Source organism: Poecilia mexicana, unplaced genomic scaffold (genome assembly GCF_051168715.1).
Source record: "Poecilia mexicana isolate PSO_F unplaced genomic scaffold, ASM5116871v1 scaffold_2, whole genome shotgun sequence".
In the NCBI taxonomy this organism is placed as follows: domain Eukaryota; kingdom Metazoa; phylum Chordata; class Actinopteri; order Cyprinodontiformes; family Poeciliidae; genus Poecilia; species Poecilia mexicana.
This window is the reverse complement of record NW_028263371.1, coordinates 47,868,100-47,921,703: the sequence shown is the minus strand read 5'-3', so window position 1 is coordinate 47,921,703 and position 53,604 is coordinate 47,868,100. Positions and strand designations below refer to the sequence as shown.

The window sequence follows — 53,604 nt, the reverse complement described above, 5'->3', positions numbered from 1 at the left end:
CATCTTATATAAATATTTATATTTTCAACCTGTGCTTTGCTGTTTTCGTTTGTGAATATGAAGCTTTCAGATTTACTTTATTTAAATCTTAATTTTTTTTTTTCAGTTTGTCTGCAGATTTTGTCTGAGTAATGGCACCAAATGGACACAGGAGGGAGCCAGTGGTGAAGGTCAGTGTAGAGTGTTAACGTGTTTTATGGTTTGTTGGAGGGACATAATAGTTGTTTATGCAGAAAGTGGATAAAAAGAGAGAATGAACACCTGCAGTGCAAAACACCTGACAGCTTTGTGTTTAGTCTGTGATCAGGACAGTGACGTGCGGTGAGGTTCTTAGCCGGTGAGGCACTGACTTAATCAAAATCAGATTTACAAATCTAGACCCCCTGCAAGTTATTGTTTGCATAAGGAAATTTTGCGCATGCGGACAACGGCTATTCCTTTACGTGCCATCCATAGCCGCTCTGCCGCTGTAGAATAAGTCCGTTAATTCAATCAAACTTGGACATGTAGACATTAATTTCGTGTTGTGCTCCACAACAAATGGAAAAGTAGTTAAAGTACAACTCAAAACCACGTCTTTCTCGCTCTCTGTATCAGCGCAGCTACAAGCAGACTCGTTGCCTTAGCAACTGACAACGCCTGACAACACATATATTTCCCACACAAAGAGCAGAACATTCAGTCTGTTGCAGTAGTATGGTTTTAGGCTTAATGTTTATTTTGGGATTATTAATAAGTGATTGCTGTGGTAAGAGAAGTAAACCATAAATATATCGCTGCACTTGACTTTACTGCATGGCTAGCTGCTAGCTCGCTGTTACTGTCTCTTACTCTGCAGATCTGGAGTCAGAATTTCTGGGATCATGAGCGCCCCCAGCGATGAGGCAGAAGACCTGTCTGCCTCACCTTGAATCTGTTCTCTGCCCTTTCTGATCGCTCCTCAGCACAGGAAACACGATACACACACGGTTGGTGACAAAAAACACTGTACATTACATTATATAAATCAGCTAAATTATGGAAAATAAGTTCATATATTAAATGTTTTTTAGCCATTTTATTGCCGGCGTACAGACAGGAGGAGCTGCTCTCAACCGCAGTCCCAGGTGAGGCCCAGCTCACTGCTGCCTCACAGGCTTCGCTTCTGAGCATTTGAATGGGAAAATGCGAAAATCCAGCGATTAAAAAAAAAAAAAATCATCAGATTTGGTGAAGTTAAATGAAAAATAGGTATTTTGTAGTCCAAACCACAAGGTGAAAATAGCAATATAAATTATTTTATCATTATATATTATTTTTCCATGATGACAGGTGAAGCTCTGCCTCACCTGCCTCCCCTGACCGCACGTTACTGGATCAGGCTGATGCTGACTGTGTTAACTCTGAAAAGCAGATTAATCTGCGAAACTCTGCAGCTCTACTCTGGCTGGCTTCATGTTTGGTTTCTAGTGTAAAACGTAAAAAAACAAACAAAAAACTAAATTTGTTTATATAATGGCAGAAAAAATAGTTGTGAGATCTGCTTTCATTATGAAGGATTAATTAAAGAATCATGGAATATATATTATAATTATAAGAAAACACAATCTAACAAAATTAATTTTTACCAGATATTTGATTCCATACATATGAAGAGGATTAGGGCCAATGAACAAAAATAGGAATTCTGACTTTTTTCCCCTTTGAATTATGATTTTTTTTTCCCCCCCCAGAATTTTCTAACTTTTCTCATTTTTCTCTGAATTTTTACTTTTTTTCTCAGGACTCTGACTACAATCTGCTGAGATAAAAAGTTGTAATTATTTTTTATCACTGGCCCTAATCTTCTTCCGTACATTAGACAGTTTGCTCTCTTCAGATTAGACTTGGATTGAGCTTTATAGCAACAAATTCTGGGTGAATTTGGTGAGAATCAAAGAATTTATATTTATATTGCTTCTCTTATAAAAGGCTCAGGGGAGCTCCCTGAATTGTAAGTTTTAAGAGAAAATCTTTCTACTAATTATGGCCGATGATCCAAATGTCCAATGTATTATTCACCAGACACACAAAGAACTTCCCTCCATTGCTATCATCTCAGTCTGCAGACAATCTGTGGTGTGAACTGATTAAATAAATGTATTAAAACTAAAGATTTATGAAATTGTACTACTGCAATATCAAGAAAAGTATTTATCGTATTCATTTTTTTCTTGTAATGTTCTTACAGCAGGAAAGTTGTTATTTGGAAAAGTCCGACTTGAGTTGTCAAATCAGAGATTATCAGACCTCAGAAAGTCGCCTGTATCTGACAGATAATGGCATAACAAACACCAATTTACTGGTTCATTTACTCTTTCCAGGCTGCGTGACAATTTGTCTGAAGCAGACGCGGTTCAGAGAAACGCGGGAGGATGTCTGCCGTGTTTAGGAAATAACCAAAAGCTGCTGGCTCCTGTTTTGGAAAAATCTGAACAATGGAGACGAGTGGACAGCGACACAAAAACACTTCTGACAAAATAAGATTAAAGGAAAGAAAACAATCGCAGCAGCAATTAGAAGAATTAAGATGAACATTTACTTCTTCAACTGGCTAATTGTGCAACTGGATGTTTGTAAACTGACTTAACACTAAAAAAAAAGCCTTTTTTTCACATAAATTGTTCTGATTTGTGTTCTGATTTGATCCATTTCGGTTTGTTAGAGTTTAAGACAGAAAATATGGGTTTTTATCTGGCTAATGGGACATTATATGGTAAAAAGAGAAAAAATGAGAGGCAGAAAACTAATAAATGTGGAGTGGCAATACAGCGTAACAGATTAAATCTTATCTTGGTATATTCTCGTGAAATGGAAAGATGGATTTTCATCAGTGGAGAAATGTTAATTCCTACTTAATTATATTTTCTAAAATTATGTCTGTATTAATTAAATTTAGAGGAGGAAAACTTCTTAGTACTTTAAAAGATGGATTCCAGATTTATCTTCACCGTGTCTGATTTGTTTTGGTGATATAGAACAGTCCTCACAGTGTTTTCCATCTGGGTGGAAAACTTTCTTTAGCTTCCAGTCAGAGTTTGAACTGCAAATAAACACATCAAAAACCCCAAAACTCAGGATTTCCATATAAACACCCCAGCTGTTCCTGCTGAGTTTCTCAGTAGAAATAATGTTTTACATCTCTGTAAATTGGAATCACAAATTCAAGCTGAAGAACAAGCCCAGAGTATGATAATGTTTGGGGGTTTTTTACACTATACAAATATGCATAGATGGGATGAACAACGCCTTTTGCAAGCAGCAGCAAAAAAAAATGGTATTGTTGTGATCCAGCATTCAATAAACTGTGTTTGTGTGCGTTCATGTAACTTCCGACTGTTTCATTCCCCCTGAACGCACCATTAGCCTTCTGGTACATGTCAATACTTATCTGCTCCTCTTCGTCACGTCATTAGTCCTGTAAAGAAGATCACCGCCTTTAATCTATGGTGATACATTTACTCGGTTGAATAATAAAACTGAAAAATATGAAGACAGCCGACATAATTATTCTCATCTTCTTTCACTTCTCTGGGTTTTCTCCCGTTGAACTGTCTCCGGTTGGTTTTCTACCGGCCCAATCAGCGAACAGAAGAAGTCTTGAACGATGACGTCAATTTCCTGCGCTGTTTTGTTCTGTAGTTTTAGCGACGGAGAAAGTTCCGTTCAGTTCAGTTCTTCCAAACGGTTTAACATTAACAGCCGCCATGAATCATTTGTTTTGGAGCTGTAACTACACCAAAAAACTTTGGGACGATATTATGATCCTTATTGTTTCTATTTCCCCACAAACTCTTCTCAGTTTTGAAACTGTTATCCTTGGATTTACTGCTTTTGACAAGAAGAACTGGGACTCCTTTTTTGTTATCAACCTTATTATACTTCTTGCTCAATTTTTTATACATAAATGCAAGTTTAGCAATAGCAAACCTTTATTCTCTATCTTTATTAAATAATTGAATATGTACATTAATCTCATTGAATCTTCTGATAACCTAAAAGCCATAAAAACAGTACATTTGTTATGCAAATTTAATATTCTTTAACTCTCCCCAAATGACTTTCTTGACACTGTTTCTCTTTATATATATATATATATATATATATATATATATATATATATATATATATATATATATATATATATATATATATATATTGCTCTTATGTTTTTTTTCTTTAATTTTTTGCCTTTCACCATGGTATTTTATTGTATATATTTTTGCTGTTATCTGTTTGTTCTATTCTTTCGTTGATGTATAATGCTATTGTTTTAAAGATTACTAATAAAGACTTATAATTTTTTTTTAGAAAAAACATTAACAGCCGCCATCTTGTACAGTGATGCTCTTCGCAGTGGAGGACTGTTGTTTACAGTTTACGCAATTTCCGGTAAGTTTCATAGCGTCAAATGGGCTCTTTGCACCTCAGCTTCCGCGTTCGGGGTAATGCGGCTCGATTGTTTCCGATCCAATACAAATATCATTTACATTAGGTACTTGCAGTGCTTGGCCAAGGTTTGTACATCGATCCGAAGCCCCAACAAGTCAGCTGGAGAAAGGTTTTAAGATGTTCGCCTTAAAACCTTATACATTCACTGACACGAAGGTGAGTTTTACTTAAACTTTGTGGCTAACATTAATGTTAGCTTATGCTAGTAGGCAATATTCTCGGACATTGTTATTGTAAAATGTGCTATTTAAGTATCTAAACATTCTAACGGACAATGTATTTATCTTATTTTCAAGTATATTATGTGTGTTTATTGTCGTTAGTGTCACAGACTAACGGGGAGGTTACGGGTCGGGCTTTTTACTTCCGAAGCCTGACGAAGCTCAACAAGCCTCATAGCTTAACAGTAACGCAGCTCTGGTGTCAGAGATCTGGTTCAGCTGTTCAGGTTCAAAGTTGCTGCTTTTAGAAAAATATGACCGTGTTGCTTCATGTCTCTGTGTTATTTCGTTTTATTACCTTTGCATGTTTCTTGTGAAGAGCTCAGATAGGACGGTGTTTATAGCAGTATGTACAGGCGGATCAGTTGCTCGGCTGTCTGGCTCTGGTCTGCTCTCTGGTTCCCATAAACTCTTTCAGGCTGAATATAGAAGTGATTCCATGGAAATACCTCAGGGAGGCTCCTTTATTTACCATCCGTATCCCCGGTAGTTTTAGGCTGATCCGGAGTGAAGTGAAGGCTGCAAACTTTGCTGTGCGGCATTAGCTGGTAGCGACAGATATTTACAAGCCATCTTCTTAATTCAGGATCGCTTGGAAATTAACGAAAACTTAAAAGCCCATTATATTAGGAAGACAACAATGTTAATAGTATTGGTGTTTTGCATCTGAAATACGACTTAGTCTTTTCTACCAGTCATGGTAACTCAAAGCAGAAAAAAGTGAGCCGCATTAGCTCCTGGAGATGTGACGTCAACGCCTTAGGTGCAAAGAGCCCATTGGCACGTTACATGTCAAGGACAAACGTTAGCGATTGTGTAAAATTTTAAACTTCAACATATAAAGCTGCTGCAGCTATCAATTGTTTCTTGATATCCGATTGACTCCAGACCTTCTTTTACAGGCTAGTACCGATGAGATCTGTGGCAGAATTTTTGTCTGCATGTTTAAACTTTTAAGATATCATTAAAAATATTCCCTACAACGGTGTATTAGGGCCACTGTACATTTTAAAACATGAGAAAATTTCTAAAGTCCAGAAGTAAACATTTGCCAGACAAAACCCCAGTTTGACATTAGTCTCCAAAAATTCTAGAAAAAACACGGACATTTCTGAGTTTCAAAAGTTAAAGGGTTTTTTTTTTTTCTCGAATTTTCAAAACGTTGAAATTTTTTGTAGATTAATCTAAAATTTCTGAATACTTTCTTGGAAATGTTTTGATTTTCAAACTCAGAAATATATTTGAATTTTTTTCTAGAAAAATTCTGAGATTAATCTCTAAATATGAGGGGTTTTTTGTTTTGTGTTTTTTGTTTTTGTTTTTTAGCAAATTTTTAACTTATACATTTCTCTGTTTTTTCCAGAAAATTTCTGGAGATTTCTGAATTATTTTACAAGCAGGTTTCTAAATATCAAATTCAGAAGTTTCTTTTCTGAATTTTCTGACATTAATCTCAAAATGTCACTCTAATAAATCTTCGAATTTTCAATCTCAAAGATGTCTTTGCTTCAAAAAAAGAAATTTTCTAGAAAAAAGTTTTTTGACACACATACATGTTCTTGTTTTTTTTTTTTTTTAGAAAAATTTTCTAGATCTCAAAATTTCTGAGTTTTTTCCAGCAAATTTTCAACTTTTCAAACAGATACATTTGAGGGGGGTTTTTTAATGAAAATTTTTAGATTAATCTAAAATTTGGGGGTTTTTTTCTAACAAGTTTTTTATTTTTAAAATTCAAAAATGTCTTTTCTCAGATTAATCTAAAAATTTCTTAGTTTTCTCTAGTAACGTTTTGAATTTTTAAACTTAGAAATGTGTGTATTCCAGAAAATTTCTGAGATCAATTTAAAAATTTTGAAACTTTATTCTTTGTATTTTATGTTTTTATTAAAATTTTTCTTAGTATGGCCTCTCATACTTTTGAAATTGATAAATAAAAAGCTAAATATTTTCTATGGATGATCTCAGACTAGGCCACCAGTTTGTCATTGCAGACAATAAAGATGTAAGTAGTTACATTTACTCAATCACAACTACGCTGTACTTTTTACTTTACTCTGAATGTTTTTGTTATTAGAGATGCCCCTGAACATGTAAGGCGAGGAGGAAGCTACCGCAGTATGACTTCATTTCTGTGAAATCTGCCCGTTGAGAACTTCCAGGGATGACTGGATGACTGAACTCAATAATTTATGCTCCATGTAGCTGCGGCGATCTTCTGAGGAGCAGCTTCTCATGACATCCACTGGAAAACAAGAGCTAACAGGAGCGGGAATCCACATTCCTGAGGATGGCCTTGCTGGCGGAGGCTCTCCTTCACATCCTGGTGAGGAATGTCAGATTCAGCCTTTGTCCACACACTGACACCCAGACTAATAACCAGGATAAATATGACCTCAGAGGTGCTGCTGTGACACCCTGAGGCCTTTTCTGACCAAACATCTGGCCCTTTAAGAACAAACTGATTACTTCCTGAAAGATTATTAGCTTCTTCACAAATTCTTCACTTGTTTCTTATATATATATATATATATATATATATATATATATATATATATATATATATATATATATATATATATATATATATATATATATATATATATATATATATGTATTGTTGTGAAGTTTGTCAAGATTGGTTCATTTATTATTCAAATTCATTTTGTTTAGTCAAAAAGCTATTTTCTGCTGACAATTATTGGTATATCAGTTTTGTCATGGTGCTTTTGGCAGTTGGTGGTTACCATAGTAACACCATGAGACCTTCACTGACCCATTTCAGGAGTTCGAATTACCATCATCGCGCTCATTTGGGAAGCGGCTCTTTAAAAACAAACTGATTAGTAGATTATAAAACTTTCACTTTTTTCTAATATATTTCCCAAGTTTGGTAGTAAGTAGTTACATTTACTCTATTACATTTACGTGAGTAAAAGTACAACTACGCTGTACTTTGTACTTTTATTCTGAAGACACTGAGCACAACTTCTTTCTTCCTGAAATGTAAACAAAAATGGAGTGGCATCAGATTTTGTAGGAGTCTGATGCCATTTGTCTTTTGTCTTTAGTAAAACACAAACCATTAGCCTTAGACATGCTCATTTGTTTTGATTCTATATTTACCCAGAATGCCCTGCGCTATAGTTCGCTTTCTGCTTTTGGAGCGATCTCCAGTCTGCTTGCATTCAAACCGCATCAGAAGTTTGAATGCAAGGGTTCCTGAAGTGAACTCAACCTCCAGTGAAACAGATTATGGCTTCAACATGTTAAACTTTACATCAGTTATCCTCACCCTTCCTGGGTCTTTTGTTTTCTGCCCTCCTGCACATTTCATATTAAACATGAAGCTGAATTTGATCTCAAAGCAGAGAGGAAACTGTATACTTTATCTCTCAACGCTGCAGTGTCCAGACCAAAAATGACATTCTGTGTCCTTCATTCTCCCTGTTCACTCTCAGGTTGTGGAAAAACAAGAAGACTGCGTCCTCATGTTGTTTTTTAAGCAACATTTTATTTTAAAATTACATAACAGCTGCTTTCCAGTTGTCTTTAATTGTTTAAATAGCATTTTTTTAAAACTTGGGGCGTTTTGGATGCTTCCCAACTTGGCAGAAATGTCGTTAAATGTTTGTGTTGAGCTGAAGGTTAGAGTCAGGGTGAGGTTTGTACCGTTGGCCTGCAAAGTGCTGACCCAGTTCTCCTGCTCTGGTTGGCATCACCTGCAAACGGCGGCCGGCTGCACAGAGACGCTTTCACTGCGCCGCAAACACTCGCTGGCCAAGTCTGTGAAACGTGACTGTGTTTGAAGTGATGAGTGAGCGAGGCCGTAGAAACAAGCTGCAGGATTTCTGCTGCTCCAAGTGTGTGTGTGTGTGTGTGTGTGTGTGTGTGTGTGTGTGTGTGTGTGTGTGTGTGTGTGTGTGTGTGTGTGTGTGTGTGCGTGTGTGTGTGTGTGTGAGGCAGACGTCAGGAGCAGGACTCTATCCAGAGCTTTTTTCCAAAATAAACACTCAAGCGCGTATGCTAAAACTAACAAATGTTAAAAATAAACCTCTTTCTACGTCATGTGTCTTTGAGAAAGTATCTCTGTGGAAAATTTTCTTTTTTCTTTGTATGTGTGTGAATACATTTATAGTGATCTTTGCCTCCATAAAGCATGTAAAAAAAGTTTAATTGGACCCTTTCTTTCAACATTTTTTTGTCAGGATGTACATAATTTATTTACTGCAACATAGAAAAATCTTTTTCTGTCATTTACCTGCAGCTCCTGTTTTTACAGAATATCTAATTTAAAGATAGCTTTATCTTGCTAACTAAGTATTTAGTTTACAAGCTAACTGTTCAGCTCCTGGTTAAATATTTAATTTGGAAAATAAATTTACTTTGAAAATTAACTATATAGTTTGGAAAATCAAAGTTTAAGCTCATGGTTGGGTGCTAGGGCAGTCATTCATCCAGCGGCCCGTCGTGTGAGTTAAAAAATGTTTAAGATTGACAGGAAATTTAAAAATATCACTTCATAATTATCTGTTTTTGGAAGATTAATATCTGAACACAAACTATAAAGTCTTAAAAAATGCAAACATTTTTCAAAATGTAATTAAATAAGCAATATGAGCCTGGTGGCCCACCAGGCTTATAATACACAGGAGGAAACCCTGGAAAATAAATATTTACTTTGGTAATATTTAATTGAAAGCTAAATATTTTGCAGCTAAATATTGAGATTAAATAAATAATTACTAATTTATTTATTAATTTAGTAATTATATTAATAATTTTATTTGTTAATTTAAATAAATAATTGAAACTATTTTAATTATTCTAGTTAAAATAATTAAAATAATATATGTTTCAGTATCTACAGAGCTAACACTGCTGATTTAGTAATAATTATTTATTATTACTAAATAATTGCTAAATTAATTATTGAGTAAATTATTATTTAGTAATTATTAGTTAGGCTGTTGGCAGGAAAGATCTCCTCTAGCAGTCTGTATAACAGCAAATTTGAAGAAGCCTCTGACTGAACACACTCTTGAACATTTAGATAAATAATTAATTTAGCTAAATATGTAATTTGCAAGCTCCGTATTTAGCTTTTAAGCTAAATATTTTGCTATGACATTTATAAATGTATGAATAACACTTTTTTTCTGACAAGCTTAATAAAGAAAAATGTTACTCTTATTATTTTATTCATTTATTGCAGTGTAACCTTCCAAACGGCATTCTTTAAGATACTACTAAATTATTCTCTCGATATTTTGATATTGATTTTATGAAGACGTTTCATTCAAACCTGTTGATGAAATGATGACTGAGAGGAAGCGTTGAGTCAGCTGGGATCAGATTATATCTTCACTTCATGATCATATCTTCACTTAATGTTAACGCAGATTAAAGCGCTCCAGATTGTGCTTTGATGAGACAGCAGGGCTGTGAGTCCGTCGGGTTTCAGATGACGACACCAGGAACACGACAAGATCCTCCAAGAATCTCTGAAACTTTACCTGCAGCTAAACTAGACGGGTCAAGTTTCTCTTGAGCATCTATAGGGCTAACTCTGCTAATTTACTGACATTTACACACACATTTTTCTGTGCAGACATAGATTACTTTAATATAATAATGTGGAAAAAGTGTGAATATTTTCTGGATGGATTGTAGCTCCAGAATATTTCCCCAAACTCTTAGGAATCATTAAGATGTTTTGGGAAAAGATTAAATGAAACTTTTTTTTTGTGATTTTATTACTGAATCATGAACTTTGACCTTAACAGATGTGAGTGAGTGCTTTAGATGTTGTTCAGGGTTATTTTTGGCATTATGGGTGAGTAATTTCATTTATTTATTTAAAAAACTCAGTTTTTAAAAACAAAAAAGAAAATCAAGTAATAAGAGAAAACAAATGCATACATAACCAAGAACCAAGAACAAAATAATTAGCTTACTACCTTTATGTTTGAAAAGGTGTAGAAAGAAGTAAACACGTATTTAATCTTACCCCTTACTATATATATATATATATATATATATATATATATATATATATATATATATATATATATATATATATATATATATATATATATATATATTCGATAATTAGCAGAAATCTGTAGTTAAAACCATGTTTATATGTTTAATTATGTTACTCACACAGGCTAGAGCTACAAAGTACAGCATAGTAAAAGTACTATTTTATACTAGTAAAAATTATTATAAACTGAATCTCATAAGACAAGAAAATCTGAATTCATAATAATGATATGAAAATTGTAAATAACTCCTTGTCAATTTACACCCTGTAAATTCTTTATAATCTGTTTTATATGACAACAACAACAGAAGAATAAACTAATAATAGTAAAATAACATTAATCTAGTAGTAATGGTAATGGTAGCACAGAATTATTGCATATATAGGAGTAATTTGTGGAAGATGTTCTCTGCTGAATATTTCTATAAATGAGGTGCAGCTTTGGGCGTTTTCCTCTCTGAGTGGAGCCACACATGAACCTCTGTCCTTCGCGATGCCTTCAAGGCCGGTGGGAGTAGACACATTGGAGGAAAAGAAGAAGCCTTGTTCGAAAGGACTCAGACGTTTCTGTGCGGTTTCACACAGAGCTTATGTTGTTTACGTCAAACTCATAAACGCAGACATCAAATATTTCCTTCCTTCCTCCCCTGAATTTGTCTCTAAGGTTTCAGCTGTGTTTTGCCTCGGTTAACTACTGTTTACCCTCCGCCGCTGCAGTCATTGAAGTGCATGTTTTAGCTGCACAAGGTGCGCTCAGGCCATAATTACTGCAGCAGGTATCGGGTATAAACATCATGAATTAGGTCAATTATTTTCTCAGGTTACAGACTGTTTACAGTGGACAAGAAACAGAGGATTTGCTTTTTTAGTTAACTCTGGAGTAAATCCTTCTCTCAATAGTTTTATTTAAGCTACAAATAAAATTAAACATCCACATTCAGTTCAACTTAGCTTAAATTAGCATTTTACAGAGGTGTGACGACTATCCAAAAATTGTACTTTTCAAAATTATTTTTACTAAACTAAAAGCAAAAATCAGCATTCAAGAAATTACTCAAGAGTAGAAAAGTATTTGGTAAAAAGGATTACTCAAGAACTCATTACCTGATCAAAACATCAATAACTTAATATTTAAAAATTACACAATCAGACTAAAATATAAAGTTTGGTGGAAACTTTGGTATTTTAAATATCAAAATGACAACAAAATCAGGCAAAAAAGAAATTTCCAAATCAATTTCAATTTGGATTTTATTTTCTGTGGGATGGAAATTATGTAAGAATTTAAAAAAGCTCATAGTTTCCAACTTATTGAGAAGGAAAAACAATTGCAGCAATAGCTTACTAGTCTCATTAGTGTCATTCTTTGTGAAAATTCAATGAAAATATCGAATAAACTCAAAAAGTTGTTAAAACCTGCATTTGTTGTTATACCTACATTTAAAAACATTCTTTTCTGTTTTTTTGCGTTTGAATAATTAAAATATGCAGTTATAACCGTTTTTAGACGGGGTTTCCTCCACAACTATCAGGAGCTCACTTTTCTACATGTACGTCAAATAGTTAATAGTTAGTTAATAGTTCTTGGTTTCATCTATGTTGGTCTCTCCCATAAAATCCAAATAAAATACATTTAAGTCTGCAGTGATGACATACTCTCCACTCTCGTTTTTTCCCCAACATGTAGCTTCAGATCTTTTGATCATCTTTGCAGCTCTCCTCCAGTTTTCCAGACAAAGAGGATCTCTGGGGATTAGGGAAACAAGACGCTTCAAATCCAGGTCATGCAAGACGTTTGATGAGGAGCCGCAGCCTCTGGTGATTTCTCTCTCACATGTGAATAGTTTTTATTCCATTTTCAAAGTGTTTCTCTGTAAAAACCAAACCCCGCTACATGCTAGTGTCCGGTGTTCTGTCAGATTAGTATACATTGATGTCAGACATACGCATAGCACAAACTGACGGTTATATCCACCAGTCAAGTATACCCTGTGATTACTCCATGTTTTTATTAAAGTCGTTCAGGTTCTGCATCCTTAGGACCCGGTCTATGTAGGACGGGTCCTTCGCAGGCCTCGAATAAACTACGACCGGAATTTGGACAGGTCTAGCCTTCAGCTAGCTGTTTAGCCTCCACCTCAACTCATGTTGCCTAGCAACCGTGACAGCGTTAAGCACAGAGCGGCGAAGAAGAAAAAAACGGAGCCGAAGTTTTTATTTATTTTATTTATTTTTTTAGCCATATTACTCCTGATTTCTGCATTATTCTTCACATTTTGTAGTAAATGGCTGTTCCATAGAGAAAAAAAAAGAAATCTGTTTGTTTGATTCTAAAATGTTAAGATATGTGAAGCACTACAAAGAATAAATCTAAGCAAATCGAGGAATAGAGAGACCGGGTTTTATAAGGGACGTGTTTTTCAGTTCGCTGCCCTTCCAGCTAGACTCTACTTTAAATGCAATTTGAAGGTAAGGTAAGCTAAGGTAAGGTAATTTTATTTATATAGCACATTTTCAGCAACAAGGCAATTAAAAGTGCTTTACGTGAATTGAAAGGAAATACAAACAAAATAACAAACCAAAGGAAAGAGCACAAAAAAGAGGAAAGGACACATTAGGGCAAATCGCAACATTCAGACAAAACAAAGGGCAAAACAGAGACATGAGTTAAGGTGGTGACGTCAAAGGGCCATGAAACCAGGTTGCTGAGCCTCCTGACAAAGTCGAATAGAGGTGTTGTTTATCGAGGAATGACATCCTTGGGAGCGCTCAGCTCCACAGCTCCATGGATACAGGAGGGGGTGAGGTGGGAAAGAGCGTTATGTTTAGATATCTTCAAGGAGATAGGAAATATGCAGCCCTTCCAAGGCCACACGGAGAAAGCCAATTCAGAAGCAGAATGTCTTAGGTTGGGAAGATTATAAATTTTAATCACTCCTAAAGTCTCTCTGATACATTTTAGTTCGCAATCATCCAAATTAATTTGGTCGTTAAACTGAACCGAAACTAGCAACTTCTCCAAGATCGATTCCAATTCGTTGGTGAGTTTTAGAGTCCTTGTCTCTGTCCACACCAACAGTCCGAGCATTTGCTAGTTCGGCCAAGTCCGTCACAAATTTGTCGATAATCCAGGAATCCACAAGCTCCAAACAGCAGAAATCCTGTTATCATGAATAAATCGGTGAAGCCCGCCGGGTGTGTCCCCACAGGACAAGAGGGCTCTCCTGTGCCCAGACTTCTCGTCGAAAATTTTATCAATTGCATTGAGAGATTGATTGACCAGATCCATAATTTGTAGGATGATGTGCAAAGAAAGGCTCCAAAAATATAGAAAAAGACAGGATAAAAACAGAGCAAACAGGGCAGGCATGGCAGGGAGGGAGCAGAGGAAAAAAGTGTCCGCCTTCATCGAGAGAAAAGTCCACAAAAGTCCAAACCACCACAATGGTATGTATATCCATCTAGTTATAATCTAAAACAATTTATTGACTTATTTTTGTTGTATTTTGTCGCGTATGCTGAGCTGACAGCTCCTCTAATTGTCGCCTATTAATGCGCATGCGTACTCACTGCAAGTGTGCTATTCTGACAGGGTATGCTGATCGGACAGAGCAACGGCCTCCAGGTTTACCAATTAAAGCTAAGTGAGTAATTGGTCAGTTAGCAGGATTTGATCTAATAAAACAACTATAAAAAGGGTTGTTATTCCGTTTGAATTGTTTTCATAAAGTCAACAAACTGATTAGATTTTTTTTAATCTGTCATATTCATCATTTGATTCTGAATCAGCTGTTTAGACAAGTCTGTCTGTTTTCCTTTTTTCTTCCCTGCTGGAGTTTTTTTTTTATTTTGTTAAATATTTTTTCTCTAAGCAAAGTCTTTGATTCAGTTGCTAAGCAACCACTGCTCCATCTCTCCCCAGCTTTCACTCTCAGCATCCAGCAAGCTCATCTCAGAGGCAGAGAATAAAAACAAAAACATGTTTACTCTTTATATTTGGTAAAAATTAGTCCTTGATGTTCCCCCTGCATGGTCAGGCTGCTGCTTTTAACGTTTTGGATCAATATCCTGCAGAAGGACCCATTGATGATTCATTTTTATTTTTTTGATTTGATTTTAATTTAAATCTTCATGATGTTCCTGGACCTTTGGAAGAGAAACCGCCCCACAGCATGACAGATCCTTCACCATGCTTACCAGTTTTTCACTGAAGCCTTCAATCTGAGACATTTTAGCAAAAAATAAATAAAATACAGCATGAAATCCACATATTTACATTTGTGAAGGTAGGACATAAAATTATTTTTCCCATCTTCACTCCCAGCTCTCTTTTCCTCTAATTATTTTTAAAATGTGGAAGATGTAATGTTGTCTGCTGGAAAACATGAGCCAGATTTTTCTACATTTTAATGTTATTTAATTATTTTCCTTCTTCATGTCAGACATATTTTCCAGTTTAGAAGAACTGGCATCACACTTTATAAAGAATTGCTTCAGTCATGGGAATATATATTTAAAACACAACCTTATAAAACATAGCAGATTCCAAATTATGCTCCAAAATAAATACAAATAAATAGAAATGTACATAAAATCACAGTTTTTTTGTGCATATGGACATTTAGTATCAACTTTAAATACATAAATACTTGTGAATTCAAACCATTTCTTGGTAAAATGTTGAGTAAATAAATAAATTAACACATTCTGAAGTAAAATTGCTAAAATTACATTTTTAATAAAGTATATGACAGAATATTGTTACATTTTCAAGATTTGTTTGGTTTAGTTAAACTAAATTCAAGAATATTTTTAATTCATTAAAAATATAACCTTAAAAACAGAAATTGAATGTTATAGTAATTTGAAATATCCAAGTTTCTTCAAACAGAAACTCATGCTGCTGGTTTTCAGCAGCATGATTCTTCTGTATATTGTCAGAGAAAATCTGAAGAAGTTAATAAGAGACTTATTTTCTATTAATTTTTTAAAAGTATTTCATCCTAACTTTTATAAAACATTCAAGATTTTAATATCAAATTTGGTCAAGTTTGTATGCACAAACAATTTTAATTTGCTTTCCTGCGTTAACATTAAATACATTAAATATAAATCTAACTTTATATGTAAATGTTAGGCCAAATAAATGGATTCATGATTAAACTACACGTTAAAACAAGTAAAATTTCTGTTGATTGCGCGCGCTCGCGGCGACGCGCTCATGCCCGCCAGGTGCAAAGCTAACCGTTGAAAAGCTGCTCGACAAAAAGCGGAACTGTTCCTTTAAATGCCCTTCCTCATAACAAGTTTTAATAGATTATTACCTGAACCTATTTTCAGCACTCTGCATGCCTCATAACATGATAATACAAGGTCATTTTTAACAACGTTTAACGGTTGAAAAGTAATTTCTTCGTGTTCTTGACGCGCTCTCATTAAAACAAAAAACAAAACAAAACAACATACATTCTGTGCTCTTATTTTGAAGGTTGACCCGCGAGTTTCTGGTCTCCTAGCAACTGAGCTGCGCTAGCTTGACGCGGCGGTGCTGTGGTCAGCCTGCAGCATCAGAGGAAAATAACAGGCTAAGCAGAGTGTAAGCCCCTGATTGTGTTGTTTCCCTGGAAGATGGTGGCCAAACAGAGGATCCGGATGGCCAACGAGAAACACAGCAAGAACATCACGCAGAGAGGAAACGTAGCCAAGACGCTGGTGAGCCGTTAGAGTGACAGCCAGATGCCAGCATGACATATTAGCCCAGATAGGTGACGTTCAGCCCGGTAGGAGGGTGATAATCATGTCAATTACAGCAGATGAGGAGTTTTGTTTGTTTTATTAATGGATTTAGAATGTGTTATAACAATGATGCTGCTTGCTACAGGTATATGCTGTTATAAAGCAGGGGCACTTCTAGGCTCATAGGTATTGGGGGGCTTAGCCCATCTCAGAAATCTATGGTGTCAATTTAAAGTCATTTTATATGAAATTTATTTTATTGTATGTAAAGATTCAACAATCAGAATTTTGGACTTACAATACTGTTCCTAAATTTCCTTTAAAATCAAACACTTTTTTTAACAAAATGTTTGATTAGCAGCAATAGCCTTTTCTAAACAAAACAAAAAACAAAAAACAACCTTACTTGCTTGTATGCTTTACTGTGCTTCCTTTATTTCTTTCTTTTTTCCTCCCTTCCTACTTTTCTTCTTCGTCCATTGTTCCTTCTTTCCTTGTGTCCTTCATTGTGTTTCCTTCCTTCCTTCCTTCCTTCCTTCCTTCCTTCCTTCCTTCCTTCCTTCCTTGTGTCCTTTTTCCTTCTTTCCTTATGTTCTTCATTGTGCCTTCCTTCTTTCTTTTCTTCCTTTCTTTTTTCCTTGTGTCCTACATTGTGTTTTCTTTCCTTCTTTCCTTAGTTCCTTCATCCTTTTCTTATCTTTTTATGTCTTTTTTGTTTCCTTCCTCCTTCCTCCCCTCCTTCTACCTGTGCATCTTTTTCTCTTCCCTCCTTTGTTTACTATTTTTATTTTTCTGTGTCTCTCTCACCTTTTTAACTGTTGCTACTATGAATAAATTTATCCTTAGTGGTTAAATACAGATTTTTTTATTTAAATTACAAACTCTTGGAGTTTCTGCTTCTCTTCTGTTGTGTTAAAAATGTGACGAATAACTCATTTGATATCCTCCTCGTCTTCGTCTGTCCAGATCTCATGTTGTTCCATCTGTCAGACTCTTCATCTCCTCTTCTGCTCCTTTCATGCTTGCTCTTTTAAAACAAAATATAAAGAAACGAGAGTTGACTTTATTCAAATAATTTGCTCAGGAAAAGGACAAATTTCATGGATCATCTTGGAGTTTCTTTCAGTTGCATGTAAACCGGCATCTGAAGATGTTTTTGTTTTCCACCTACTCCCTCTCTTCCTCCAGCTTTGTTTACATCATCCCTGACTGACTAAAAGCTTCCCCCACAAACACGCAACAAGCTCATGACCTCACGGTGACGCCGGTCCTTCGACGCACTCTGAGCCCACAGTGGGAAGGAAACGCAAACTCTGCACCGAGTCGGCACTTTTCAGTCCCTAACAAGACGATGGGTTAGCGTGATGCAGCCGCAGAGCGTCACTGTTTCTGAAAACAAGAGCGGATTAGCAACGCAAAAAAAACTACTTTATACTGTTGTTATATTTAAATCATCAAATTAATTTAATGATTTGAAACCTGTAAGTGTGTCAAAAAAGTAAAAACAAAAGACAAACTCTTTTTTACAGCATTCTATGCATCAAAGAGTCATCAACGACCGAGCCGGCCCAAGGTACATATGAGTTAAGCGGCTGCTTAAGGCTCCACACCACCAGGGGGCCCCCAAGAGCACCAAGTTAGCACGATAAAAATGCTGAATAATGAATAATACAAACTAAATACTATTAAATATTAGAAAAAAATAATTTATAGTTGGTTCTCAAACAATACTTTAATCTCTTTCTGGTGTCGTACGGTGCTGTACGGGGAGTGTAAGATATCAAACTTGTTAATTTGTTTACTGAACATTTAGTGTTTGTCAGCCTATTTTACTTTGAAATGGTTAAAATATTATATCGTATTTAAATACCACTCTATATTTCAAAATCCAAATCTAGTTTTTATTTTTTAAGCAGAGGAAAAAAATGCCGATTTAGTTTCCAAGGTTATTTTTATTTCTTGAACAGGAACCAAATTTTCAATAAAACTTTTGTGTTTTAGTAAAACATGTGGCAAAAAGTTTGAACATAAACTGTGGAGTCTACAGGTAAAAATCAAAGTAACAGGGACTAAATAATAAACTATAAAGAAATGCTTTTCCTTTGCAGAAGAATCAGTTTGATGATGTCATATATGTGGCTGTACATGTTAGCGGTGACACCATGAAACCAAAATACTGTTAAATTGACTTTAAATAATTGCAGAAAATATTCCCACCACAGAAACAGTGGTTTAGTTTAAAGCTGCAAAAGAGCTTAAACAAAATGAAAACAAAAATATTTAACCTCCATCATCATCTTTTGTATCAAACTGATTCACTTTTACTTTGCAGCTTCATTCATTTGTTTTGTGTCAGTTGTGCTAATCTACACCGTGTGCGTGTGTGTGTGTGTGTGCGTCCGTGCGTGTGCGTGTGTGTGTGTGTTTCCCCTAGCGACCCCAAGAGGAGAAGTACCCCGTCGGCCCCTGGCTTCTCGCCCTCTTTGTATTCGTTGTTTGTGGATCAGGTAAACCCAGCAGGAGGGAAAAAATAATGTGTTGGTTTAAATTTCTTTTTATAAATATAACAAAATCTGAAAAGTGTGGCATGCATCTCTATTCAACACTAACAAGTTGAAACAGCAAATTTTAAGACATTTTTACCCATTCTTCATCGTAAGAGTAGCTGAATTAATCAATGTATAAAGAGCACCAATGTTTTATTCTTGCTGCAGGTCTGGACTTTGACTAGGCCATTCTATCACATGAATATTTGTTAACTTAAAACCATTCTCTTGTAGCTCTGTCTGTATTTAGTTCAGGTGGCTCCCACTCAGTTTAATGCTGAGAGGCTCCAGATTTTACTAACATTGTGACTCAACAATCAGGAGGTTTTTGTAACGGCTCATTTTCTAGACACCAAAAAACCTTAACGTACTGCCACAAATGTTTGGGCATTTTTAGAAACAATATAGACCTAAATGGAAGCATAAAAATTTGCAAAATGTGAATTTTGCATAATAGATCTTTAAAATTTCAATAGCCAACATTGAGGAGAAGGTGGAAAATTTCAAAGCCTGAACAAAACAGATCTGCAGCTCTTTAGCCAATGTTTTAGGATGTGTGTAGTGTTTGTTTAGTGTGTGGGAGTGTAAGAGTGACACATTTTCTTTTGGTGTTACTCTACAAACGTTGAGTTTCTAATGTCGGTCGTGGAAACGTCCTGACTTGTGCGTCTCTGGGCTGTCAGCCATATTCCAGATCATCCAGAGTATCCGTATGGGGATGTGACACAGGGGGCGGGCCGCGACCCCTGACCCTCTCCTCATGCCCTCACTGAGCCCGGCTAGCCACCGCCTGCACACTCACGCCCTCATCCCCCACAGAGCGACCTCTGACCCCCGATCAGCGTTTCCAGTGTTGCAGTCTGTGGTGCTGACAGCTTTTCTATGGACAGTCTAAAACCACGCCGACTGCAGAACGACTTTCATTCGTCGCTTGGCTCCTGTGTGTGTGTGAGTGTGTGTGTGAGAGAGCTGGCGGTGAATCCTGCTGACTATGTGCCATAACTGTGTTAGTTTCTTCTGTACTGTACGAATGAAGAATGTAGATTTTTGTCTTTTTGTTTTTTTTTTTTAGTTTTTTTGTTTTTCAAATAAATGTGAAGCAATTGGAGCCGTCACCGTTTGTTCTGAAAACTGGGTCACTGTTGGTGGAAATTTGGTTAAAACTAAAGATCTCAAAGTTTCTGCAGGTTTCACCAACTCAGTTTTAAGGTGTTTTTTTAAAGAGTAATGCAAATGAAATTTTAAACTTGTATCTCGACAGAAATGTACTGAAGAAAATTGCATATTTTATTTACTAGAAATCTTAAGGTGTTTGTTTTTACCAACATTTTTGGTTAACTTTCTTAATGTTTTTTATATATATATTTATTTTTTCATTATTTGGTTTTAGACCTTTTGTTGCACTTGGAGATATCAATATATGAATGGCATTATAAATAAAATGTAATAATGCTGTTATTATTACTAGTAGTACTAGTGCAAAGCTTTTTCACACAGAATTAATGTAAAAGAAAAATCAGAGTTGGGTAGTAACTAGTTACTGTGGATGTAAGTGAGCAAACCAGGTGATGGTGATTGGTGCACCAGCATATTGTGGTTGATTTCTCCAGTGGTTTGAAGGTAGGAAACAGGTAAGGAAGGAGAACTAAAGGTCTGCTGGGGTAGGAATAGCAGCTGGGAAGGAGGGTTGGTAGGAAGGTTGGAAGGAAGGATGGTAGGAGAGTTGGTAGAAAAGTGGGAAGGAGAGTTGGTAGCAGAGTTCTGAGGAAGGTTGATAGGAAGGTTGGAAGGAGATTTGGCATTGGAGCCCTACTTGTAACCATACTTCCACATGCTGCATGGTGGTGCAGTTGTTAGCACTGTTGCCTTGCACCAAGAAGGTCCTGGGTTCACATCCCAGCCTGGAGTCTTTCTGCATGCTCTCTCCAACTTCCTCCCACAGTCCAAAAGCTGTCAGGCTGACTGGTCTCTAAATTCTCCTTAGGTGTGGGTGAATGATTGTTTTTGTCCTGGTTGGCCTGCGACCTCTCCAGGGTGACCCTGCCTCTTGCCCATTGGGGAAAGGAACCAGCAGCCATCATGACCCCACTAGGGGTAAACATGTACGATGGATGGAAACAGAAGTAGTTGAAGGATATGATTACGTTTGACAGTTTGAATGGCGTTTGAAGCTGAAAAGTAGAGAACTGCGAAAAAGCTTTTTAACTGAATTTTTCAGAAATTATTGGATGTCCCATTTATTTCAAGATGATGTAGACATAAAGCTGAATATTTTATAAACCATTGAATATGTCAATACCAAGAGGTAGCAGTCATGTCCTGAATATGGTAAAAGTTGAACGGTTGAAATGGCACAAAGAGGAAGTGGTGAAAAGTGTACGGAAAAAAGTGGAGAAACTTGAGAAACTAATGATTTGTAGCAACAAAAATATGTTTCTATCAACATGTGGAAAGCTCAGCGCTTTCTGCTCGACTTGGTGTAGAGCTAACCGGGAGATTAATTTAGGATAAAATCATTAATATTGTGACAGTAAAATTACTATTTGAACCAGATGGAAAAATTGCCAATTGAGTCCTGGGTAGAACATTTACAGTCAAATGTTTTTCATTTTAATTTATATATTATTTGTAGTTTTTGCTAAGCTTATGATCTGAGTGTGTTGTTCTTTCAGCAAATTACCTTTTTTATACTTAATGACTACTTTTTAACTTTATTAGGTAAATAAATATTTTGTACCTTAAGATATGAATTAAAATTTTTTCAAATTCAGTTTGGTTAACCAGTTTCATGCACGAGCTGCAGAATAATAAAAAGCTCAACAAGTAGGTCAGAAGATATTTTTAAGGTTTTTCAGCAGAAAACAAATGAAATGAAACTCGTCTTGTTGACTGAGAAAGACAGCAACCAGGTTTTTACTCTTTAGCAGGTTTATTGAAAGTTGTGAAGTGCAGCTGTCAAGTGCAATTGTAGGTATTTTGTTATCTCATCCGGTCTTTGAAGAAACATGCACAGCACATGAGCATACAACTGATACACAGAATGAAAAACAATAACATCTTCAGAGCCTGTTCCTTTGTTTTGTTTTCTTCCTAAGTTTGCTTTTTCAGATCCAAAAGGGTTTCACTGTCAAGAAAAGAAAAACTAAACCCCAAAAGGTGCAATACTTAACAGAAAGAGCAATGAGAAATGGTGTACAGTCAGAGTTAACGTTGCAGTAAAAGAGTTGGACAACATTGTTGGTTGTTGCCAGTTAAATAACCTAACCCTCCTTCCAAAGTCCAGAAATTACAGCATTAAAGATGGCTGACACAGACTCCTCCACACCAATCTGCGTGACCTAGATAGCATCTGTTCTTCCTTCCCCTTCCTCCTTTTTTACATCCTACTTACACTATACAGAAATGTACATCTGCCCGTTGAACTTTTACCAAAAAAAAAGAAAAGAAAAATGCAGCTTAGCCCAAAGTGTCGATGGAGGCTGAAGAAGCAACATGCCGGCAACAGTGAGCTTTGAGGGCAAAATGACGAGCCTGAAAGGGAAATACTGAAAATAGATTTATCATCATCATCATCTTCATCGTAAGAAACCAGGTTTTTGTTCAACCCACAGTTTGAGTAACATCATCAATGCTGCCGAGTGTTGAAAATACCCTCCTCCCCCATTCCAGATGGGGACTCTGACGTGATAACAATAATATTAATAATAATGGCTCACAATCTTTTTCTGTCACTGAGAAGAACTTCTTCTTCATCTCTCTCAGGATCTCGCCTCGGTAAAGAACTGCTTTTTATTTACATCATTCAGCAAAACAACGACAACCAGAACCACCAGAACCGCCTGCTGCTGCTGCCGTCAGCGCCAAAGCCGGACACAGGCACAGTGATCTCATTTTAATGAAAGCGTAACGTCGTCACTGGCTGTTTCTTCATGGTAGCACATTCTTGTTGATGACCCAGGGTTATTTGGCAAATGTGTGATGATTCCTGGCCGCCTCACACACACAGCATAGGAAGATTGTCCACTGCGCTCGCTCTCTCGCTCGCTCGTCCCGCTGGCTGCATCCTTCAGAGATAAATATGTGCAAATTCTCGTCTTGACAGCGTCGACCTCCAGCTGAGGAAGGCAAACTGCGGCGCAGCGGCCGCTAAAACGTGTGAGGTCGCTCAGTTTGTGTCGTCGGGTTACGCCGAGGGGCCGGCGCTGTGCGAGGCGGGCTGGGCCAGGCCGGCGGCGCTGGGCGGTCCAGAGGGCGCGGCGGTCTGCGGGGCGGGCGGTGAGCCGGTCTGGACCTGGGCCTGGAACTGGGCCATCTGCTCCGGGCTGGCCAGTGTCTTCAGCAGCGTGTTCTCCTGCTCCAGCTGCGAGTTTCGCTCGATCAGCTCCTTGATCTGCTCCTTCAGGACCTCCACCTCCTCGCGCACGGCGTACATCAGGTGGCTCTTCACCAGGTCCTGCAGACACACACCCAGTCAGTGACACCGATCACAAGTTTCTGACCCATTATCGATCCTTAAAAAACCTGACCATTCCGATCTGTTTTATCTGAATTGTTGCTAGAAAGTGGCTGAGTTGGAAACAGACCTGGTGGGCGGGGCTAACAACCAAACCTCTCTAACGGGAGGTAAACGTGGTCAGTGGTCGATTTTAGACGTTTGCTGAGGCAGATGAGATCAGAGGACAAGATCATCTTCACATGCAAGTATCAGCTGATTACTGATCTCCAAAAGTTAAAGGAAATTGGCGCCGATAAATCAGTGCTAATTAGTGGTCAGTGTACAGTGTACTCTTTAACCCAAAGATGGGTTAGCGAGTTTCCTCGGTGAAACGGTTGGAAACACAATGAGATGGTTGGATTCTTCATAAAAATCAAGAAAATTATGGACAACCCAAAAAAAACTGGTGTCTTCAGTCAGAGGCGTCTTAAAATTTACTGCAATACAGACTGCTACGAGAGATCTTTACTGCCAATAGCCATTGCTGTGTACAATATCTCTTTAATTAAACGAGTTAATTAAATTTTTATCGAATTACCGATCTGCACGCTAACGACTTCAGCAAATAAAAGTGACACGGATAAACGGTCAAAAATATGTGGACACTTTAATTTGGATGAAACAACTGATTTATTTTTATTGTATTTTTTTATGTTTGCCTGTTTTAAGGCTGGATAATCGATTTTAGGTATTTGAAATAATGTCTTCCAATTATACATAATTACCTGGCCATTTATTCATGTTTCCTGTCAACGTTTTTCAGGATTAGAAAGTTTCCTGGTGTTTTTCCCAAATGAATAAATATCTTGAGTAAAATGAGGCCTCAGCAACTTTTCTGTCTGACTTAATAAATTCCAACAACTGGATGAAACCAGTGGAACATTTTGTTGCTCCAAATTACGTGTCAAACATTTTATGTTTCTTATATTCACTAATATTACTATATTTAACACTTTGGTTGCTTGTCAGCAAATAAGCAAATTCCCCTGGGGATCAATAAAGTATATTATGTTCTAAACTGAAGGCCTGTGGGCCAAATCCGGTCCACCAGGAGTTTTTATGTGGCCCTCTACTCTAAAGAACCTTAAAATATTTATTTTAGTCACTCAAATTACACATGAGGTGTATATAGCAAAACTACATTATTATGAAAGGATGTTGAATATTTAATGTTACTATTAATATTTCAAGAGTTTGTTGATGGGTAATTTATTAGTGCCTTCAGCAATAACCAGCCCTTTGAGAATATTCATGATGTTGAGCTAAACATGCATCAGGAACTTATAAAAATCAGTTTGAAATGAAGATTAGGGCTGGAATCTGTATTAATCAGATTAATAGGGATGAAATAATCAACTAATTTAGTAATCGACCATAAACTGGAGAACACAGACTCAGAAGTAGGTCACTTACTGAACTAACAATCAAATCAGTAATTAACTGTTCAAAGAATATTAAAAATAAAAAACGTGTTGATATGTTCTTCCAGAAACTCTTCAAGCAGCCTAGTTTTAGTTTCGTCTTGTTCAAATATTATAAAATATCCTATTAATCATGTGTTGATCCAATTGTTGGAAGTCATTTTAGCTGCAGATTCAATCTTCGCTACAAATGATCAAGTTTTCAGTAAAAGAATGCTGCGTTGTTGCATTTTAGGCAATAAAATGTTTATGTTCATATTTAAAAATGAAATTGGTTATACACTTGCATAGTTTACTGCATGTCTAATATTGTATTAAAAAAAGACTTCAGTAGTTAAATGTAAAGAATCTGCAGAATGTGTAAATTCCTTTTATCTGATTAATTGACTAATCAACATAAAATTGTTAGTTGCAGCTCAAATAAAAAGCAAAACAATAAAAGTGTTTAATTTTGAAAACATTTCTATGCAAAGTGTTTTTACAAACGGTGTAAAAGAAGACGAATTAGTACAAAATGCAAACTGCACCAAGGTGAACAGTTTGTGTCCAGGATGTGTGTGGTCTGCAGAGATATTATCTATTCCTTTTGTAGTCTTTAATGTCATTAAGCTGCAGCTTTTGTGTTTATTTCTAAACACTTTTTGTGCCTCTTTATGTAGGAACAAAAACAATTGATAAATCTATGGGTGTAATTTACATGAGAATGTAATTAACTCAATTCTCATTTCACTCAAGTGGAAACAGAAAAATATATTTTTCCTCTCAAAAAGATCAGGAAGGTTTAGTAAGAGTCTCTGTGGATTGTAAAGGCTGTTAATCACTGGTTAAAACCCTAAATTAATTGGTAACTTAGTGAACAACTGCACTGTTTCTTAAGAGTAAAAATTACCAAACATAATTAAAAACACTAAATGGGCCCTGGTACATAAGAATCTATTACTGTGGCTTCAAGTGGTCGATATACAAAATATTGTTTCAATATCAACACATCATTTAATGCCACAGAAACGGGTTTTTGTTCTACAGGAAGTTGTGAAGGTTTCATCATCATCTTAGTTTTCTAAAACTGAGCTTTTCTTCAATAGTGTCATCTCTGCAGTGAATGAGTTTCTGAAACAGCGGATATCCTGCCGGCTCTGGACAAACATGTTTCAGTGAATTAAGGTGAAAACGCAACACAAGGTGTGTTTTTGTCCTGCATAACATCACTGGCATGCATCCGCCTGCTTTAGAAATGTTTATATAAGGTGATGATGTGGCAGCAGAAACAGCAAATAAGTGAACAATGTGATGCCACTGGAAATTTTTTTTATTTTAAACTAAATTCATTAAACTAATCAATTATTGTAAATTAAACAGGTATGCTTTAAAACGCAGTTCTTAATTTCTAAAACCTCATATTTAATATGCGTTTAATGGAGGATAATTTGGTAGCGTCAGCTTTTGTTCTTGACCTGATTCTAAAATGGTTAATGTGCCAAAACAAAACAAAATGTATATCAAACCAGAGAAGCAAAAACTGGAATGAACTGGACTGGATGTAGATGTGAATACGATTAATATAAAAAAATAAGCCTTTAAACATTAATTTTTGTCTAGTAAAATATTCATATTCACATTTTGTACATTTATATTAACTTAACTTCATATAGTTTTTTTTTTTAAATTATGTTTAGCTTTGTCAATCTAAAAAATACATTTTAAATTTTTTTTTAAAATTTCACTAATAAGTTGAAAAAGATGTGAATGTCTGGTCCTTTGTTCTTTATTTGACATAATCCATAAAAAAAAAATCTGAGAAAAACGGGCGCAGATGAGGAAGAATATTCCTTGGCTGCCAACTCTAACCCCGCCCACATGTCGGCGCCTTCAGCCAATCAGAAAGCGAGATATTTATACCAAGGCGTGAGAGTCTTCCAGTTTGCCTAGCAACAGCCCTGACAACGGAGATGGTGAAACAGAAAGCAAACCGCAATTTCGCTTTACAGAGCATTTTAAAATGATTATCTTAAATTTAATTAATTAAAAACAATAATGAGATGACGCTACATTAAAACACTGAGATGGAATAAGAATAAATCTTTTCTTTTTCGTTGTTGTTGAAATTACAACTGGATTTAGTTATCGTTTGTAACAGAAGATTGAATTTAATTTTACGTAGTAGAACAGACGTGAGATTAAGAAGGAAAACTCACCATTGCTTGTTCAATCTTGTTGTCGATGGCCACCACGCTGGCTCCGGACGAGCTGCAAGAAAAAAGAGAAAAAAGAGAAATAAATACATTTCCAGCCGCGCCGCGCTGCAGTGAGGAATGAAAAGACGGGAGACGCGCTGCTCTTCTCCTCCGCTGTAAGAATGTGGGTCGGGACCAGGAAGCATCTGGAAATTTCTCTAAACCCCGCCGTCCTGTGTCACAATAAAGCCCTGTGCTGGCGGGGTTTTTACCTGCTGTCGAGCTTCAGCTGAGAGCTGTCTGCGCTCAGCAGCGACGACAGAAACGAGATGGAGAAATTTCTCAGCTGGCAAACGCCTAAATCCATCGCCACGGTGTAGCACGACGCATTCATCCTTTCTGTTTACAAACTAAAACAACCCCGAGTCCAGCCACCGCCTCGCCGCCTCGGACCGGCGCATCCACTCCTAGCGGCCCGGTAGAGAAGCTGGAAGTCCCGCACAGCCTGAGCCCCGCAGCGGTACGGTTGCAGTCCAAGGTCAGCTCATCTCAGCGGCACACAAAAGGACTGCGGATCTCCACGATCCCGCATAATTTATCCCGCGACAGAGCGGGGAGCTGGCTGCGGATTGGTGGAGGCGGAGGCTGTTTTGGATAATTCATGCGGGGACGCCCCCACCTGCCCACTGACCGCGGCTCTGCGTGAAAACTCCTGCAGAGGAGGAAGAAGAGGGCGAGGAGGAAGAACTACCTTCACCGGTCAGAAACTGGACCGGGACAAAACTGCTGCAAGGACAGCTATCACTTTGTCATCCCGAGAAGACGGGTCAGGACTCGGTGGTGCTTCCATGCCGCCATAGTTTAGGATTTGTAAAACGAAGCTCTGTTAGCAGGGCCGGATTTACAAACGTATGGAGCCCTGGGCTGGAAGCCATTTTGGCCCCCTATTCACTAAAACAGTATTTTACTAATTACAATAATTACTGGGACAATTTATAGTCCAGCAAATTCATAACACGCATACGACTAGGGCTGTTGTAAACGATTATTCTGACAATTAATCAACTAAAAAAAAACTTTATTTATACTGCCATAACAGGAGTAGTATTATCGGATATCAACATTGGCCCAAATTTTCATATTTGTGCATCCCTAACATTTACTTCGCTGTAGTTTAGAAAATTAACCTGACAATAATGGCTCACTTTTTAACATGGACAAAATATGTACAAAAATCAGAAATTTTATTCAATTTAATAATAAAGCAGCAGGTTCACAAATACACTTTTAAAAATGTCTATATTTTAGTATTTATCTTCAACCACTTTAATAGATGAACTCTCACTTTAATATGTGAACTCTCCAGCCATTTATAGCTTTTGTGTCCATGTTAGCAATGGGATTTGGCTCCTTTGTAACAACAGAAAAAAAAAAAATACAGCTGAACCCATTTGTTACAGCCGGGACAGTAGGAAATTTATTTTCTGGTTCTTCTGTAAAAGCTACACTGGGTTTCAGCTACAGCAGCCCACCATGTTATTCGCTCCACCTGTATAAATACACCCGCTGCGCACTTCGCCGCCGGGTTCGCTATGAACCAGGCAGCAGCTCCAGGAGGCGAAGGGCGGCCACACTCCAGGAATCGCACCAGTCAATTTAGGAATGCTTATTTGTCCTCCCAAAAAACTATAAAAACCTGGACATTATCATAACTCAATGAAATCTGAACTTGAAAACCGGACGCTATGCTGCTAGCACTTAGCTTTCGCAAACAACTCGTAGGTGGAAGTCAGAGTGTTGTGCAACACAAATAATCACTAAATAGTAAAATATATTTTAATGAAGCTTCGAGGCAGATAATTTGCCTCAAGGAATTTCAATAATCAGGTTCTCAAATCAGTTGAGGAATCATTACAGACTTAAATATTTGTACAAATTCCAAAGGATTCAAGTTATACATGATTAGCAAAGAATTCAGAAATACAGGAAATTGTCAAAAATGGACAAAAATATCTTAAGGGTAAACGAAAAATGCACACACTCAAGATCCCTCTTTTTGTTGTTGTGGAGCAAATTTTGTGTTAATTTTATAGAGATTCAGAATGAAATGAAATGAAATAATTGCCCATGACACTTTTATAAGGAGCAAACCACTAATGTCACCGAGTACTTGGACCAAAAGGTTAGTAGCTTTAAAACGGAGTCTATCAGCTGTAAATGAATTTAGTACAAACACAGATTAGCTTGACCAAATGCCGAGACCAAAACCAGACCTTTACAGTATTCAAATATTTCTAATAAACATTTAGTGCTAGAGTAGTAATATTTCTACATCTCATACAACTTTACTGCTCTATTGCAGGTTATTGTTTAAATTATGCAAACATGCAGATTGTTTAGGGGTCAAAAGAATATAATTAGCATAAACTTTATAAACCATTAGCTTTATCCTCCAGAACCAACAAATCTGGATTATGTTATGTACCAGAGATAAAATATGAATTTATAACCTTTCAAATACTTTACATTAACATCCTGAATTGTCCCTCTTTTGTTTAGGAAGATTTTGGACACTTTATTACTACGTATAAAGGAAGATTGTTTTGTACAGCTTAAGAACATACGTGAACAGATTTGAAATCTTGTTTCACACAACAGTAAAATTGGAAAATAACAGCTTTACAAAGAGGAAGAAGAAATGGATGATGTGCAGTATACAACCACTGCCCCCGTGTGGCCATTTATGGTACTTCATATGATGCTTTACACTTTAATGGTTAAAAACAATTATAAATATTTACATAAAATATAAGGAAACATTAAAAAATTGATGGGAAACTCAAATACCATGCTATCCTTAATTCTCCAGGAGGAATATTTTTCTTTAAGGAGGATTCAATGTGGTCAAACTGACTCAAACAACACACCCTAAAAGTGAACTCACAGCTTCACAGATGGGAGGATTTTGGTGAAAAATAATTTATCAGCTAAAATTTTGACCTTGGAATTTCACTCCACAACAAAAACACATTCACGCTCCCACATTCACCCTTAAAACCGCTTATATTTGATAATATTCATAATCACGCAATTCACGGTAAATTTCCCACAGAGGTCACTGTAAAGGTCACAAGTAGTACTGCTGTCGAATCTGCCAGAAAAACAAAAACTATTCTTTTTATACTTAAAAAAACCCCAAAACAGTTCGTTAAATATTAAACTTGCAGGAAGATTGAGGATGCTGCTCAAAAAGTTTAAAATATGTGTTTAATTTCTCTGCAATGTCTACAAACAAAAACTTTAAACATGTTGCTGCAGTTTTAAGAAGGTACTTGAAAATGTTATTTGTACTTTAAATATTTCCTATTAAAATCATGTTTGGAGAGTTTATATGCAGCAATTTCAACATCAGGGTTTCCCCCGTGTATTATAAGTCTGGTGGGCCACCAGGCTTTTCTTGTGCCCCCACCAGGCTAATATTACTTTTTTTTTTTAAGTCTTTTTAAAATGTTTGCATTTTTTAAGACTTTATAGTTGGTGTTCAGGTATTAATCTTCCAATAACACATAATTATGAATTGATATTTTCAAATTTCCTCTCAACCTTAAACATTTAACTCAAAAACACGACGGGTCGCAGGATGAATGACTGGCCTGGTGTCCAACCACTGGGCTTAGGAAGTTTTCTGGGGTAAATCTTGAACATTTTTGTAATGCCACATTTAAGCTTAAAAAAACGTAAACTTTGATCACAACCTTTTGAAAAATATGCCACAAAAGCAGTAATTGTAGGCTGCAACAATCTCAGAAAAACAACATTGCAATATCCTGGAGGGACTGACAGGGTGTGGTGGTAGAAAAAGAAACTTCAGGGCATTTCCTTTAAAAAGCGAGTCTCAGGCTGATTTATGCTGTGCCGCTATAAAGTCGGCTTCAAAGAGATCCTCTGCTTTCTTCTGATCCTCAAACACCTCAGGACTCTCTGTACCAGGAGCCCAGACGCTTAAATAAGGAACGCTAAGCCGCCATGATCTCTTCCGGTTTGGTCTTTGACTGGAAGGCGGTTTAGCCACTTATCCACACCCAAATAGCCTGCACACCTGAAGCTCTTAAACGAGTCGACTCCAAGAATAGATCCTAAGATTGGATGTCTTTCAAAACACGTTTGTTCAGATCGTTGAACATTCTTTCAACTCTGAAATAGCTGAGTTTGAGTTTAGGAAAATTACACAACTCTTCCATCATTCCTTATCGCTAATAAAATCCACTCTGTGGGTTTGAACTGGTGTTTTAAACTTGTTGAAGATGTTACTGGTCACACATGAAAAATTAAATCCTGACAAATATTGCATCCAATTTGCACACACCATTGCGATTTGCCCACTGATATTCTGCAGCTCTAAATCACAGGATAATGACGTTTTACTGGCAGCAACAAAGTAAACTACATCACTTAGACAGGGAGATATGGACTTTAAGTTTTATCACTATATTTTGTGATAATGATAAAAATGATGAACTATGTATCACTTCTTTTTTAGGGTGGATGTGACCTTTTGTCACAGCAATTATAGTCACACAAACACAAATACTGCTCTTGAAAAACATTTATCTTTTCTAAAACGATTCTTTAGGACACCATTAAAATAAAAAAGTTTTCGTATCACTAAACTCCACGCAGCAACTGCATTTTACCAAACTTTAAAATCATTGCCATTTACTGATGCTTTCATTGAATGAACAGTTTTGGATTTTTTTTTTTAATTAGAATTTATCATGAAAAAAAACATATTCAGAATAATTATTGAGCCAAAACTTTACAAAATTGTATTAGAAATGCAAAATGTACATACAACACCTTTATCTGTAAATATGTTTTAACCAAAACTCCTCAAATGGCAGGTTTAGCTTAACTTGGTTCACTAGAGAAAAGCGATATAGGATTCTGGGCTTTTCTATTATTTTAAGAAAGGAAAATATTTATTATTTGCTTCTTTTGAGGTATTTTCGATATTGTATAATAAAAAAGCTTAAGAGGTTAATAATCGATACATTATTCTATTAGTTGCAGTGATGTTATTTCTTTATTTGGGTTTATTGTGTCAGGTTATTTCAGCTACATCAAGGAGGAAAATTAGTTTTTTATAAGGTTTATCTCAGTTTAACATCACATCAGTCTTGGAGATAGTTTATCTTATCTGTAGTTGTGTTTTATAAAATTGAGATAAGAAACAGGAGCATGGAAGCAAAAGAAGGAAAAAGAGTTCAACACTGTTTAAAATGAACAGAAACAAAAAGTAAAATCTGGTCGTCACCCGGGGCTAGAAAGGAATTGATTATGCCAAAAAGACGCATTAAGGATTTGTTTTACTCATCCCTACCCGGTTTATTTACATGAGATTCAAAGTTCAGAGAATCCAGCATTGACTGAACCTTTAAAGGCTGAAGAGAGGATATCATAAAACCAGCTGCTGCAGCTACTGCAGCATCTGACCCCTGACCTGCCTCTCCTTTACCTCTTGAGGTGCTGCTCCAGCTCCCAGCACAAAAGCTTCACTGCCATCTCGTCATGGCCCTGCAGCCGGATTCCCTGCACCCTCATTGAAACGTCTCGCAGCGGGAACATTTGGATCCCCTCCACGGAAACAAGCGAACCCCTCTAGCAGCTCAGTTCGGCCGGAGAACCGGGTCACGGCGGCGTACGCATCGGCCGGCGGAGCCGCTTCCTGATTCAAACGAGCGATTCTGATGATTCGGTAAACATGCCTCTCATCTGTGGCTGCTGAGTGGAGTGAATGAAGTGATGCTGCTGTGCAGGAGGTGACGCGTGGTCATGTGACGCGAGGAGTTACGTAAACCTTCAACCCAGATTACCGTTTGGGCCAGTGATCTCCCTGCTCTGACTCTGCAGGACTGGAAGGCCCAGAGCAACACAGTTTAGTTTAAAAATGATTTCTGGTGTTTCCCTTTACCCTCTCAGTAAAATTAGGGATGCACTCATCCACTATATTCCACTAAACCGATATCTGATACAGAAAAATAGTGCTTAATTAACTTAAAACTTATTTTTAATGGACATAAGTGCTCTGAAAAATTTAAATATTACTTATTTGATTCTTTTATGGTATTTGATGTTGTATTAAAAAATCCAAACCAATCATGTTCAGATAAACTCCCTTCCTGTTCAAACAAAATGCTTAAACTTTAGCAAATATAAATAATTCTGGTGATTCTGACTGACGTAAAACAAGAGAAGTTTAGTCTTACTTAATTTCAAACAGCTAGGAAAACTGTAAATGTTTCCAAATTTCAGCTTTTAATCAAACGTTAGATTGAACTTTATTACCAAACAGTGCAGTTTGACTGTCGAGCATTTTCCAAACTGTGGAAACGCTCCACTGAATGAAAGCATTTTCACTCGTATGTCAAAAGGTCTCTGCGAGACGCCTTCATGCCTCAGCTAGCAGAAAACACAACATGCACTCAGAGGGCTTCTGCTGGCTTAGCGTCAGGCAGACAAAGAACCAACAGACCGGAGCGCGGCGGGATTTTCCTTGTCCCAACAGACATCATGTACGGGAGTGGATCAGGAAAGAGCAGCGCTCCTGGGAAAAGTCCGATGGTCACATGACGCGACTTTAACACTTTCGAACACCAGAAACTAAACTCCACCCACCTGAAAAAAATATTCACCAAGCACCCCCTTACTGAAAAAAACACTTGTTTTGTTCTCCTGGTTGAGTTTGACATCCAGATCTCAGAACGACACAGTTTCAAGAATAACATCCATTTCTGAGCAACATGGGAAAGAACAATTTCATTCTAGGATGTCAAATCAATGAGAATAGATTCGAAGGAAAACAATACTGTTTTTGAAACTTAAAATAAATCTGAAAAGTGTGGCATGCAAATGCATTTATCTGTGCCAGAGTAAGTCCACATTTCACAGTTAAAGCTGCAAGTTTTTAGGCTGATTTGCACATATTCGCCCATTTTCCTTAGCAAAACAGCTCAAGTTCTGCCAGTCTGGATGGATGTAGAGTTTCTGAGAGCATTGATTCATGTCTGGACTTTGACTGGGCCATTTTAATATGTGAATATGCTTTCTAAAGAATGTCAGTGTAGTTCTGGCTGTTTTCCTCCACCCAGGTCTTATCTTCTGCTGCTTCTAAGAGGGTTTCTCAGTTTTAGCTCCATGTATCTCAATCAACTCTGAACAAGAAAAACAGAAGCAAGCTGCTCCTTTTCTGGACTCTCTCTGCTTCTCAATACCGGATCAAACGACACAGAGATGGTCAAAGCTTGAGTTTTTCAGCCAACCCCACTTTAAAACTTCTCCAAAACTTTTCCCCTCATTTCATTCAATTTTAAAATTATGAATTGCTTTGGTCAAATTCTCAATACTGGGGTTGTAAAGTGAGAACATTTAATTGTTGAAGGAGAAGGAATATTTTTAAGTTCTCCACATCAGACATTATAGATTATCTTATAAAATATGTGTTTCCCTTTACTCCTCTTTTTCTCTCATATTGTTTAATCATATCGTTGTATCATATTAATCTGGTCAGATTAATGCAGAAATAAAATCCAATTTTCCACCAGAATCCTATAAAATGAAGATCAAAGCAGACAACAGGTTTGCCTGATTTTAGGACTATAAGCCTTGAAACAAGCAGAAATCCTCATAAAAACCTTGATCATAGTTCAATTAAAGTGAACTCTGGTGCAGTTTGAGTGCATATGTGAACGCCAAGTGGACCGAAGACCAACCAAACTACAGCACAGGGCATTCTGGGTAAATACAGCCAAAGCAAACGAGCGAATCGAACACTAGTGGGACAAAAGAGAAATCCTTCAGCCACTAAAATCTGATGCTACTCCATTTTTGCTTACATTTTGTTTAGAAGGAAGTTGCATTCATGTCTTCTAAGGTTTTCATATTGCTTCCTTCTGTGGTTCTTAGTGTAGCGCCACCAAAGGCGAAGGGTGGAAACCGTTTTTTCAATTAGTTTGGATTGTTTGACAATGCAGTGTAAACGCGAACTGCTCCTGCTGAAAAATTTAATAAATGTTGCAACTTTGGTCTCCAATCAAACCAAGTCAACCAGAGTATCAGGTGTGAAAACACCCTAAATATCACCATAACAGCAGAAGCACGTCAAGCAGATTTAGGTAAACTCACCAAAACCTCCAGGTAATAAAGAAGTTAAGCCAGTGGCTCATATTGGTACTGGTTGCATACCTTTGTAACTGCAGCTCTGAATTCAGAATCTACCATTACTTAGATGATAAAGTGCTGAATGTGGGTCACTGCCATGTCTTTGAAGGAGGCCGTTTTGCTGTGTTTCCAGAAAGAAGTGGGCTCTATAACATTGATAAAAGGGGACCTGACGTGTCAGAGCCATGAATAAAAGAAGGCCCATTGAGCCGGAGAGGCTTTTGGCTGAGCTGTAGTTTAATAAAGGAGAGCACAGACGTTACCAGCAAGTGCTGGCTGTGGTTTCCCCATAGTCACACCCTGACTGTGGAGATTTCCACAGAGCTACTCACACAGAGTCAGAGAGGCAGGGAGGAATGATGAGTGGCCAATCTGGCCTCCATATGTAGGAGAGAGGAGTGCTTTTGAAGCATTTGGGCTGACGGCAGCAAATCCTCACCGACTTACACAGACAGGTGTGAAAGGCCCTGATTCATCGCCTCAACATTACAGTCTCAATAAAACTTTATAAACATGTAGAAATTAGTGTTTCTGCAGGCTTAAGACTTTAAGACCATTATGAATGAAATTCAAGACCTGTATTTCAACACAAATGTACAAAACAATCAATCTCGACTCCCGTCCTGCCAGCTTTTATGAGCAGAATGAACCTAGCAATGTAAGCAACAGAACTGATCCAATGGTGAAGATGAACGTCGACCAGTTAACTGGCAAAAAATGTGTGTTTGAACCGGCTAGCTTTCCCTTTCGGCTACCCAACTTTTTTTTAAGCTAGCTCATTTTTTTCCTACCTCACAACCAATGGCTTTTAATATATCATTCCAGTTAGCAAGGGTTCATTAGCAGCTAGTTACCAGACAAAGACGCTCCAAAGCAGCATTCAGCTTATAAGCACCACAAATCAGAAAACTGCCAAACAGCTGAAACACTGAGTTCCCTTACATCTAGACTAAAAACCCACCTGTGTAGAGTTGCTTTTGAAACCATTGTTGGACTCATAATAAATGGGTCCAACAATGAGACATTGCTGGTCAGTGTCTCATATTTTAAATGAGACACTGACCAACATATTTTATGTGTAATGATGATGGCACTTATAAAAATGCAATATTTGCTTCTGGTTTTCTCAATTGTTGACTGTATGGTTGTTCTATGACTGTGTTTTTATGATGCAAAGCACATTGAATTGTTGCTGAAATGTGCTATACAAATAAACTTGACTGAGGGGAAAAAAGGCTACATAATGCAAGATTAAATAGTCCTGCCACCACAAAATTTAAAACCTGTGACATAACATATTTAAGGACAACTTAACTTTTTAAAAATGAAACTAAGACATTTCAAGGCCTTAATTTTATAAAGAATTTATTATATTTTGAGACTTGCAAACGCCCTGAGAAAATGAACATGTTTGTCATCTATCCTGCATCTTAGTCTCCTTACATTTATCCTGCATCGTTTGAGGAGCCAGAGAAAATGGCCGCCACCTGTTTCAGAAGACCAATGGGGGAAAACTCCAGTTGCAGAGGTTTTGATGAGTGTGTGAGCATTAGGTTTAAATAATGTGAGGTGAAACTTGGCATTAACAGGATTAGAAGACAAAGACGTTCCAGCTCAGTCAGTGCATGGCAGAAATAATGCTAACGGCAGCAATAAAAGACGACAAGAGGGCCTCCAGGGAGACAGCGGAGGGCCACATCTCGTTACTAAATCAATAATCAAATCCTGGCAGTTGCTCTGCTTTTCGTTTAACAGCTCTGCATCTAATATAAGTGGATCATCCATCCATCTATCCATCCATCTTCTTTACACCCTTGTCCCTTACTGGGGTCGGGAGGTGCTGGTGCCTCTCCAGCTAACTTTCTGGGCGAGAGGCGGGGTCCACTTATCTGCGCCAGTCTGTCGCAGATAAGTGGATCAAAAATATGTTTTTTTTAGCTACATTTTCAGGAGAAATATACAATATTGGAGTATTTTCTCCATTATGCAACTGATATCTTGAAAATCAGGATCAACTTAAAACAAATTTTACAATCATGTTTAATTTGTACTTATTTTTTTCCCAATGAAAATGAAAACCATAAAAATATGACAAAGATTTGTACTTACAAATACCATCAAGTTAAGCTAAGACCGACACATTTTCAATAAATATGTCAACTAAAACCTTTTGGTATTGATTATTGGCTTCAATTCAAACTTTTTCACTGAGGACCAAAATTCCCAAGTTGGAAGTCCTCAGGGGCCAAAAGTAGCTTTTTCTTACCATTACAAAAACATAAAAATGATATTATTGTGAATTTATCTTTATCTGCACAAAAATAAATTTAACAAGTAATTTTTTTTTACCAAAACTAACATTATAATGAAATTTGCCTTAATGTTTACATTTACACAGCTAATTGATCCAATTATTTTCAAAGTCACAGGATGTTTGTGGTATGACTTCATCTTAATGCAGCCTCAAAGGAAGCAGAGCCAGAGCAAAGAGCAGAGAAGGAAGGAGGAAGTTTGAGCCATTGATCATGTTTTCATTTCCACTGTGTTAATTTTTTTTTTATAAAATGAACAGAGGCTTCTTCAGTTGTGCAGTTATATAGACTGCTACAGGAGGCCATCCCTGCCTTAATTTTTTTTGAAAAAAAAAAAAAAACAAAAAAAAACTTGGATAACATGAGTGACAAAAACATCTTCCGAAAAGAAAAAAAAAAATCAACTCCCTACTGATTTTCTGCTTGCAATACCTTTGATTATCTTTGATTTATTGTCTCATTTGCATTTCCATTAGCCGTTTGAGGTCAGGGAAGGTTCACCAAATCAATATGTGAAACCATTAAGGGAAAGATGCTTGGCCCAGTTTCCTGAATCCATGTCAGATTACAGGTGAAGACAGAGCAGTGAGCAGATTAGCCACAGATCCATGTCAGCAGGACTATATCTGGGAGAAAACAGGGCCATCACGGGTATGGCTTAGTAACAAACATATTAACACACTGATGCATGTTGCCATGGTGATGCAGTCAACACAAAACTGACGCTAAATCTACTTCAAACTGGAAGGAAAAAATTATAAAAACCTGAAGGGGAGAAGGACCAAGCCTAGTGCACTGCGCCATCTTCTGGCCAACTACAATTTTACACATCATTTCTGTTCAACCTCTAAAAGAATGTACTTTTTGTGATTTCTAAACGGTGAGAAAAGCAGGAGTTAAATAACTTTTACTGCAGCCACTTTGTTTCATACTGGTGAACTGCCATTAAACTCAATACCCACTTAAAGCAGCATTAAAACGTGACCAAGAATAGTAAATATATCGTTGTTTTAAAGAGAACAAGTTAGTCATGTTGAGTCGAGTTTTCATGCATTAAAACAACCTCCGCAACAAATCCAAGAATGCAGATTAGTCTGCGATCATTAGTGCTTACAGACCACAACACGATGTTGCATATGTCAGAAAACAGAGTTTAGAGAACTATCAGCCCAAACGTTACAATTTAATCTTTATAAAAACAAGTCAGAAGGACAACAAGAATACATTCTTCTGGATAACTGTATTGTTCTATTGTGAAAATGTTTCTTTTTTTAAATTTTTTCAGAAGCAAATGCTACTAAAATGGAATTCAGTAAACAAGAGATACAAAATAAAATGCTGAAGTAGTATATTTTTAGGCCCTAAATCGCAAACTAAAAAAAAAAAATGTAAAAGCGCAAGACTTTAACAGAGAAAACCGCACATGAATCTTCACAAACGATGAGAAAGAAAAAACATCCAGGTTATAGGAACCTAAAGAGAAGCAGTTTCAAACTGCGGATGACTTCATTAAAGCAATACATCTTGGTACTGATTAAAAATAAGATTTAAACTAAAAATGCAAATAGAGTAAAATAAGCCCAAAGCTTTTGACACTGGAATATTTTTTTGTTAAACTTCCTGAAATCTTATGAGAACAGAGTCATGATATTAAAACTTTATTTATAGTAACTTTATTCTCATATTATTAAGACTTTGTCATTATTTTGACTTCATTCTTGTAATTCTATGAGTTTATTCTCATAATATTTTTACATTTTGTCTTAGTATGGCCTTGACGCTGCATCGTACTCTAAAAACAAAAATAAAGTCCATTACTTTGTCTATAGTATAATTCTCCAGATTGCAGTTCTGGGTTTAGACCACTAGATGGCGGTGTAGTGAGCCATTTCTTCACGTAGTTTCTACTGAGATGAATGAAGTGTTAACCCCTTAACAAAATGCAGCTTTGCACAAGAATGTGTGTATATTTAAACAGTGTAATGTGGCTCAGTGTTGCTGTGTGTGATCTCATTACCCATCACATCTTATTGTGCATCTGCTCGCCTAAAATTTAAAGAGGATTTGAAATCATAAACTTCAATCTGCAGCTGGTGGCATCATTCCTCTCCTAGGACGGTGCATTATTTTCCACATTTTACTTTTCCTTTCCGTCTCCATTTGAGATTCATTGTGAGAAACATTTCTACCATTTAGTTGGGCTCTTGTTGGTCGTTTGATTCGCTCGTTCTGCAACAAATCCCACCAGCAGGTACGTGACGCAAGACTCCTGCAGCTGCTCTGCGCCCTCAATAACTCTCACATGACTGATTAAAAACCAGGAACAGTCCAACCAAATCAAGATTACATGTGAAAAAAATTACTTTTACTTTACAAAACAGACCGTTTCGCCAGCTTTGATGCTACAAACACCCTCCATTTGTTATGATAAACAAAACAATATGCAAATTTTAGGTTTAAAAAAACATTTAAAAGCACCAAATAATATCCAGAGATGAGCCAAAGTAAGCAGGCCACAGTGTTCTAACCAGTGTTCTAACCAGGGGGCAGTACAGCACTGCTGAAAGAACCACAAGGTTTACATTAAATTACTGTTTCTATGTCAACAGAGAGGATTTCTCAGACATATTCTGCTAATAACTACCCATATTCTGGGTGTTTATAAGACGCTGTCCTCTGGTCTGAAGACATGCGAATCAGGCGGAGTGTTGCGGTAAGCTGGGAATATATTTTTAGTTACTGCAGGGAGAACTGGAGCACGAGAACAGAGTAATACAAGCAACACTGGGCAGAAGCTAACCCACAGAAAGCTAAGGCATTGCTCATTAATGTTGGTTACCCAAAAATATGGCCGAATACGGCTGATTTAAACATTATGTCCAGTTAAGTGCTACAAATCTCCTAAATGTGCCGATTCCTTTATGTAGGTCACTTCTGAATGAAGAAAGAAAGAAAGCCTCAGTAAGAAATCCCTTTGAGCAAAAGCAGAGTCATTCATTTGGTTCTGTGCAGTGCGAGTAATGTTCCCTGAGCTGACTGGACACTGTTCTGGCCACAGGAATGCTGGACATGATTCAGCACATTGCCTGCATGTTCGGGACGACGACACCAGCAACCAAACCACTAAAACCCCAAAAATTACTTTGGGAGATTCCCCAACTGGAGACGGAGCCACAATCGACGTGATTTCTGAGAGATGAAGCAATTTGAGTGCAGATATTTAGGCGATTTTCTCTGGATGAAAACTATTTAATTCTCCCGTATTTTCCATGGATTTCATGATTTAAACTTCTGAAATTAATAATGACAACCAGACAGTATCGCCCAATCACTTCAGGAAATCGGCACAGATAAATTGGCAAGCTGATAAATCAGTCCATCCTTAATTGCTTAATTAATTTTTTTTCTTGGACCATGAGTACTTTTAACAACAATTTTGTTACTTAAATTTTGGACACCCCCAATCCAGACTGTACAAAATACTGCAATCAGTTGGTGTGTTAAAGAGGAAGTTTTTCTAAGAACTGTGTACAAACCCTCCTTCCTCAAAAAGAAACATCTCCAACTTAAACTGCAAACTGAATTTTCTCATCTGAACCAAGTATGAAGCTGCTTCACCACAACAGCCCAGCCAGTTGGTCATGCACATTACTACATTTAATTAAAAAGCTATGTTGAAAGACAAGAACTGGCCAGGCTCCCACAAAAAAACAAAACAACAGACACAACAACAAATGAGAAAGAGTTTGTTTACGGAGAACCGAATGACAACAGGAGCCGTTCTCGTCGATGTTCTCCTTTTTACGGCTCAGGCATGTTCGTTCGCACCAGCATGTTTAGCTTTGGGAGGGTAATTTTCTAAAAGATGAAAGGGACACTAAACACAATCCATTACTGTCCATTACAGGCCATTAGTTTTCCCACAGCACTCTTAAGTGAAACAATCCTGTTTATTGATGGAAAAAGGAGCAATCAGCAAGAAGGGGAGCAGACACAAACAAAAATCAATGAGGCATCTGCACAAAGCGTATCAATAGGTACAATACAGGAAGCAGCGATTAGAGACACAAAGGAGAGGAGTCTCTGCACTAAAACTCGATTAGACAAATTACAAAACCAGTCGCATGTCTGCCCATTCATATTCTGACTGGTGTAAAAGAAAGAGGGCTAATATTTAGTCCCCTCCCCCTAAAACACACAACATGCTGATGCTCTGCTGTTTTCTGGTGCTCTCTGGTTTGGCCTGTGGGGTAAACAGGTGGGGTAGAAGGGGGGCGTCAGGAGCAAAACAAATGCATAACCACCGTTTGCTTTTAAAGCAGCTGCTCATCGATACGATGTGGGAACGTCAGCTGTGCTACATTTGAAAGTCATTTCAATTTATAACAATTCAGATCTTTCTTTTTGTCTTTGACTTAAAAGCAGGGCTGGTATAAATGTAATCGATTAATAATCAATTATCCTAATGCTTAATTGACTAATCAAACTTAGGCCCTTTCTAACTCAAACTTAGGCTTGTAAGGAAAATATGTAAGTAACCCTAAATTAAGTTCTTTTGGCACTTATTGCCTTTACTTAGTTTTATACAGGACGAACTTCCGGTTTTAGGTTTGATGCTTTTATTTTGAAGGGGACAACTTCCAGTAGGCCTGTCAGACCAATTTCTTTTTCAATTTCTGTCATTGCAAATCTTAGAATCCAAACTTTCAAAAGCTGTAAATAACTCAAAATGCCCTAATTAGACTTGTTCATAGTTTTGTTGTGGCCAGTTACATTTACAAAACAGCACCAACCTTCTCATTATAATGAACAAAGACGACAATAAGTGAGGTCAGAGACTAATATTTTCATTTCAGGTTGAATTACAAAGATTTATAACAGGGCCAATTTAAAGTTCGGTGATCTGTGTGTGTTTATTAAATGGTCCTCATCCTGACAACGTTTGAGAAATACTATATTACATCCATGCCAATCACCACAAAATCAGACAAAACCAGAAGTGACTAAGGATTTATTTTATCCCATGATGCCTGTAGAGAAAAAGTTTTCAGCATCTGGATACCATTAGCAGCTAAGGTAGAAATATTTGAGGCATTACTAAAAGTTAACTACCAGGAGGGCAGTAATGAAGGAAATACACCAAGTTTCCCTCCTTCAAGGGTTTTATTATCATTATTTCAGTTAATTTTTTACATCTGGGGTGCTCATCGGCTATGTTCAGACTGGTTCCGTCCTGCCCTGGCTGGTTGTGTCCTCAGCAGACCTGACTAAGTTGGGTCGGGTCGGGTTAGGTCACTTCCGCTGCGTGTTGTGAATTTTGGGGATCTCGCTGATCTCCACACAATGAGCAACAGACCCAGGTCACAGAAACTCCCTGCAGCGCCAGTGGGGAAAGATTACAGCCAGCGGCAGAGATAGTCATCGCACTGCCAGCCAGGCTTCATTCCCCTAAGCCTCCACGCATCCGAGCGCACACACACACTCCACACACTGCTCACCCCAACAATGGATCTGCATTTACAAAAGAACACGCAGCCTGCTCATTCATTTCAAAAGAGGAAAAAAAATCCTTGTGCTCAGCTGTGGCTTTGCCAAAAGGTGCTTTATTTGCACTCAAACACTTTTATTGCAAGTTTATGGTAATTAATAATGACGGGATTTGCATCCAACTTTTTAGCACCATTTTCAAGCAGCGCAGGCACTTTGTAAAGCTAATATTCGTCACACTAATAGCTGCATGTCATTTAGATAGGAAAACTATACACCTTGACATTTGTTTTGAATTTACATTTTTTTTAACCTGTTACTGTAAAACCACAGTTCGTCAAGCTAACATTAGATCACTGTGTGTCTATAACTGCCTTTGCAACTTCACAAGGAAATGCAATATGTTATAGCAATGCTAAAAACTGATGAGCATAGGCCTGTCACCATAACACATTTTGCGGAACGAGAACTTATTACGATAAACCATAATATTGTTGTTTTGAGACCATTTTATCCAGTTTATCAAGCTAGCCTTGTACACTGCATAAGCTAATGTGGAACTGCCTTTCTTCCACCTACTGCTGTGCACTGCTGGTTAGGTGCCTGAAAAAAAGTTTCAACACTTTCCTCTTATCAGAAATACAGATTTGGCTGTACACCTTAGCTAATTATCAAGCTTATATGAGCTTGGAAGACTTGTATTAAGAGCAAAATAGCAAGATGGTATAATGTTCTAGGTAATGGAAAAATTACTGCAACATGTTTCCTTAAATTATGGTTTTAAAACCAAAACCATAACTTTGTAGGTAATCTTTTTTTCAGTAATATAATAATTTATCAGAAGTAGGGATAATCGTTTTCCGTTTTTAATAAAACAAATGTGCAAATACTGCAACACTGTGGCAGGCTGCAAGGTAAACACAGTGTGAATTTCAAAGCCTGGTCTTAATAAGACCTTTGTTTCCTCTTAAAGATTTGTTTTTAGTCAGATCACCACTTCCTCCACCACTTCCTCCACTGATCAACACAGCCGGCTTTTAGAAACATCAGAGTTCATGTGTGTCAATCTAATTACCATTAGAGCTTTTTGTTCTTGCTTATTTTTTCTCGTTTTTCTCAAAATTACTTTAGTTGCTTCACCGCTGAATGGAAGATGCTTTTCATTAACATCCAGGGAAATTTTATTAGTTTTGTTTGAAATACAGAAGTTTGAAAGGGTTGTACTAAGAAGACAGGAATTTTAAATTATTTCCTTGATACTTGTTGTTTGGTAATTTTCTCACCTGAATATTAGGTTTTCTGCAGGTTTTACGAACTCAAATGTAAGACTTTTAAGACCAATATGAACGAAACTTAAGACCTGCATCGCTTACACCACACTTTATACAACAGTGCCAAACTTTTTTGCACAGAATGCACATAGCATTATACGGTTTGGCAACAGAAGTGAACCAGTGGCAAAGACGAGCGTCGCACTGTCAACTGGAGATTACTTACACTTAGCTAGCTAGTTAGCAAGTGCATATTAGCAGCTAGTTAGTAGCGGTAGCATCAATCACCTTGAGTCACAGAACATAATGAAGACATTTGCATACAATTCAAACTTTGTTCGACAGAAAGGAGAAAAACAAACTACAGACTGTAAGAGATCAAATAGTCAGGACAAAATCTAAGATCTGTGATTAATGTATTTAATTTGGATAACTTACATATTTTCTAAATAATTGTGGTTACATGAAGTTAAGATTTTTTAAGGTGCATTGTGCCTCCCAATTATCTGCCCTAACTTAGCTTGTCAATAGCTTAACATCTATGCTTGCTAAAAGCAATTGCTAATGTGCATGTGCCGCTAATTTAAACTCATTCTTAGGACAGTTTTTTCAGAAACAACAAACTATACAGCAATGGTTCAGAATGGAATATTAAAAATATTTAGATAAAAATTATTTTAAAAAGACAGAAAGCCAAGAGCAGATTAAAAAGAGACGCTAGCACAGAGTATTTTTTTACAGTGCATTATGTTAGTTGTATTTTACAGCAATAAAGGGCTGCACAGCAATTAGACCAGTGTTTTTCAACCACTGTTCCGCGGCACACCAGTGTGCCGTGAGTGATCGTCAGGTGTGCCGTGGAAATTATCCAATTTCACCTATGGTACCGTATTTTCCAGACTATAAGCTGTTACTTTTTTCCTAAACTTTGAACCATGCAGATTGTAGCCTGGTGCGGCTTTTCTGTGTATTTTTCTTCAACCACCAGGGGGCTCTCTAGCAGGAAGTGAATCATTAGAAGTCAAAATTGTAAATCAAAGAATAACGCGCTAATTTTCATTTAGAACAACCACATGCTAGCAGCAGGCACGATGGAGAAATGTTTTCAAACTCGTATGATGCAGCTTTTAAGTTGAGGGCTGTCGAGCTGCCATTACAGGAGGGAAATAAAGCCGCTGCACTTAAGCTCGGCGTGAACGAAACCATGGTTAGTAGTGGCTAGCAGCGTAATCATGTATTTTTCTTACCACTAGATGGCAGTAGGTACAGAGCATTTTACATTAAAAGAAGAGAATTAGTGATGCATGAATGTTACAGGTAGCGGTGAGAGCATCGTATCTAGCTGTGACGACAGTGACGGAAAAGACAGAGAAGCTAAGCAGTAGTTGGAAAGAACATGGGTCCATTTCCCAAACATGACTGTGTGAAGTGAGCTTCTCAAGCCTGGTTACTATAAAAACTGAAACCAGAGAAAGACTGAGAGCTGTTGAGGAAGAGCTTTGTCTTTCTTCAATTTCTACCAGGAAATCAGCTGTTTTCATCCAAATATGCACAAGTTTCACACTAGATGGGTAAAATATACAGGTATTGACATTTTGTACATGCAAATCTTCATATTGTAACAGTGAAATCTTTCCCAAATATTATAGATTCTTTCAGAATAAGAATTATTTTCTGTATTCCGGCTATAAGAATGCTTGTGGATTAGTTTGTAAAACACTGAAGTTTTCTACAAGTTCTTTAAATTTAAGACCACAGTGTTGTGGCCCTGTTCAGGTGTTCAGGTGTATGTTTGAAGTGGACATGTTAAGTGCAATTTGAAATAAGAAATGTAAAATGTGATAAAAATACATTTTTGTGTTTGATTCCTATTCAAGACACTTTGATAATAATGACTATATATCTAATATAGGCGACTACAGAGTATCTTTGTTTACATTTTTGGTTGGTGGTGTGCCTCGAGATTTTTTCAATTAAAACAGTGTACCTTGGCTCAAAAAAGGTTGAAAAACACTGAATTAGACAACTGATAATGATGAAATGGTATTATAAAGTCACAAAGTGGTAAAATACAAATCAATTAATATAACTAATAAAATTGTTTGTCTGGGGGGAAAACAATAAGTTTTGTTTTCCCCAAAGATATTAAGTATGATTCCTTCCAATCCAAATCTCCTTTGCTAGCCAACGAACCCCAGGAGTCGATCGGCCGCGGCCAACACCGACTACCATCCTGTTCAAACTCATCCTAGTAATGTCTCGTCAGCACCTATGGAGCCCATGCACAGCTGACACCTTTCCTCATACAAACACTGGCTGAAAAACAGAGTCCAACACATGAAATGACACCCTAAAGAGCCCCTGTTGTTTGGTAGTGCTCCCTTAGAGGGGGGTGATTAATGAGAGCAGAGACATCCCACACATGAAAGCCAGAAAATATGTTGACAGAAGCCACACAGAAGACCACGGGACCTGCACAACCGCTGATGTGGCAAACATCCAGGGCAAGCTGGGAGATTTATTAGAGAACAAGGAAAGAAACCGGTTTCTCTGCAATACGCAAGTGGGGAAAAATGTCCCAGAATGCTACAATGTTTTCATCATTGAGAAGGCGCTAAAAAAAAACATTTCAGAAGATTTTAAAGCTAAAACTTTTAAATATATTGCAGCGTGGACAGAGAATGGGCAGCAGAGATGAAAGTGAAACATCAACACTCGCTCTGCTGCTACGTTTAATAAGCAAAACCTTTTGAAGGGAGTCACCAAAAGTCAGCTACATTCCACGCACGCCCAATTTGAAAGACGCTTTAGATGTGAACGCTTCAAAAGGTTCTGTGAAATACCGCCCCGCAAGTTACTGTTTGGATTCAAGGAAACACTGGAGACTGCTACTGCAGCTACAGCTAACATGGAAACAGTTTCAACACGGCTGTAAGGAAGCAGCTTGAACCCGATCCACTACGATCCGGAACAGAAACCGATCTAACACTCACCAGAAATCAGCAATGTGGCGGCCGACAACTAGTGATTATTTTAATAATTGATTAATCGGAGAGAGAAAAAACAAAGAAGATTTTTCATTTAGCTTAGCATTAGAGTCAATAGAAGATGCAAATTAACAAATAATTCATTTTTAAAGAGAAAAATAAACATTTTATTGCCCAACAATCCTTTAGTGAGCTCTTGAACATTTGTAGTAAAGGATGCATCTGCAGCTTAAACTTTAGCATCAACATGTGAAAAGCTGCTTTACTTATCAATACAATGTAGGGTTGATTGTTTTTTTTTTTGATTAACAGATTAATAATTGCACAGCAAAAGGTAATAAATGAGATCTATTTTTTTTTTTTTTACAAAATCTGAACCAGCTAAAAGCTAAAACTGATTTAATTTTTGTACAGTTACGTCTTAATAACTGTATATTCCAGTTAACTAATAAATACAAAATTAGTTGATTTAAGTAATCAACTCATCATGATTAATTGTTTTACATAGCATCATATAAGTTTTGCTTCTTTGCATCTGAATAGTGATCAGTCAGAACATTAAAAGCGAATATTTTCCCCCTGATCGTTAAATGCATCAAAATCACACATACATAAAAAAACGTACAATTTTCAACCTACAAACACATAAACTAGCAGCATCTCTTCTGATGTACATTTGAGAATCATTAGTTTTTGAGATAAAGAAAATATGCTTATTTTCAGTAAGACTAAAAAAGTAAACTAGCTCTATATCAAAGAAGCAGCAGCACATTTTGTTCCTCTTCTGTTTTATTAACTTTTAAATTTAATTTAAAATCCGCAATCGGTTACAATCAGAGGTGGCAGGACGGACCTCAAAGAAAACCATAAATCATCAGTCAGATTGTTGCAATCCTGCATAAAACAAAAATAATCCAGACATCACTGCGACCTCCTGCAAAGCTCTTAGAGAGCACTTTAATATTTTCTCATGGATCAGCTGATGGTTTGATCAGAAATGTTATTTTCTCCACCGTTTGCACAATGAGAGCATCAATAAATATCAGTACATTTTAAAATATGATTCAATTAAGGTAAAATAAATCACATTAAGTGTTGTCCTGAGGTAAATGAGAATATTGTTCAAGAACAATGTTTGTGTTTGTGATGGTATGAATGCTGTGACATGCAGTTAAACAATAACCTAAAAAATTAGTAACAAATAGGTTTATGAATGTTTTTAGTTATCACAGTAGCACCACAAAATATTGTGATAAAATTATAAGTTAACATCACCCAACACTACTACAGGAGAAAAGAGTGTTTAATATCTGAACACATTTAATGGAGAACTAATGTTTACAAGAAAAAGTGGGTTAGCATTGTTGGAAATGAGGCATTTCCACAAGCTGCAGGCGATTAAAATTCCTGCTTGACCTCAGAAATTACTTCTTCAAACCCGAAGGTGGCACATTCCACACCAACTTTACTTTAGAAAGTGAAAGTTTCAGTAACAGAACACGGCTAATATCTAATCAGATGTGCATCCAGCAGGCAGTCAGTCACGAATAGGTCATCACACGACTGCTTCCTCCATTCCTACTTTTTTAAACAATGAGCTGAAGGCAAACTGCACACCCACGCATAAATTTTGCCCTGTAAGGCAGACAAGTTGGGATTTAAGAAAAAAAAAAAAAAAGTTGGATCACTGCAAGCGTTTGTTAACAAGAGGTAAAAACACAAAGTATTGCTCAGTATTTTTCGTTTAGTTTCTAGTGCAAGTATCCTAGTGCACTTGAAATGAAACTAAACCAACTTACACGCAAGTTTTCATCAAGATACAGGAGCTCGTTTTAGGTCAATAATTCCTTATTATTGATGAAAAAGTACAACTTTTACTGGCAGATAAGTAAACCTATAACATGAGAAAAAAAATTGGCTATAAGTGAAATAATCTGTAGTGGAACAAGTATTTTTTAAAATAAATATTAAGGAAATATTGACTTAAAACAAGCTTCCATATCTTGCAGAAAAGTTAATTGTGAGTTAGTTTTGTCTTATTTAAAGTGTGCTAAGATATTTGCACTAGAAACTTGATGAAAATTATTTAAGATTTTATGTTTTTGCAGCGCTCTTCGAACAGAGTGTAGCAGCTTGAGTGCTGTCAGGTTATCTTTCCCCACAAGCAACAACCGATACAGTTGGCTGCTTGTGTAGCATATTCATATATGTATATATACTCATGACTCCTCAAAAAACAAGGGAATACAAATATTAAATAAGTACGTGTCTCTTACCCATCATCCTCTCCGTCTACTGTCTTGAGACCGGCTGGTGCGGTTAAGGCACTGGCGGTGTTGGCGTTGCCCTCAGTTTCCTGACCCAGGCCGGTGTTGGATCCCGCCTCGCCGCCAGACAGCTTCAGTAAGGACTGATGCTGGAGCAGCAGCCTCTGCGCGTCCTGCAGCTGTGTGGTGGTGAAGCTGGGCAAGCTGGCGTACAGGGCGCTGGCCTGGGCGGCGTGAACCAGGGCCTGGGCACTGCTGGGGTCCTGTGATGGATGGGGGGACATTCGGCCAACGTTGGCGGCATTATGGGCTTGAGGTTGGAGGTCGCTGTGAGCGCTGGGAGGCGGAGCGGTGGAGGCTGATGCCACGGGAGGAAGTTGGGTGCTTGAGCCCGGATTCTGAATTTGAGTCAGAAGGGATTGCGGTTTCTGCTGCTGAATGTCAACGTGGCTTGATGGCTGCTGTCCGAGGCCGGCTACCCCAACATTGGGTGGCATACTGGAGACGGGGCCCGGCTTGTGAAGGAGCCCCTGTGATTGCTGAGGCGCCCCCATCATCTGAGTCGCTCCGTTAGCTTGAGCGGCCAGCACCGAGCCGGATTGGTTGGAGAGAGGTTGAGAGGGAGCAGCTTGGGGTACACCTTGCTGTGATTGGTTGTACCCAGGAGGTCTAGCTGATGCCGGAGATGCGGCTGATTGCTGAGGAAGGTTAGCGTAGCCCATCTTTTGCTGCTGGATACCAACCAAACCCTGCGAGGAGCTTGGCGGTTGATTAGCAACCGCCTGGGCGTAGGTGAGCTGCTGCGGCGGGACAGCACCGATGGCGGTCTGTTGAATGGGCTGATGGAGGTTTGTGGGAGCTGAGGGGGCTGCAGTCGTCTTCACATGAGGATGGTTGATATCCTGGGTGTGCATGTGAGCTTGGGAGTGAGGTACTCCCATGATTCCTTGATAGCCCTGAGGAGGGGAGGCGTAATCCTGGGCATGCTGGGGTACCGGGGAACCCCCAGCCTCTCCACTGCCCAGGTTCTCAATGTAATGACTCAGCATACTCATGGTGCTGCTCACAGAGCTGATGCTTGTGCTTTCCCTCTCTGAGGGAAAGTTCTCCGTTACGAACTGACGCGAGGTCAGAGTCGCCGCTTCGGACGCTGATGGCGCAGGGGTGGGCGCGTCTTTGTCGTAGAATTCGGTGCAAGTCCATCTGCCCTTCTTGAACGGCTCGGAGCTGGAGTCCAGCTTCACCACCCTGAAGCGAGAGGTGGCGGCTGTCACTGCCGGCGCTGGAGCAGGAACAGCTGAAGGCACAGCCGCTGCGGGAGCGCTCGCAGCTGATCCAACTCTTCCCTGGATCCCGCTGGGGACTCCCACGCCTCCAGAGGCACTGACAGCAGCAGCAGCAACAGTTGTAGTAGTCATCGAGTTGATGTTGACGTTAGCAGCAGACATATGGCTACCTCCAGCTGCAACACTGCTTCCTCCAGTGCTGCTAATAACATTGGGAGGAAAGCTACCACCAGCGCCGCCGCTGCTAGCGCTCATGTTGATTCCCCCTCTGACAGGCACGTTGGCAGAGCTCAACATATTCACATTACTAACACTGCTGGTTGGGGGATTAACAACACTAACTGTGGTGCCTGTCGCAGAGCTGTGCATTCCAGGGACAGATCCTGGGGCCACAATCCCCGCAGGCTGCGGGACGATACTTGGAGCGGCGGCGTGGGAAACATTCTCTTGAGTGCCACCCACGTTTGAAGGCATTTTCTGGGTGAGAGAAGGTAAAGCTCCGGTCAGAGGGTAGCTCTGAGCATGGTTAAGATGATGAGGGTGTTGGTGATGCATAGTCCCGTTTACGATGGCCCCGCCACGGTGTTGCGCCTGGGTCAAGGTATGGGGGTGAGAAGGCTGGTTGGGGGAGACGGCTCCAGGGGTCTCCGCCTCGTGGAAGTTATTTAGGGTCTCCTCTGAAGAGCTCCTCTCCGCTCCAACTACATCGTTAGCTCTTGAGAGGGATACATCCAAAATTTCAGAAGAGGACAGATCCTCCGTATGCGACTCATCCAAGTCATCATAACTCTCCGTGTCCTCTGCAATACTGTTGTTGGTACTAACTGATATCTGCGCTGGAGTCACACTTGTGATCTGAAAACCACTTTTCTTTTTAATCTGAGCTCCAGTAGGCTGCGCGGGTTGGGGCTGCAGGTTCAGGCTGTGCGGAGGAGGAGGGTGATGGGGTCCCGGGGAGGACGACGCGGCGGGGGGTTGAATCAACAGGGAGGGCTGGTAGTCATCGCCTGAAACGTGGCTGTTGTTGACCACCACCGGGTTGGCTGTCGTTGACAGCGTGGAGCCGCTCCCGCTGCTCGTGTTGCTGCCCCTCCGGTGGAAGACAGCCGGATGCGGCATCTTTCTGACGCTGCCAGAGTCTCCTGCGGGGTCCGGATGATGCATTCCGACTGAATCCGGGCGGTAGTTGGTCTCTGACAGTAGGTAATAAGGTTGCAGCTCGTTAACGGCGCCGTTTTGCCGACACTACGGTTAACAGACAAGCCAGCTGAAAAATAACAGAACAAATATAAATGTGTTCTTGTGATCCAGGCGATTTTAACCACCTCTCGGGCAATTTCCCCCCCCCCGGAGTCAGTTAGCGAGCCAACTGAAGCTAGTGGCCGCTTGCTCAGCAGCTAGCGAGCTAACGTCAGCTGATGCCAGTCGTACTTCGCCGGTTGATTATCAGACTGCGTCTTTGTTACACACAAGCGTACATCTCCGGTATTTTTTGTAACTAAATGTTGTCTTTCGATGAATACAAGAACTCAAAGCAAAGCAGCTGCTGAGTGAGTTATTGTTATATTAACTACTAGCTGGAGCTAGCTGCCAGTCTCCATCACCGGTTAGCAGTCTACAGTGAGCGAATCTTAACTGCTGAATTAACTCGGAAATTGAGCAAATCAACCTTTTCTGCCGGAGTACAACGACTTGAAAGCGATGGGATCACTTAACGGCGGAGTGTAAAGGTTACATCCATGCCAGCGATTCCTCGTTTTAGTTTTGCTGTATCACCGGTGCTCTTCCCCCAGCGGTAGCGTCTCCTGCTTGGCTGCTGTGACGGGACTGGAGAGGAGGGGTGCTCCGTAATATGGCGACCGCGCATGGTCCCTGCTGCCAGACATAAAGCAGTCTGGGTGAGGCGGCGAGCTCAACATCAACACCGACGAAGCAGGACGAGAGGCGACGGAAAGAGCCGAGCTCGAAATCAACATAAACGGAACGGCACGAGAGATGACGGAAAGGGCCGAGCTCAAAACCAACATAGACGGAAAAGAATGAAATCGGACAGATCACAAAAGATCACGGAAAGAGCCGAATAAAACCGAAGCTCTTTAAAAAAATTCCAATACGCAAAGCCATTTTTTTCTTTTTGAAAACGTACGAAGATAGACTTATGATTGATAAAAGTATTATTATTTCTAAATACCACCATTCATCTACTAAATAACAGTTCAGATATTCTTTATTGCTTTTTTTCAAATTTAAATATTTACTTACACTGAGTACAAAGTCTTTAACAATTTGTGAAAGCTAAGATAATGATGTCACTGCTTTGCATGATTGTGATAGGAAACTTATGACTCACACCACTTCCTGGAGTGACAACGTGGAACATCAAAACAAATCAGATTATCCTAATTCACCTTAACCAGAAAATTTTTTAATCTGGATTATACTTTTGTAGTGTCTAAAATATCTGGTTTCAGCTGCATTTGCACAATAAATTTGTACATTAAGACCACCAAGATGATAACCAATCTCTCCACCTATCAAGTTTAAATTACTTTTTGCCACCATCTGTGACTGCATTTTTGATGTAACAAATAATCAAGTTAATATCCCTTCCTTTGTCTTTCCAACCATAAACACCTGTATTTGATTTTCTATTGAATTAAGTGCATTCATT

The 53,604-nt window shown here is 38.1% G+C and overlaps 2 protein-coding genes across 2 annotated transcripts; one reads left to right on the top strand and one right to left on the bottom strand.

Moving 5' to 3' along the window:
- The first annotated feature begins 15,771 nt into the window (after nt 1-15,771).
- serp2 (stress-associated endoplasmic reticulum protein family member 2) lies at nt 15,772-20,124 on the top strand. The gene is made up of 3 exons (XM_015009354.2): nt 15,772-16,446; nt 18,905-18,977; nt 19,700-20,124. The coding sequence occupies exons 1-3, from the start codon at nt 16,363-16,365 to the stop codon at nt 19,738-19,740; spliced, it is 198 nt and encodes a 65-aa protein (XP_014864840.1). The 5' UTR covers nt 15,772-16,362; the 3' UTR covers nt 19,741-20,124.
- A 1,802-nt stretch (nt 20,125-21,926) lies between these two features.
- On the bottom strand, nt 21,927-52,808 carry LOC106931290 (TSC22 domain family protein 1-like). Its single transcript, XM_015009345.2, has 3 exons — nt 49,657-52,808; nt 27,128-27,179; nt 21,927-23,469 (listed from the first exon to the last, which is right to left on the bottom strand). The coding sequence occupies exons 1-3, from the start codon at nt 52,095-52,097 to the stop codon at nt 23,200-23,202; spliced, it is 2,763 nt and encodes a 920-aa protein (XP_014864831.2). The 5' UTR covers nt 52,098-52,808; the 3' UTR covers nt 21,927-23,199.
- Nucleotides 52,809-53,604: the final 796 nt, after the last annotated feature.

Bases quoted from the DNA above. Each gene is read 5' to 3' on its own strand.
- serp2 (XM_015009354.2), top strand. From the start codon at position 16,363: ATGGTGGCCAAACAGAGGATCCGGATGGCCAACGAGAAACACAGCAAG. The intron at 16,447-18,904 runs GTGAGCCGTTAG...TGTTTCCCCTAG, and splicing joins GAAACGTAGCCAAGACGCTG to CGACCCCAAGAGGAGAAGTA. The intron at 18,978-19,699 runs GTAAACCCAGCA...CTGGGCTGTCAG, and splicing joins ATTCGTTGTTTGTGGATCAG to CCATATTCCAGATCATCCAG.
- LOC106931290 (XM_015009345.2), bottom strand. From the start codon at position 52,097: ATGCATCATCCGGACCCCGCAGGAGACTCTGGCAGCGTCAGAAAGATG. The intron at 27,180-49,656 runs GTAAGAGACACG...TTTTTCTTGCAG, and splicing joins GTAGACGGAGAGGATGATGG to CTCGTCCGGAGCCAGCGTGG. The intron at 23,470-27,127 runs GTGAGTTTTCCT...GTGTGTCTGCAG, and splicing joins ACAAGATTGAACAAGCAATG to GACCTGGTGAAGAGCCACCT.